Below are 72,089 nucleotides of genomic sequence, written 5' to 3' on the forward strand. Positions count from 1 at the left end.
GCGTGGCAAGGTGCCCGCAGCAGAGCCAGCCTCGGTTAATTTCATGTCAGCACCGGGATTTCAGGAGGTCATGGGCCGTATGCTGCGGTTCATGGATTCTATGATCCAAGCTGGTTTATTTCCAGCATACCCAGCCACATCTCAGGCAGGAGGGCCACATCTCAGGCAGGAGGGGGAGCACAAGCCCCTACTACTCAGGTCCTGGGCATGCAGCTGCAGTATATTAGACCCTAGGCACACTACCCATGGGTGAAGCCCAGCCAATTACAGCAGTTATACCTGAGTCCAGAGCAGCTGCGACCGACGACCCGCAGAAGCTACTGGATAGATGGACCAGGCTTCACCCTACGATCTTTGGGGGTGAGCAACATGAGGATCATGAGGACTTCATTGATGGGTGCAGGGACAGACTACACAACATGAGCATATTGGAGTCTCACTGGGTGGATTTCACTACCTTTCAGTTAGAGGGTAGAGCACGTAGGTGGTGGAAGTCTTATCTCCTTGGCAGACCAGCAGGTTCTCCTCCCATGACTTGGGACCAGTTTACACGCCTATTCTTGGACAGGTATATTCTACCCTCTCAAAGGGAAGAGTTTCGGCTTCAGTTTGAGCAGCTCCAGTAGGGTCAGATGTCAGTGACTGATTAAGAGGCGAGATTCTCTGAGTTGTATCGCTATGCACTTATGATACTTCCCACTGAGGCGGAGCGAGTGCAGAGTATTGTTGCGGGGTTGCACTCTAGTATTCAGGCTAGTATGGCTCGGTAGGTTGATATGGGGACTTCTTATCAGTTGGTAGTGGAGATTGCTCGGAGGATTGGGGGTTACCGTCAGAGGGATAGAGAGAAGATGCAGCGGGACAAGAGGTCCCATTTTTTCTCGAGAGTTTAGAGGTGCCCCAGCTGGGGGCAGAGGTCATTTTGGGAGGGGTCAGCCCAGTAGGCCCCCATATTCAGCACCACCACCTCCTCGGGGTATTTTAGCGCGACCCTACTTCAGTGTTATGCTAGAGATTTCTTACCGCCCGCCAGCTATTCAAGGTTCTTCCAGTGGGTACTCCGGTCATCAGGGTTCTTCCAGTGCCTATTTCAGTGCCATGTGAGAGAGTTCATACCGCTCACCCGCTCTTCAGGATTTTCCCGATGGGTATTCAGGCCATCAGGGTCAGACTTCAGGGCATCAGTCCACCGCTTCGAGAGGTTGTTATGAGTGCGGGGATCCTAGTCACATGAAGAGACATTGCCCCAGACTACGGGGCAAGGCGGTGTAGCAGAGTCAGCAACCCATAATTTCAGCACCAGTAGTCGTACCAGCCATCCGGCCACCCAGAGGTGGAGGGCAGGTGGGTAGGGGCCTTTCCAGAGGTGGAGGTCAGGCAGGCGGGGGCTAGCCAGGTGGCGCTCCAGCCAGATTCTATGCTTTTCGACTAGACCAGATGCAGTGGCCTCAGATGCCGTGATCACAGGTATTAATTCTATCTGTGGTAGGGGAGCTTCAGTACTATTTGATCCACGGTCTACCTATTCGTATGTGTCATCTCTATTTGCTCATTTTCTGGATATTCCTTGGGAGTTCTTGGGTACTCCTATTTATGTGTCCACTCCTGTGGGCGATTTTGTTATTGCGGATCGCATTTATCGGTCCCGTGTGGTCACATTCTATGGATACGAGACCAGAGCAGATCTTCTATTGCTTGATATGACCGACTTTGAGGTCATCCTGGGCGTGGACTGGCTATCCCCATATCATGCCATCCTTGATTGCCATGCCAAGACTGTTACCTTAGCGATGTCAGAGTTGCCTAGATTGGAGTGGAAGGGTTTGTCTGTCAGTACATCCAGTCAGGTTATCTCTTTTATGAAGGCTTAACACATGGTCGAGAAGGGTTGTTTGGCTTAACTAGCCTATGTTCGGGATACTACTGCAGAGCCTCCGGCGATTGATTCAGTACCAGTAGTCCGGGAGTTCTCCGATGTGTTTCCTTCTGATCTTCCAGGCATGCCACCAGATCGTGATATCAACTTTTGTATTGACTTGGCTCCAGGTACCCAGCCTATATCTATCTCACCGAACTGTATGGCTCCAAAAGATTTGAAGGAGTAGTTTGAGGAGTTGCTAGCAAAGGGGTTCGTCAGGCTAAGTGTATCACCTTGGGGTGCCCCAGTGCTATTTATGAAGAAGAAAGATGGGACTATGCGGATGTGCATTGATTACCGCCAGTTGAACAAAGTTACCACCAAGAACAAGTACCCGCTGCCGCGTATTGATGATTTGTTTGACCAGTTGCTGAGTGCTAGGGTGTTCTCTAAGATCGACTTGAGGTCGGGGTACCATCAGTTGAAGATTCGGGACTTGGATATTCCGAAGACTGCTTTCCGTACTAGATATGGCCATTATGAGTTTTTGGTGATGTCCTTCGGCTTGACTAATGCCCCAGTGGCGTTTATAGACTTGATGAACAGGGTGTTCAGGCCTTATATTGATACATTTGTCATTTTCTTCATTGATGACATTTTGATTTACTCAAGTAGCATGGAGGAGCACGAGCAGCACTTGAGAGTGGTGCTTCAGACCTTGCAGGAACAAAAACTATATGCTATGTTCTCCAAGTGTGAGTTTTGGTTAGATTCTGTGGCAGTCTTAGGGCATGTTGTATCAGGCGAGGGCATTAAGGTGGATCCCAAGAAGATTGAGGCAGTTCAGAGTTGGCCTCGTCCTACTTCGGCGACTGAGATCAGGAGCTTCTTGGGGTTAGCAAGTTATTATCGCCGGTTCATGGAGGGCTTCTCATCTATTGCAGCACCTTTGACTAGATTGACCCAGAAGGGTACTCAGTTTTGTTGGTCCGATGATTGTGAGACGAGCTTCCAGAAGCTCAAGACAGCTTTGACTACAGCACCAGTCCTAGTGTTGCCTTCCGGTTCAGGGATCTATACTGTGTATTGCGACGCTTCAAGAGTTGGCTTAGGTTGTGTATTGATGCAGGAGGAGTGAGTTATTGCATATGCTTCACGTTAGTTGAAGCCCCATGAGAAGAATTATCATGTGCACTATTTGGAGTTACCCGCAATTGTTCATGCTCTTCAGATCTGGAGTCATTATCTTTATGGGGTGTCCTATGAGGTTTACAATGATCATTGCAGCTTGCAACATTTGTTCAAGCAAAGGGATCTCAATTTGAGGCAGCGTAGGTGGCTTAAGTTACTGAAGGACAATGACATCACCATTCTTTATCATCCGAGCAAGGTAAATATGGCCGCAAATGCCTTGAGCAGGAAGGTAGAGAGTATGGGTAGCTTGGCATTCATTTCAGCGGAGGATAGACCACTAGCCTTGGACATCCAGTCTTTGGCTAACAGACTTATGAGGTGGATATTTCAGAGCCCAGCCGAGTTCTTACATGCGTCATTTCCCAGTCTTCACTATTGGAGCAGATCAAGGCTCGACAGTTTGATGATCCGCACTTGACAGTTCTCAAAGAGACTGTACTGCAGGGTAGTGCCAAGGAGGTTTCTATCGGCAAGGATGGTGTCCTGCGACTCCAGGGTCATCTATGTGTTCCAAATGTTGATGGCTTGAGGGAGAGGATTCTAGAGGAGTCGCACAGTTCTCGATATTCCATTCATCCAGGTGCTACGAAGATGTATCGCGACTTGAGGCAACATTATTGGTGGCGGCGGATGAAGAAAGACATAGTTGAATATGTAGCCAGATGCCTAAATTTCCAGCAGGTTAAGTGTGAGCACCAGAGGCTAGTAGGCCTACTCCAGCAGATGACTATACCTGAGTGGAAGTGGGAGTGCATTACTATGGACTTCGTAGTTGGATTGCCGCGGACCTTGCAGAAGTTTGATGCAGTTTGGGTCATTGTAGACCGTTTGACCAAGTCGGCATATTTCATTCTTGTGATGACTACGTATACTTCAGAGAGAATGTCCTAGAATTATATCCAGGAGATAGTTAGGCTGCATGGTGTGCCTGTTTCCATCATATCAGACAGAGGTCCTCAGTTTACTTCGCATTTCTGGAGAGAAGTACAAAGTGAGTTGGGGACTCGTGTAGAGTTCAGCATAGTATTTCATCCACAGACCGATGGGCAGTTGGAGCGGACAGTTCAGATCTTGGAGGACATGCTCAGGGCATGTGTGATTGACTTTGGGGGATAGTGGGATCGGTTCTTGCCTTTGGCCGAGTTTGCTTACAATAACAGTTATCAGTCCAGCATCAAAATGGCTCCATTTGAGGCTTTATATGGTCGGCAATGTCGTTCTCTCATCGGGTGGTTTGAGCCCAGCGAGGCTAAGTTATATGGTACTGATTTGGCGAAGGACGCCTTGGAAAAGGTAAAATTGATTCAGGAGCGACTTCACACAGCACAGTCCAGACAGAAGAGTTACACAGATCAGAAGGCGCATGATTTATCATTTATGGTGGGCGAGAAGGTTCTTTTGAAAGTCTAGCCGATGAAGAGGATTATGAGATTCGGGAAGAAGGGCAAGTTGAGCCCAAGGTTTATAGGCCCATTTGAGGTGTTGAGAAGAGTTTGAGAGGTTCCTTATGAGCTTGCTTTGCCTCCTAGTCTATCGTAAGTTCATCTATTTTTCCATGTGTCTATGCTACGGAGGTATCATGCCGACTTGTCACATGTGTTACACTTCAGCACGATTCAGTTAGATGAGAGCCTGGGTTATGAGGAGGAGCCAGTTGCCATTGTGGATAGGCAGGTTTGCCAATTGAGGTCTAAGAAGATTTCTTCAGTAAAAGTCTAGTGGAGGGACCAACCAGTCGAGGAGGCAACTTGGGAGTCCGAGGAAGACATGCGGAGCAGATATCCACACCTATTCAGCATTCCAGGTATGATTCTGAACCCGTTCGGGGATGAACGTTTGTTTAAGAGGTGGAGAATGTAACGACTCGACCGGTCGTTTTTCTTTCTAGAATCTCGTTCCCCTAAATAAAACTTCTCGTACATGCTTTTACTATTTTATGACGTGCGGGGATAGTTCGTTCGGGATTTGGAAGAGTTCGGGTTGAAATCGGAACACTTGGTTCTTTAAGGTTGGGTAAAAAAGCTAAGTGTGACTGCGGTCAATGTTTTGAGTAAACCACCTCAGAATTGAGATTTTACGGTTCCAATAGGTTTGTATAATAATTTCGGATTTGGGCGTATGTTCGGATCGGATTTTGGATGAACCGGGAGCGTTTCGGCGCTTAATAGTGAAAGTTTGTTCTTGGAACGTTTTGAAGTTCTTTAAATTTAGTTTGGAGTAAGTTTTTGCGATATCGAGGTCCAAATGGGATTCTGAGATCGGGAATATTCCGTAATGTCATTTAAGATTTGCACGCAAAATTTGGTGTCATTCCGAGTAGTCTAAGTATGATTCGGCGCGCTCGGAGCAATTTGGAAACTTGGAATACATATTTTGATTTAATTCGATTTTGGGGTGTGATTCTTGATTTTGTTGTTGTTTTATGCGTTTTGAGAGTTCGAGTAAGTCTGTATTATGTTTATAGACTTGTTGGTGTAGTTGGACGGGGTCCCAAGGGGCTCGGGTGTGTTTCGGACCACCCGGAGTTAAGTTGAAAACACCAGATATTTTGTTCTGGTTTCCTTCTTCGCGAACACGGACAGATCCTCGCATTCGCGGTAAAGGATTTGGGGACTGTAGGTTTTTTCCCTTCATGTTCGCATACGCAGGGACGCGTCCAAGGAGGCCTGGGCCCTTTGGCCTTCGCGTTCGCATTGAGCAGGCCGCGTTCGCGTAGAAGCCTGGGCCTGGGCAACCTAGTTGCCTTACGTGTTCGCGTGTTGGGCCCCACGTTCGCGGGGAGTAGGCAGCCTAGTGTATTACGTTCACATAGATCCTCTCGCGTTCGCGTAGAGCCTTTTCCTGGGCTCTTCAGTTTAGCCATCACGATCGCGAGAGCTTGGCCGTGATCGCGTATAAGGACCCCTAGGCAGAATCATCTTTTAAAAACGGGACTTAGGCTATTTTGGCTCATTTTCTTTCATTGTTGGGCGATTCTTGAAGCTCTTAGAGAGGGGATTTCACCTAGCACTTTGAGGTAAGTAATTTTCACATAATGTGAGTTTAATACATAGTTCATGGGTAGATTATAACATGTAAATTAGTGAAAATCATGGGTTTAGATGAAAACCTAGGTTTTTGACAAAAATGAGATTTAACCACAGAATTTGTTATGGAATTTAGTAAAAATCATATATTTGAGTTCATGAGGTTATGGGTAACAATTTTCTTTGAATTTTTCTGGAATCCGGGCACGTGGGCCCATGGGTGAATTTTGGAAATTTTCAATTGGGGTTGGGTAATAGCTTTAATAGTTAGAATACGAACTTTTGAGCATGTATTGATTAGTTTATATACTATTTGATTAGTTTTGGGTTGATTCGACACTGAATTTAGGGTGAGCACATTCTTGGAACAGGAAGTAGGCCTTGAAACGAGGTAAGTCTCTTTTCTAACCTTGTAAGAAGGAATTAACCCCATAGGTGAACTTAATCATTATGTACTTCTATTTGTGGGGGCTACATACATACGAAGTGATGAGACTCCGTGCGTAGCTAATATTCATGCTTTTGTCCGGGTAGATTTAGGCTTAAACAAAGTTTTAGTTGATACCGTTGCCTATTTATGCTTACTAATTGTTTGGATTAAAGCAGAGGTTGGGGATTTTAATATTTTAAAGGTTCATAGCTCAATTTCTTATTTTGAAAAAAGAATTGAGAAATATTATGATAACTTAAGAAAAATCTATATTCAACAGCTTCGCAAGTATATTCCGCGAGCGGGGTAAATTTCCATTAATCTCATGGGAGTGGGCTATTCGCCTCGGTGGGTTAATTGATGTATTTATGGTTCAGGTCGTTCGACCCTCGGCGGTGCACAGTATATTTATATGTATATTTGGATCGGGCCGTATGTCCTTGGTATAATTCGTGCGTAAAGATATTGGAACCCATTTATATTTAATATTGTTCCATGGACTTGGAAGGTGAAAGGATTAGACGAGAGAAATGACTTGGTTCTTACTTGAAATGGAAGGATTGTTTACTTATATTTCCTGCTCTGAGTTCTATTATCATTTTATATATCATGTTTAATTAGAACTTCATACTATTATATTTTTGGCCCACAGTAAGTGTCGAAGTCGACCCCTCGTCACTACTTCTTCAAGGTTAGACTAGATACTTACTGGGTACATGTTGTTTATATACTCATGCTATACTTCTGCACTTGATGTGCAGGATCTGAGGCAGGTGCATCTAGTTATCAATCCGGCGCGCACGCTTGACTTCCGGTCCGAGACCACACGGTGAGCTTCCCTTACGAGCCGTTCAGCAGCAACCAGAATTTCTCTTTTGATTTATTTTCTGTCTATTCTATTTCAGACAGTAGAGTAGAGAACTTTTGTATATTCTACTAGTAGCCCACACACTTATGACATTAGATCTTGGCACACACTAGTAGACTTGTAATTTTGGTTTTATTCATATGGCCATAAATACATTCAGCTGCTTTCGTTTTATTAATTCAAATTTGTTTCTTACTAAACCTAGTAAATTAAGGTAAGTTATTTTTTTGGTAAAAACTTATTAAAATGGGAAAATCACTAGATTGTTCACTGTTGGCTTGCCTAGCAATGGTGCTAGGCACCATCACGGCCTAAAATGGAATTGGGTCGTGACAATTTGAGTCCTTTTTCTTTAGTTTTTAAATCCTTTAATTATAATATGAGGTTATTTATTGTGTGTATTGCTAGATTTTCAGGTGAAAGTAGTTATGAAGAGGATTGAATTCAATTGAAGTGGAAATGAGTAAAAATGAGTTAAAGAAGTGCAAAATTGCTTCAGTAAAATCGCATCTGCAGAATAGTGCCCGCTTATGCGGGCCTGCACCTGCGAGAATTAGGTCGTATCTGCGGTAAAGGATAAAGTCCACTGGAATCGCACCTGCGATTAGATATCGCTTCTACAGAGCCACTTCTGCTGAAAGTCTGCATCTGCGGATACGCTTTTGCGGCAATATGTCCGTTTCTGTGGAGTAGTCAATTTTCCACAAGGCTCGCACCTGCGAGAGAAATTTCGCATTTGCGAAGCCGCACCTGCGATGATCCTTCCGCAAGTGTGGTCAATGGGCTTCAGACTTGGGCAGAATTGCCAATTCATATTTTCTCTATTCCAAACCCAAAAATACACGACCTAGCTTATTGGAAACACATCTTTGGCTAATTTTCAGTCTCTTGACCTAGAGAAACAAGCTTTGGAGCAAGGGTTCTTGCACACACACTTGGGACTTGAAGATTTGAAGCTTTTGGTTGAGATTTTCTTACCCATTTTTACTCATTTCTTAATTTTCTTGTTTTGTATTGAATATCTAAGTGTGGTGTATTTATTCCAATATTTGAATATTATTTATGGGAATATTCATATTTAAAGTTTGGATTAAATATCTTATCATGCTTATGTATTGAATAATTTTTGTTAATTATAAAGTGAGTTAATTGTTTCTTATTCTTGTTCTTTATTGTTTCCAAAAGGGTTCAGACTTGGATCCCAAGAGTTTTTCTTCCTCTACTGCTTTTGATGTTTCTCCTTTTCTCTTTTCTCATTTTCTTCTTATCTCCTTGGATATTTTCGCAAAACTGCAATTGTATTTGAACTGAGATTTTCTGCCGCTGCAATAAGGACCACCGTCTCCGTCACTGAATCTGGCCGTGAAATCTAAATACCCATTTTAGCATTGTAGATCGGCTAAGCAAATCATAGCTTTTCTCTTCACCCTCACTCTGTCACTCCAAAGCAAACGACGAACTCACGATCTCTTTTGCCGGCACGGCAAAATCAATTTTGTGCAGCTTCTTCCCGGCGAGGACAGACTATTTCCCGGTGAGTTCAGATTGCCGGCAAGTTTCATAAATTCTGGCGACTTCCGAACAACTTTCAGGCGGGACACAACAGGACTTACCAGTGCTCTTGAGCAGATCCGACACGCTTCAGGAAAACTTGCTCCAGGTTCTTTCGTTCTATATCTGGTACTCGTGGTATAAGTATTTTTATTGTATTTTTTTTGCTCGCGGGAGTTGGTACCTCCTGTTTTCCAGTTTCCTTTTGTTATGTGAGTTAAATTGCTGACATCTTACCTCGTACTAGTTTATTTACCATATTAGTGTGCCTGTTGTTACAACTTATATTCTTCTGGTTTGGTCTGTTGCCTTGTGTGATAGTGATTCCCCTTACTCTACCGTAGGTTGAGTGGCTGTGGTCTGGGATGGTCGAGTGAGGTCATGTCCTCGGGGGGAATGGGGGGTGGGGCGGGAGGTAGGGCATGGTTTAGGGGGTGGGGCAGGAGGCAAGGGAGGTAAAGGGAACAAGGGTGTCTGTAGGTTGAGAATTGGGTCATGGAACGTAGGTACATTAACGGATAAATCTATAGAGTTGGTGAAGATCCTCCAGAAGAGGAGGGTCAATATAGCGTGTGTCCAGGAGACAAGGTGGGTAGGGTCGAGGGCGAGGGACATGGACGGGTATAAACTTTGGTACTCAGGAGTCCAGAAAGGTAAGAATGGAGTGGGCATCTTAGTGGATAGGGAACTTAGAAAGTCGGTGGTTGAGGTTAGACGAGTGAATGATAGATTGATGACTATTAAGTTGGTGGTTGGAGAGTGCACCCTAAACATCGTTAGCGCCTATGCGCCGCATGTGGGCCTAGATGAGGAGGTTAAACGGCGCTTCTGGGAAGGGTTAGATGAGATTGTGCGTCATGTTCCGCCTGCTGAGAAGCTATTCATAGGAGGGGATTTCAATGGGTATATTGGGTCGACAGCAGGTGGTTATGGCGAGATGCATGGAGGCTTTGGTTTTGGGGAGAGGAACAGAGAAGGTACATCATTGTTGGACTTCGCTAAGGCTTTTGGGTTGTTGATTGCGAACTCTAGCTTTCAGAAGAGGGAGGGGCATTTGGTTACTTTTCAAAATACGGTGGCGAAAACCCATATTGACTATCTCCTCCTCAAGAGGTGTGACAGAGGGTTGTGCAAGGATTGCAAGGTGATTCCGAGTGAGATATTCGTGATGCAGCATATGCTCTTGGTGATGGACGTTGGTATTATGTTAAAGAGGAGGAAAAGGTCTACTCGAGGAAGACCGAGAATCAGGTGGGGAGCCTTAACTAAGGATAAAGCCCAAGCGTTGGAGGGGCGGTAGTCAGCTATGGGAGCTTGGAGGAGCAGTGGTGACGCGAGCACTATGTGGTCAACGACAGCAGACTATATTAGGGAGGCTGCGAGAGAGGTGTTAGGGGTCTCGACGGGCGTCTCTGGTGGGCACAAAGGAGACTGGTGGTGGAATGAGGAGGAGAGGCGAGTGTGCATGGATAGGTATAAGGCAGCTAGGAAGGAGGCTAAGCTGGCGGTCACAGAGGCTAAGATTGCGGCTTATGGTTGTTTGTACGAGGAATTGGGGGAAAAAGGTGGGGAGAATAAGTTATTTCGGCTGGCCAAGTTAAGAGAGAGGAAGGCTCGGGATTTGGACCAAGTGATATGCATCAAGGACGAAGATGGTAGAGTATTGATGGAAGATGTCCAGATTAAGAGGAGATGGCAGACTTACTTTCATAAACTTCTGAATGAAGAAAGGGATCGGGATATTGTGCTAGGAGAATTGGAGCATTCTGAGAGTCACCATAACTTTGGGTACTGCGGGCGTATCGAGGTTGAGGAGGTCATGGGAGCTATGCGTAAGATGATTAGGGGCAGAGCGACCGGGCCAGATAAGATTCCGGTGGAATTTTAGAAGTGTGTTGGGAGAGCAGGTTTGGAGTGGTTGACTAGGTTGTTTAATATTAATTTTAAGGGGAAAAGGATGCCAGATGAGTGGAGGTGGAGTACGGTAGTTCCATTGTATAAGAACAAAGGTGATATCCAGAGTTGTAACAATTATAGGGTTATCAAATTACTGAGTCATACCATGAAAGTATGGGAGAGGGTGGTTGAAGCGAGGGTGAGGATGATAGTGTCTGTATCCGACAACCAGTTCGGGTTCATGCCGCGTCGTTTGACTACAGAAGCTATACACCTTGTTAGAAGGTTGGTGGAACTATACAGAGAGAGGAAGAAGGATCTGCACATGGTGTTTATTGACCTAGAGAAAACGTATGACAAGGTTCCTAGAGAAATTCTCGGGAGATGCCTAGAGGCAAAAGGTGTGTCGGTTCCCTACATTATGGCAATTAAGGACATGTATGATGGGTCTAAGACTCGGGTTAGGACAGTAGGAGGCGACTCTGAGCATTTTCCTATTGTAATGGGGTTACACCAAGGTTCTGCGCTCAGTCCGTTATTATTCGCCCTAGTGATGGACGCGTTAACACACCATATTCAAGGGGATGTGCCATGGTGCATGCTATTCACTGATGACATAGTTCTGATTGATGAGTCGCGAGACGGTGTTAACGAGAGGCTGGAGGTTTGGAGACAGGCTCTTGAGTCTAAGGGTTTCAAGCTGAGCAGGACGAAGACGGAATACCTGGAGTGTAAGTTCAGCGCTGAGCCATGGGAAGTGGGCGTGGATGTGAGGCTTGATTTGCAGGTCATCCCGAGTAAAGGCAACTTCAAGTACCTTGGTTCTGTTATCCAGGAGGGAGGGAGATCGACGAGGATGTCGCACACCATATTGGGGTAGGATGGATGAAGTGGAGGTTAGCATCTGGAGTCCTGTGTGACAAGAAAGTACCACCGATACTCAAGGGTAAGTTTTATAAAGCGGTGGTTAGACCGGCCATGATGTATGGGGCTGAGTGTTGGCCCGTTAAGAACTCACATACCCAGAAGATGAAAGTAGAAGAAATGAGGATGTTGCGGCGGATGTGCGGACACTAAAATAGATAAGATTAGGAATGATGATATTCGGGAGAAGGTACATGTGGCTCCCATTGATGACAAGATGCGGGAAGCGAGGCTTAGATGGTTCAGACATGTTCAGAGAAGAAGCCTAGATGCTCCGGTACGGAGGTGTGAGCAACTGGTTACGGAGGGCACGAGAAGAGGTAGAGGGCAGCCTAAGAAGTATTGGGGAGAGGTGATCAGGAAGGATATGGCGAGGCTCCAGATTTTCGAGGATATGACACTTGATAGGAAGATGTGGAGGTCAAGTATTAGGGTTTTAGGTTAGGAGGCAGTTGAGTCGTGCCTTACTTCGTAACATGGTGGGACTAGCCATGTAGGGTTTTTGTCTAAGATAACTAGTGGAAATGTTGTGGCTTACTATTTTGCTTTTCAGTGCAGGTCCTATTTACTAGCTATCACTTTTGCTTTACATCTTTCTTCTAGATTTCATGATGTTCCTATTTTTCTTATGACTGTTGTGGTGATACTAATATTTACTAATATTGTCTCCCTTTACTTTGCATCTTTCTTCTGGATTTCATGGTGTTCCTATTTATCCTATGATTGTTGTTGTGATACTAATATTGTCTCCCTTTTTGCCCATTTTGTGTTTTGTTTTTTGAACCGAGGGTCTTTCGGAAATAACCTCTCTACTCCTTCGGGGTAGGGGTAAGATCTGCGTACACACTACCCTCCCCAGAACCCATTAGTAGAAATTTACTGGGTTGTTGCTGTTGTTGTTGATGTATTATTTCCAAAAGGAATAACTAACCCTAGAACTCGCCCATTAACTTCAAATTAATCTTGGAAAGGGTAATTTGGAGTTGAAAAAGATTAATTAATAAGAAATTGAGGCGTTAACCCTCATTTTATAGATTCTACCTAGGGATAGGATTGAACTACTTGTAGCCACTTTGGGTGCTCTTAATCTCTTAATTGTTTTAGGGATAATTCAATTAGAAAGTATTGATAGTCTTGGAAGAAGATAATAAAAAATTAATATCCGAGGCTAATTAACATAAATTCGCTCATATTTGTAAAATCATGAAATACATTGGATCGTTACTTGAGTATAATTTTAGTTGCATCCATGCTTACGGCCATTGATCATTTTACTTGCTTTCTAGGTTAGTTTACATTTTCGCATTTAGACATAAATAATTTTTCAATACCCTTTTAAGTGTTTGACTTAGTATAATAAGCGATAATTTTCTTACATTGCCTAATCGCCTACATATTTTTCTCTGTGAGATTCAACCCCTACCCATAATTGGGTATATTATATTGCATGCGGTCGTGTCCATTCACTTTTTAGTAGTGGAATTGGATGTCACCATTCACCCTCTCATGTTTCTCTTTTGATGGTTACACGGGGTATGAGGAAAACTGATCAGTGTTTGGTTACTGCATCTCTTCTCTATTTGCAAATACCTTGGATGTATACATGTTTTATCCGCATATCTTCTCCATATGCTAGATTTAGAATGTATGCATTCCTCGTTCTGCATATCTTATCTATATGTTGTTTGGTTCTATTAGCAAGAGCACAATACATATCTTCTCTATATTTCTATCTGTGTATATAAGACTTGATCATATATGTGCATATCTTCTCTATGTGCTAGGTTGTTAACTTATACAGGGCCTTGCACATTATCTCTTTGTGCACGGAGGTGATTTTATTTGTGTTGTTTGATTAGATGGTACTATTGTTATGTACTTGTGAAATTCATGAACTGAGCAGGTTATTAGTGAGTATTATTGATAATTCTTGCCACTGTTACTTCGCTGAGGTTAGTTATGATACTTGCTAAGTACATAGGGTCGGTTATACTCATACTACACTCTACATTTAATTGTACAAATCCAGTATTGGACCTAACCGAGAGCAATTGCGATTTGCTGTGAGTTGCTAAGAGACGAGGTAGAGCTACATTCCGACCGCAGTCTTTGACGTCTCTTTCCATTTCAGTTGTTATTCCCATTCAGACAGTATTTTCATTTCGTATTTTCAGACTTATGCTTCTATTATAGAGCTCATGACTTTGTATTACCAATTCTGGGAGATTTTATGTATTGACGCAGTTTATTTATGACATTTAGCTTTAGATTTGTATTAATTCCGTTAATTTTGACAACTTGTTCCGCTATTGTTATGTTTGGCTTGCCTAGCAAGTGAGTTAGATACCCTCACAATCGGATAGTGATTTTGGGTCGTGGCAAAATCTTGGAGAATATTTTCGATCTATTTCATGCCTATATAAGCATCATGTTGTTGCTATCGCCTTGGATACTTTTACATAGGCACATAACAAATCACTCGCGGCAAGTAAATAACAATCATAGTAAGAAGGTGCTTTCAAAGATTCAAGTTATTCAACGGAAGAACCTAGTTAGAAGACGAAGATGTTTAGTTCTTTAGTTGGTTAAGTCTTGAGTCGTCGTTCTTTAAGTGTAACCTACTCTGCTTTTGAGAAGTGTATTGATAGAAAAAAAAATTGACAGATGCATTTTGAAGTTCTAAGCTAGAGTTTATAGTCCAGAAGGATTAGCTATAATTGACTTGATTGTAGCGGATTAAGGTACTAGAGCTTATGGTCCCCTTAATTATTGAGTTGTAACCTAAAATCGCTCTTGTTATTTAGTGAAGTTTGAGAAAATCCTACTCGCGTATGTCGTGATTTTTACTCCCTTAAGTAAGAAAGTTTTTCACGTAAAATTATTTATATCTTTAAGTTTATGCACTTTACTTCGTGTTGATACTGAAATCTTTAAGTTAAAGAACCAAATTCTTTAACACGCAAAAATCGAGCGAGACACAAGTCACCTTCCCAGGTGCACGCTAGATTAACATAGAGAAGGATTGAAGACATAACACCTGAGGGATAAGACGGTAGAAGAATTATCTTCATAACATACTTCCTTTAAATCCTAGTCCCGCTGCACTGACAAGCATTACTAAGCATCCGTTATAGTCTCAGCATCTCCACCTCAAAGAGATTACGCTCTTACTTACAAAATTATTTTGCCTTCAGAATTAAAAACAAGGATTTTTTTGAATAAATAAAGAGAATAACCCTCCCCAAAGTGAATAAACTATTGTAGAATATCCCAGAGTTCAGTCGCACTAGTTTACTGTCATTGCAAGAGACAAACTACAAAAAAGGAATTTCCTTTATAAACACTAAACAGCAATCATCCCTTTGGGACATCCAACAAAATCGAATCATACAGAGAAGAATAAAATGACCGCCATGCAAGGATGATGATAGGCACGCAATTCACTTACAACATTCTATTAAAACAAGTGAAGGCTAGATAGTGCATTTACATCAAAAAGGAAGTTCTATAAGTTATACCTGGAATACATCCGTTCATTGGCGGATCTAGAGCATATGGGTTCACAGAATCCCAATAACTTTTGCTTAGACCCTGTATATGTATTAAGAAATCACCTAAATATCTATAAATATTTAATGTAAACCCAATTATTATTATATAGTAACTGCTTCCGCTGTCACATCCAAGCTCCACTCTTTCCATTACTTTCTGGAGTTAGTACACCACGTATGGAAAAGACCTCATGGCATGGGCGCAATAGCGACATTACACATTGACTTTGACATGGAGGATCATGAAATTGCCATTCTCAATGGACATGAACAGTTGACTTAATATGCATATCAGCTTAAAATATGGGAAGGAAAAATAAACTATAGTTTATACCGTTTATAAAACCATTGCTCCATGTCGAGCAAGGGCGAAGCTACTATATCCGAAGGATGGTCAATTGACCACCCTTTGTTGACAAATTATACTGTTTATATAGATAAAATATTAGCTTTTAGAGGTGTATTAACATATACTGAACACCCTTTGTTGGAGAATTTTTCACTTCTTTCAAGTTTGAACACCCTTGCGAAAATTTCTGGCTTCGCCAATGATCTCGAGAATTATGAGTATTTATACTCACGACAGCTAACCTCAGGCACTCAGTGACATGGAAATGACAGAGGACAACTTATATTTGCGTGGTTTAGTTGAACCTTGGGTTTGAAATTTCACTTCTGTGCTGGATCGAACAGTGACTTCCTTCCATTTAGAAGCCGATACTCCTTCTCCCCGATAAACTATAGAACTTTGAGCTTTGAATGAGCTGCATCTCGAAAAGCAACAATGCTTTATTTAGAATTTCAGCTAAGTATAAGATCGATTTGCCATGCAGAACATGTCTAGCCAACATAATGAAGATATTATAAGGAATCCTTCTACTGAATCAGGCCAGCAGAATTTCCTTTCTACAAAGTATTTTAGTTTCCTTACCCAGACCAAACATGCTCGTTTTCTGGATCTCTAATCCACTAACTTTTGATCTCCTGATACTTCTCATTTCCTGAACATCTTCTCTTTTTCCTTTGAACTCCAGAAACTCTCCATGGAGACATTTATTACCTTTAAGCTCTAACCTGCATATATTCAGAAGAATTTTAGTAAACGTAGAACGAAAAGGTTAAACTTGACTGAGAGTATACCACGTTCAAATTTCATTTAACAGAATATAAGGGCAATTATTTCCACATCAAGCTGCTGTGCTTCTGTTGAATGCCTTTCATTTCTTTGAAGTTCACATTCCTCCTCTCTCAAGTCTCAATCACACGGAAGACATATCTTGGATGTTGAATGACTAGTAATGCTACCAAATGCTAACTGCACTCTGTCACCAAAATCCAAATAGTGGGTTTCATCACTAGATAGACTTCCTATGACCATGTGGATTAAACAGCCAGCTTCCTCTAGATAGATGCTATTCTTCAATATCTGCCCAGTTTGTCACAATGCAAATAATTTAATTACAGAAACAATTGAAATACATTACTTCTGGACAAACAGTTGGACCAACTGTTTCCCTCCAATTCCTGAAAACATCATCGAATTTAGACATGAAAACAAACAAAAATATATGCAAGACAACAGACCTATCCGATGTCGGAGCTGTATTAAGAACGAAGTTAAGCTTCTCATTTATTGATTCCTGCATTTCCTTCTTCCCACTACGAAATGCACCTTTAATCCAACCAGAAAGCATGTTTTTATATTCTGGTTTTAGTTGCATCCACTGGTCATAGGTTATGACCTCGGGCGGAAAAGAGGCCGAGCTAATGGCACTGCAAAGGCAGAAACAGGCTTTAGACCAGTCCATGCAAAACAACTTTAATTATCACAAGACAAACAAAATGTGACATTTGAACGACAACAATGATTTATGACAGAAAACCCGAATTATAACGCATTGACTTATTCCATAGAAGCAGTTAACATAAACTGACACTACTACGTATTTGCTTCAAACCGGGCTCTGGTATTATTAAGGCCAGAGAGGCTACGTCAACAACAACAACAACAACATACCCAGTATTATCCCACACCGTGGGATTTGGGGAGGGTAGTGTGTACGCAGACCTTACCCCTACTTTGTGAGGATAGAGAGGTTGTTTCCAATAAACTCTCGGCTCAAGAAAGTATAAGCATCGCATTAATGAAAATATAGACAAGAAGGGACAGTACCAAAAAGTTATATAGAAGCAGAATAAAAACAATATAGTAAGGTGATCAACAATGAAAGAAAACAACGGTTAGTCATAAAAACCTACTACCCACAGAAAGCGAGACTGCATGCAAATATTATTGTTATAAATATTCTAGACTACCTACTCTACTACCCTAATCATCGACCTCCATACCTTCCTATCAAGGGTCATGTCCTCGGTCACCTGAAGTTACGTCATGTCTTGCCTACTCACATCTCCCCACCTCTTCTTTGGCCTACCTCTACCTCTTCTTAGGCCCTCCAATGTCAACCTCTCACACCTCCTCATCGGGGCGTCTGTGCTCATCCTCCTTACATGACCAAACCACATGAGCAGCGCTTCCCGCATCTTGTCCTCAATATGGTCACACCCATCTTGTCGTGAATAACCTCATTTCTGATCCTATCTAACCTGGTGTACCCGCACATCCATCTCAACATTCTCATCTCTGCTACCTTCATCTTCTGGACATGAGCGATCTGCCAATACTCAGCCTCATACATCGTTGGTTTGACCACCACTCTGTAGAGCCTACATCGTTCTTGGTTAATTTTGCATGAAATAAAATTGAAACGGCTGTAAAGAAGCAACTCAAATTTTTTAATTCATGGTAAATTGACTGGTTGATCAATGAGGAACTCCAACCAGTGAAATTGTGTAAAGCCTACGTGGAAAGGATGGTGAAACGTGCAACTGTATGGACAGACGGAAAAATCAAGCGTTGAACCTTTGAAACGGTCCATGACAACCGAGGAAAACTTGTCAAATAAGTTAAAGACTTAGATGCTTAATTAGGAGATTGGATGGGTCTTTTATGTCTTAAGCATCAAGGAACAACCCATTTAACCAAGCTATGTGTAAGCTACATTAAGTTCAAACTATGACTTTAGGATTCAAAACTATGAAGAGAAACAATACAGCAAGCTCTGAAACAACATCTGCTGGAGATAACTAGCTTATATATATCTTCTGATTAGTGGCGAAGTCTTCCCTTCAACACTATGTTTCTCAATGATACTGAATCATGAACAAAGGTATTTTTATTTGGGACATGTACAATCATTGAGCCGGCATTAAGGTCACACTTGTTGTCTGTTGACCAACTCCAAGTCTAGAAGAAGTAACGTGAGAAAGTATTGTGAAAAAATGTGATGACCTGATAGGTCATTTATAGATTTATGTGTTTCAAAACCCCGAATAGATCCGTTTAGTCTTTTTCAATTTGCGTGCGCAGTCTGTGTCTTTTTCCGAAAGAGTTTTATGTGAAAAATTGACGAAAATGTGAATTCGTGCCTTAAAACTAATTTGAGTTGACTTCGGTCAACGTTTTGAGCAAACGGATCCGGATCAATATTTTGACGGTCCCGGTAGGTCCGTATCGTAATTTGAGACTTGGGCGTATGCCCGAAATCGAATTCGGAAGTCCCTACCTCGAATTATCGCAATTTATTGAAAACTAGAAGCTTAAAGGTTTAAAGAATTAATAAGTTTGACCAAAGTTTGACTTTGTTGCTATCGGGTCCGAATTTTAGTTTCGAAACTTGGTATAGGTTCATTACTGTATTTATGACTTGTCTGCAAAATTTGGTGCAAATCGGAATTGATTTGAGGTAATTCAGACGTCCAGTTGAAAAATTAAAAGTTCTCAAGTTTCATTGAAAATTTCATTCACTTTGGTGTTCGATTCATAGTTCTAAGTATTATTTTGGTGTTTTGATCGCGGGAGCGAGTTTGTATGATTTTTTTGGACTTGTGTGCATGTTTGGTTTGGAGCCCCGTGCGCTCGGTGAGTTTCGGATAGGCTTCGGAGTGGTTTTGAACTTAGAATCATAGCTGGTGCAAGTTTCATCCGGTGCTAGACTGCAGACTTCGCAAATGTGAGGTCTGACTCGCAAATGTGAGCTTCGCTTTTGCGAAGGACACTTCGCATTTGCGAGCATTGGCAAGGACTGTGGTTCTCGCATTTGCAGGATTTCTGTCGCATTTGCGATAGTATCATGTTCGCAATTGCGAACAAATTGTTCGCATTTGCGATGGCAACAGAGGTGTGAAACCTTCACATTCTCAATGCGAACTCCAGGTCGCAATCTGCACCAGGTCAAAAACTGTGAAAGACGGGATTTTTATTTATTCTTTCAAATTCTTAACACTAAACACCTTAGAGGCATTTTTCCCAAAAGCTTTTCTTCCTAAATTCATTGGTAAGTGACTCTAATCTACTTTCTTTCAATTACCCATTACCTTCCATAAGATTTTAACCTTAAATCTAGGGGTTTCATGGTAGAAATTAGGGATTTTTGTAAAATTGAGATTTAGATCTCGAATTGAGGGTCGGATTACGAATTGAATTGTATAACCGGGCTCGGGGGTGAATGAGTTCGAACCTCGGGTTTTGACCAAGTGGGCCCGGAATTTACTTTTATTGACGTTTTCAATAATGATCTAAATTGAACCACTTCCATTCGTGAGTAGTTTCTAAAGCTTATTTTGAATTGTTTGGTCAATAATTTACTATATTTGGTCGGTTTGGAGGCTTATTCAAAAGGTAAGGCCGTGTTTGAATTTTGAGTCTAACCTTGACTTGAGGGAATTAGGAACCCTTGATGCTATGTGTTATGTGAATTACATGAGTAGCGACGTATATGCGAGGTGACGAGTGTCTATACGCCGTCAATTACTTGTTTCCATGTCTACCCGTACTTCATTAATTATAGTATTTCATGTCTTGATTGTTACATGCCTTAATTGATTCCCATGCCTTAACTTGATACTTGTCATTTATTATCCTCGCATCATAAAATGTTAATTTCTCTCATGCTTCTATGCTTAATTGACATTTGCCTTAATTGTATTACTTGTACCTCTTTACTTGTTATATATTTGACTGTCTTGTTGCTCAGTATTAAGCGTAGCTTTTCATGATTTGGTACGAAATTCCTTCTTGCTGTGTAGTTTTCATATTCATTAATCGTAGAGATTCTTATGATTCGAGTTATTAAATCGATTACATTTATTGATGTAGTTATATTGATATGGTGGGATCGGGTTGCGTGCCGCAATAGGTGAAAGAAGAGTGGATTTATATGGTGAAATAAGAGTGACTTTATATTGATATTGTGGGATCGGGTTGCGCGCCGCAACAAGTGAAATAAGGGTGGATTGATATGGTGAAATAAGGGTAAATTTTGATATTGACTCCGATTATATGGTGGGATCGGGTTGTGTATCATAACATATATTTACTTATTATTATTGATATTTATATGGTGGAATAAAGGAGGATAGTGTTGTACGATGAGATCGGGTTGCGCACCGTAATATTTTATATATTTTTATTCCTTGTTGTGTTGTGTTGGCTTCGGTACTTTCATACGAGACTCTAGAGATTGGTATTTCTGGCATTTACTAATTTTTCTTCGAAGATTGAGTTATTTTCATGAGTTATCTGCCTTATTTCGTTTCCTTATTTTCCTTTCCTGTCATTATTTTATAATGCGTATAGGTTACATTGTAAGTGACTAAGCATTAGCTTTCTCCCTACTTCATCGAGGTTAAGCTCGGCACTTACAGAGTACATGTGGTCGGTTGTACTCATACTATACTCTGCACTTCTTGTGCAGATTTTGGAGTCGGTCCCAGCAGCGATCAGTAAATTGCTCGGGTTGACTATCAGTGTGGAGACTTGAGGTACACCTGCTCGACGTTTGTAGCCCTAAAGTCCCCTCCTACTTTATCTTAGTTGTGTATTTTCTTTCAGACATCTTTACTTTTATTCAGACCTTTATCTGTAGTATTTTAGTAGCTTGTGCACTTGTGACACCAGATTCAGGGTTGTATTAGATACTTCAGTTGTTATGGTTCTCCGCACTTTACTTCAGATTTATTTCAATTATTTCAGTTTCCTTACTATTATTTAATCTGAACTGTTAAAAATATGGATAAACTATTCTAACGTAGGCTTGCCTAGCAAGTAAAATTTTAGGCTCCATCACGGTCCCGAGGGCGGAATTTCTAGGTCATGACAAGTTGGTAACAGAGCACTAGTTTGCCTAGGTCTCACGAGTCACGAGCAAGCTTAGTAGAGTCTGGAGGATCGGTACGGAGACGTATATACTTATCTTCCAGAGGCTATGTAGTTTAGGAAAAATGTCACTTCTTTCTTACTGGGTCGCCTACACTTACCCGGGATCAGTTCTCACACCTATTTCTAGAGAAGTTCATCCATGTCACCCAGAGAGAGCAGTATCGTAGGCAGTTTGAGCGACTTCAATAGGATGGTATGACTGTCACCCGGTACGAGACTTAATTTGTGGACTTAGCTCGCCATGCTACTATCTTGCTTCCTACTGATAAGGAGCGAGCAAGGAGATTTATTGATGGGCTCACTTACACTCTCAGGCTTCAAATGGACAAGGAGACAGAGAGTGATATTTCCTTCCAGACGGCTGTAGATATTGCCAGACAGATCGAGTTGGTTCGTGCTCAGGAGATGGGGCCGGTGTGAGATAAGAGGCTCTATCATTTCGGTAGTTTCAGTGGTGCCTCATCTAGAGGCAGGGGTGCTTTTGGTAGAGGCCATCATCCAAGGCCATTTCATTTAGCACTTCAGGCATCTCACAGTGCTTCTGGGGGTCGTGGTCCTTATGTGCCTTATTCTAGGCTGCCAGCCTACAGTGCACCATCAGCTCCTATCAGACTCAGTGTTATCAAAAGCGAAAAGCGCAAAAAGCGCTAAAGCCCTATTGGAGCTTAAAGCGCAAAGCATACTTAAACCGTGGACTTCACTGATAAAAAGCACACTATGAAGAATTTTTTAAATATATATATATTTAGAGAACATAATAGACACATAAATAATAAATATATATTGCTTATAATGAAGTAAAACTTCATCAAATTATCAACTTAAGTCTTAATAAGAAAAGATAAACTCATTCTAGATTCCACTTCTAATCACTAAAATAATATTCCTCCATATAATCTTCCTCAATAGAGTGATTCTCATTGGTGTCACTAGAACTATAGCCTCCAATCTCCTCTTCCCCTGATTCATCAGAAAAAATCTCATCTTCTATGTCAATGGACTCAATACGTGGAGCTCGGGAGCTTGAGGCATTGGCTGTAATATCTCCTGACTGTCTCTTTTGTCGCATTGTGTATGTCAACGCGTTCTCACTACCCGACGCTCTTGCAACATCACCCCAAGTCAAGCTATCATCACCAAACACCAACTCATCTTCTGCTTCCACATTAACACCCATCTTCCCAACCAACCACTCATTACTATGATCAATGTTATCCAATGAGATTGGATCAATAACACTACGCAAGTCATAACGGGCTTTTAAAGCACGATTATACTTGACATACACTAGGTCATTCAATCTTTGATGCTCCAATCTGTTTCTTTATTTTGGTATGGATTTGTTGCATGGAATATCGTAACATTAGTGATATAGTCTAATTGATTAACTAAGAAAAGAAAATAAATAAGAAGTATACCATTACGAGTACTTACATGCTCAAATACGCTCCAATTATGCTCACACCCAGCAGCACTAGTCGTTAAACCCAAAATTCTAATGGCTAGTTTTTGGAGATGAGAAGCTGAATTACCATATAAATTCCACTATTCAACTATAAAAAGTTTATGTTGACCATCGTTATTTCTAAGTTAATGTAACTATGCAAGTATTAAGTAAAATTTTAAATATAAACTAATAATTGAGAATTTAAAGTTTAATATTTTCAGTTACCAGGAGATCTTGTCGCTCTAGATCTTTTTACAATCGGAAGGCCAAATTGTTGCTCAGCTTTAGTGTACAGTGGTATCTCAGATATAATCTTGTCTTGTACTTCAGTGCTCGGAACCAATTTTTCAATACAAGCGTACAACCCATCTGTTACTTCTCTAAAATTTTCAATAGCTGAATTTTGATAGAAGTACTCTGGATTTAGATAATGTCCAACTGCATGTAATGGATGATGCAATTGGCATTGCCATCTTTCATCAATAATCTTAAAGATATCTTTATACTTTGCAATATTCCAGCCAAATGCCTTTGCAATAGCCTCCTTAGCTCTATCCATGGCTTCATAAATATACCCCATTGCAGGTTTTTTCTTATTATCAACTAATCGCAACACTTTAACAAGAGGCCCCATTATTTTCAAAATATACATAACCTGGTTCCAGAATATTTCCATCAAGACGGTATGAGCTACACTTTTTCCCTTTGGTAACTTAGACCATTTACTAATCACCCATTTTTCAGATGTAAACATTGCTCGTAAATTAGTTTTTTGATATTGCAATCGTTGCAAAGTCAGAAAACTCGTTGCAAATCGAGTAATCCCACATTTCACCAACTCTTTATTTTTTGTGAAATCTCTCATCATATTTAAGACTCCTGAGTGCCTATAAATGAAACCGACAAGGGCAATTGCTCTTTGAAGGGCCTTCTTAATGTTTGGAATCTTCTCTATGTCTTCCAACATAAGATCTATACAGTGCGCTGCACATGGCGTCTCTTCTTTCTTTTTTTCTGTAAGAGTTGACCTATAGAAAAAAAGTAAATAAATATGTTAAAATTTAGGAATCAGAACCTTGAATCGATATTAGAAAGTAAAATATAAAACTTAAACATTTAAAGCAATAAATTCTTACCGGCCAACACAAAGTTGCTACCATTATCACTTATAACTTGAACCACATTATGCTCTCCAACATGCTCCACATATCTATCAAGCAATTCACATAGTTTCTCTCCGGTCTTAACAAATGAGGAAGCATCTATTGACTCCATAAACACTGTTCCATGCGGAGAATTCACCAAAACGTTTATCAAAGTTCTTTGTTTTCTATCTGATCATCCATCCGCCATAATGGAACACCCATACTTCAATCATTCTTCTCTATGTTTGTTTATAATCTCATTGGTTAACTCAACCTTCTTCCTAAGTAACGGAACCCTTAATTCGTGGTAGCTTGGAGGCTTCAAGTTTGGACCATACCTTCCTATAGCCTCAACTGCTTCCTTAAAACTTTTTGAGCGAGCAACATTGAATAGGATCCCATTATCGTAAAAGAAGCGAGCAACTTTTTGAATTGTCATGGCTCTTGCTTCTTTATCACATGAATCTTTGATATTTGTTTGTCTAAGTGTTCCTTACTTTTGTAGAAACACATCCATGTGTCCCTTTACTTTGGCCAATTTCTTACTAGAGCCACTAGGTAAGCTTCCCCCACCTCTTTTCTTATGAATGATTTTGTGGACTTCATCTTCTCCACCAACATCGTCTTGATAATTAAACTCATCAAGTCTAGAAAATTCGTTAGTATAGACTTCCTTTCTTATTTTTTTCTCCTCCATGTAATTTTTCAATTCCTCTCTAACCTCCTGTTGGCATTCTGCACACTTTGTTGCATTCCCAAAGTTCCTAATCAAATGTTGTTTTGCCCGATTAATTCCACCAGTGATTATTTTTCCACAAAAATTGCATGTGATTCTTGTAGTGTCATTAGGATCCTTCACCAGCCAGGATCCCTTCGATTGCCTTTGGACAAGTCCTCTACCATTTCTAATTTTGAAAAAAAAATTAAAAAATATATATAATGCATCTTGCAAGCAATTATAATTTTTAAATAGTAATACATAATAAGAACACAAAACTCGACAGTCCTCTGTCATTTATAATTCTAAAAACTTATTAAAAAGTAATACGTAATGCATTTTGCATGCTATTATTATTTTTAAATAATAATATACAACAAAAATTTTAAAATAATAATATACAACAAAAATATAAGGTAGACAGATCCCCTGCCATTTAATTCTAAAATAAAATAAATTAATATTATGACATTTGCATGCAATTATAATTGTTAAATAATGATATACAACATACAATAAGAATATAAAGGTGAGCACCACTAGGTCCACCACTAAGCCATGACTTCTAAGAAAGTGTTGAATCTACTATTTGTGTCTTTATTATTATCCTCTTTTAGTCTCTTTACATGTGTTGCATATATAGTGATAGTTATATAAAAGTTAGATAATATCAATCATCAAACGAGGACAAGTGTCCCATTTAATTCTACAAATTTTCTACAAAGACAAAAAGGACTAACAATAAAATTTCAGCACCAAACCCATTTATTTTCTAACTTTACCAATTTATTCACTTTACCAAAAGGAAAAATAACAAAAAACGTAATCACAAGAAAAAGTCAACTCAGTCAACTCTCATCTTTAATGGAGAATTCTTGTATGTATCTCTTATTACAAAGGAGTAAAAGAAGAAAAAAAATGAGTAGAAGAGAGAGAGGCATACAAAAAGTATAAGAGATAAAGAAACAGAGAAGAGAAGAATACTTGTGATAGAGGCTTGTCCCGCTGCAGTTGTTCGATTTTGTATTTTTCTTGTATTCCTTCAACTCCTCTGGTCTTCTTATAATTCTATTAACTTCTCTTTTCTTAATTTTTTGGGAAATTTGATTTGCTCCCTTAATTAATTTTTCCATATTTCCCTGGCTATTTGCCATAAATATGGTCTAGGGAACTGTAACGACTAACTTATTATAATTTTAGAAAAGGAATGTAAAGGTCTTCTGACACACAGGCCTCACTTGAGGTCACGCGGAGTGACAAAGTGTTTGTGCGCCTCGCTTTTGCGCTTAGGTGCACTTTAAGCGCGCTTTTAATTTCACTGATGCTTAACTCGCGACTACGCATATACAATCGTCACCATGCATATACGTCATCCCCACATATAAATCAAGTAGCAATTAAACCAATAAAGTCTTAATTCCCTCAAGTCAAAGTTAGGCACAACACATACCTCTTTTCGCAATAAAATCACCACTCAACCACGGCCTTTTCTTTAGAATTAGCCTCCAAACCGGTCAAATCTAGCCAACTATAGTTTAAACAATTCAGAATAAGCCTTATAATTAACCCATGAGTGAAAAAGATTTGATCTTTGATGAAATTAGAAAAAGTCAACAAAAGTCAATCCCGTCCCGCTTGGTTAAAACCCGAGGTTTGGACCAAAATTTGATTACCTATTCACCCCGAGCCCGGTTATGTGATTGGTTTCAAAATTCGACCTCAATTTGAGGTCTAAATCTCAATTTTACAAAATTTCCAATTTCTATCCAAATCCTGAATTTCTACCATGAAAATTCTAGATTAAAAGCTAAAATCAATGGGTGATTATAGAAATATAATAAAACAAGTAAAAATTCACTAACTAATAAAGTAGGGATGAAAAATCTCCTCAAAATCGCCTCTAGGCCGAGCTCTAGCTTTCAAAAATGGTGGAAAATGTTTCAACCCCGACTTTCAGCACATTAAATACTTGGGCGTCAGGTGTTCTTCGCATTCGCGAAGCACTTGACGCTTTCGCGATGCACTTGCACAATTGGCCTTCGCGTTCACAAGGTCTACTTCGCATTCGCAAAGTCTTATTCCCAGCCTGCCTTCGCATTCACGTTCGCGTCCCCAGGTCCGTTTTCGCGATGAAGACCACAGCTACCTCCCCCAGGTCACCCCAATAAATCTCGTTTGCGAGACACTTGTTGCATTCGCAAAGGTTAAGCCCTCCCCCCTTCGCTTCGCATTCGTGATGAACAATCCAGTCCCAGACCAAAACTTCCCCTTCGCGATCGCAAGAGAAGCTTCGCAATCGCAAAGCACAACGCACCAGACATGAGAAACAACAGTTTTTACATGTTCAAATGGTCTGAAGTATATCCGAAACTCACATGAGCCGCTCGGGCTCCAAACCAAACATGTACACAAGTGAAATAACATCATATATACTTGATCGCGTGATCAAAATACCAAAATATTATCTATAGCTACGAATCGGACATCAAAATGCATGAAATTCAAAAGAAAATTCAAGAACCTCTAGAATCACAACCGAGCGTCCGAATGCTATCAAACCAACTCTGAATTGCACAAAATTTTGCAGACAAGTGTCAAATATCAAAACGGACCTATACCAAGTCTCAAAATCAAAATTCGAACCCAATATCCATAAATTAAACCCACGGTCGAACTTAAAAAATTTCCAAACTTTCAAATTGCTAACTTTCGACAAAACAAGTCAAATCAACCTAGGGAGCTCCAAATTCAATTCCGGACATATGCCCAAGTATAAAATCACAATACAGACCTACCAGAATTGTCAAAAAACCAATTTGGGGTTGTTTACCCAAAATATTGACCGTAGTCTACTCAAGTTGTTTTTAAAGTCAAAAATTATATTTTCTTCACATTTTTACTTAAAAACTTTTCGGAAAACAGCACGGACTGCGCATGTCGCACCCCGTTTTCTCGCGAAAGCAGGTTTCGACGTGTGACAACTCTTTTAAAGGAGGTATTAAAGGATAAGAGTCGCCACCTAACATTTTTGAGGTGCGTTAGGGCACCTATATGCAAATAAATCTGTTTTAACTAGTCTGTGCTCTCAATGATCGGGTAAGGGATCAAATTACCTCGAAGAGAAAGTGTTAGGCACTCTTTGAGGTCCACAACTGTGGGTCCTAGCCGATATTAATGCTATGTAGGATTATTGGATTATAATTGTCCTATGTGATCATGTAAGTGAAGGAAGACAGGGAATTTAAATGTTCAACTATGATATAAAACAAGCTAATTTGTTCTAAGTTTAAAGAAACACAAGCATGAGTAACAAACATAAAAGTGGGGGGTTCTAAGTTTTTTAGCCTAAAGGATCACCCCATGCAACATAAATAATACTTCGCAACTCCCTTAGGGTAGGGGTTGCTCGTATTATTCAGCGGGCACAGACTATCATCTCATGCTACCCAATTACTATGTTAAAATTGTTTACCTAAAGTGTTCTAGTTCAATTCTAAGCCGTGTCCTAAGCGTGCACTACCCGTCCCAGGCTTATAGTCCAGGAGGCTTTGAACCTACTATTCGTGTGGTTCTAGACTTTACTTAGGGTGCTCAAAATGATAAAACTTTGCGCACATTCAAAACAAGTAGGACTACACAAAAAGACGAATAGCTCAAGTTAGCCTCCACACATAAACAACAAAAGCACGCAAACAGATTTCAGATTCTGTAATAAGCAGTTTTGGAATTGAGATATATTAGAATTTTTTTAAAACCTATAGGCATCGCTTCTATATGACCACACAGTTTAAGAACATCTCATGGGAAGTTCTGTTGTCCATATTATCGAAATTACATATTACAAGCGTTATGAAAGCCTATAGACATGATCTCTAAATGATTGCGCTTGGGGCAGTGAAGCCCTTGGAAAACTCAGAATTTCTCAATTTTGATCCTATTGGCATGCTTTCTAAGCGAGTAGCAGTATCCTATAGGCAGGTTCTCTAATAGTTTGTATTTGAATGCAGATTTATCACGGTTGTTCCTATAGGCATGTTATCTAGGCGGTAGTGTGATACGAACAACAAAAACAACCAAATAGTTAACCAATTAAGGCCCTATAGACATGGAATCTACTTACCAATGAATTTGGGAAGAAAAACATCTTGGAAAATTGCCTATAGAGTATTTAGGGTTGGGAAATGGTGTAAACTGATTTGTTTCCCGTTTTCCCCCACTTTTACCCAGGTGCAGATGTCGCAATTGTGATATCTTGTTCGCAATTGCAACCATCGCAAATGCGAAACAAGGGTCGCAAATGCGAGCACTAGCTCAGAAGCCCAGAAGTCACAATTGCGACAAAATGACCGCAAATGCGAAGATCCCACCTTCGCAATTGAGACCACAATCTTCACTATTGCGAAGATACTCTACTGTTGTCAGGCATCGCAAATACGACCAAATGATCGCAAAAGCGATCCTGCGTTATTCGCAATTGCGAACCATTTCCTCGCAAATACGAGGTTATCCAATCCCAGACATTGCCTGCATATGCGAATATTTGTCCACAAATGTAAGCCAGACCTCGCAAATGCGAGATCTGCATCAAACACCAGAACTGGGCATTGCACCAACAATCTTTGCACAATACAAACTCATCTGAAATACGTCCGAAACTTACCTGAGCCCCTCGGGCTCCAAACCAAACATGCACACAAGTGTAATAACATCATACGAACTCACTCGCATGATCAAAACACCAAAATAACATATAGAACTATGAATTAGACATCAAAATACATCAAACTTTTAAAGAAACTCAAGAACTTTCAAATTCACAATCGAGCGTCCAAATCCTATCAAATCAACTCCGTTTTGCACCAATTTTTGCAGACAAGTTTTAAGCAGTAAAATGAACCTATACCAAGTTCCGAAACTGAAATCTGAACCCGGTTGTAATAAATTCAACCTACGGTCAAACCTAGAAAATCTTAAAACCTTCAAGTTACTAGTATTCAACAAATCACGTCAAATTAAGTTAGGGACTTTCGAATTCAATTTCGGGCATACCCCAAGTCCAAAATCACGATATGGACCCACCAGGATCATCAAAATACCAATCCGGATCGTTTACACAAAATGTTGATCGTAGTCAACCAAAGTCATTTTTGAAGCTAAAAATCATGTTTTCTTCAATTTTTCACATAAAATCTTTTCGGAAAAAGATACGGATTATGCACGCAAATTGAGAAATACTAATTGGATCTAATCGAGATCTCAGAACACAGAAATAAGTGCTAGAATTCAAAATGACCTATCGAGTCATCACAGGAATAAGATTGTTAAAAATTTGACAGTACATAAAAGAGGCCATGCCTTTTTTTTTTTGGTTAAATGTAACAAATTAAGATATAAATCATTATGAACACAATAAATATTTAATAGTAATTTTTATAAAATAATTATTAAAAATATCTTGATAAGTTAAACAAATTAAATATTTAATTTCCTTATAATGATGGATAAATATGAAAAAAGTTGACAGTACAAACAAAACTATGCAAAACTTTAGTCGTAAATCCAAACAACTAACATATAAATAAATACTTTATATCAAATTAAGTAATAATATAAAAATTGATCAATTAAATATTAATATTAAAGATATCACAATATATTTCGAGACGTTAAACGATTAAAGAGAACAATATTTTATTTAATATTATCAATTTACAGACATCGTCATGGATCGTCCGTTTGTGCATCCTCGACCTGCTATTCGAGAGCTACGTTTGCTCCAAGGTGTCCATAGGCCTTCACATATCTGGGATGGACAGTTGTTGTCCTAGATCTTCCACTCCAGACGTATTGACAATTTTTGGGAGTTCATTAGGGACCACCCACTTCATCGTCATACAGTCGTATGCCTTCAGCGGACTGTTTTTACCGGATTGTAGAGGTCGGCCGGTTGTAGTTCGACTGGCCCCTAATCACGGCTATGATCGAGCGGTGGAGACCTGAGACTCATACATTTCATCATCTTATCAACGAGATGACAATCACGCTACAGGTTGTGGACGTATTATTCGGATTGGCGGTTGATGGTTTGGATGTCCCCCACCCGCACGATCTTAGGGATTATAGGAGGATCGACTATCTACAGATGTTGTAGGGGCTCACTAGATTCCAGCCGGCGGAGCCGACTGCTATCAGTGGCGCTAGTCGATTGCAGCTATCACCTGTTAGTCAGCATTTGGAGGCACTGTACTAGGAGAACACGGATGACTCACCATTTGAGGCTATTGAGCAGCAGTCGCGGATGTTGAGTTGGGGTGGAGCTGTTCTAGCCTACCTTTAAAGGCAGTTGTGCAGGGCATCCATGGGTACCATGAGAGACGTCGCCGGATTTATTCTGCTACTGCAGTTAACATTATCAATTTTGTTCATGATTATCATAGAGATAGTAAAAATTACTCAAATTTACGTCCACATTCAATATTTGGTTTGGGCTTGGGATCAGTTCTTGCAGATCTAGCCCCCTCCCCGAGTGATAGCTTTAGATGCACCACCTCCGCCATTTCTACCACGTGCTAGGAGGTGGGTAGATAGGCGAGGCCACGCCCGCGAGGTCGAGGCTCGACATCATCTCCCTTATTACAGGGATCTGTTGGATCTACTTGAAGATGCTCAAGTAAATATTTGACTTTGTTTGTTTGATAATACTTGATATGTCTTGTATTTGCTCACTATTCTTGCGTTTAATAAATAGTTCATATGGAGGCCATACAACGATGAGCTCATTGCCGGTTTGCCAGATTATTGCTCATGCGGTCGATTTTTGTGGATGTCTGAGGTCCCACTGATATGTCCCGATATAATCAAGCATCATGCCACCGAACGAGTCCTGTGATAGTTTGGTCGCCGCCAGCTTATACCTATTTCTCCCAGTTAGCATTCCACATATTACGAGTGGGATGATCGTAGCAGGGTTGACCTAGCATACTTGGCCTGCCTAGAGGCCCAAATAGAGGACTGGGAGAGACTAGTCCTGATTCCAAAATACCCTCCACATGAACGTATTGATGGGGAGCATGAGTACATGGTTTGGTATCGCCGTGTTACTCACACTCTAATCAGTAATCCCGCACATCGGGAGGGTGGTCGGTACGTTCCATATGCCTGGAGGCGTGAGACACTGGTATGTTATTTGATATACTTACTTATCATGTTAGATTTCCTTAACATCCTTCCTTAATTAATATAATATGCAGGCTATTAGCTTACACCGTTTCTACAAGATGGGTCTATAAATGCAGCATCATGTAGGCGACGGAGTGTCATTTGTGCATGATTGGGGTCGTCAGGTTGTTGATCTTGCTGCTTACAGATTGAGAGCTGCCCGAGAGGATGCGCGATTAGGTTTTGATGTTGCGTATGTGCCGCCTGAGGATTACCATTATGGGCCAATCATGCCCCCAGCACGTGGTAGACGTGTCAGGTGTGTCCAGAGAGGAAGGGGTGACCCACATTATCGTGGTGGTCGGTGAGGATGGGGTCCCCAGCAAGGGGGCGCTGAGGCACCCGTGGAGGATATTAGCGAGGATCTGCCAGGTGACTTTGCTGAGCCATATTATGCTCGCGATTATATGCCGTCATTCAGCCTGCTATCACCGGGGACTTCAAATTTGACCCTGACATCTCCAGTGTTAATCGTGGGCACCGCCATTATGGCGTATAATTGGGATCAATATTTTCCTGATGTTCTAGAGTCATCGAGGTTCGTAGAGGATCGTCCGATGTGAGATGTGCAGAGTGGTAGACGACTGTGTTATGGCTCTTCATCGAGGGATGGTGAGGATACTTCATGCATAGAGAGGGAGATATCACATCCGGTGGAGACGTCACAACCTTCTTACCCTCCAGTGCACCTCGGAGTTTCCCCAGAGCATTGTGTGCCTACTCATATGCAGGTTTGTTTGTATTAACATTACTTTAGATTTATTTTACCTTAATTATTAGTCACTTATATCTAATCTGTTTATAATTTTTAAAGATTTTTCCATCACTTATCACGGAGGTCACAGTGTGTGGTACTCAATTTTCGGAGACATGGGATCTTATTTAGGAGTCAGCTGAGACACTAGTTTGACTATTACATTTTTTTTTAAACTATTATGTTACTATTCTATATATCATATACTAAAATATGTTAATATTTTGTAGCTTATTGATGGCCCAATGGACGCCTCTACTGATCCTGCTAGCCTTCCAGACAATCATGTTGCAGCACATCCTCTTATAAAGAGGCGACGAGATGAGGATAATCCGGATAGCGTAGCCGGTCGGGATGGTATGCGCCTCTAGCCAGCCAATGCACTAAAGCATACAAGTCGTGGGACACATTGATATGTATTTTGATTTGTATATATAACATTAAATATTTTTGTTAATATTATTGATATTTTTACATTATAATTGCATATGTTTTTAATTTTAATCTTATCGATTAGGTTAATACTAGAACACAAAAAATACGGCATACTAACATAAATAAAAATACGATTAAAAAACACATAATACATAAAACCTACAACATAAATAAAAATTACTCTTAAAATAGCCATGTGTTTGTTTAGTCACTATCGCCCATTATTCTCTACTTCAACCACTGAAATTTTTCTTGCAACCGATTATTTTCTTCTTCTGTCTCTTTCAGTTGCTCCTTCACTGCCGCAAGTTGTTCTTCGAGTTTCCAGATCTGTATTTCGTACTCCCCAGTATGATTTCAAAGGTTTAGCAAACATGATTTATAGTATTTCTAGTTAATGGGTTCATCATACCATTCTTCAAAATCACATTGATTTTTCTCCTACAAATGGTGAGGATAACAAACGAATATTAATGAACATGTTATAAATAACCTATTAACCAGCATAAATTTCAATATTAATAACTCACAACTTGTTTACACATCCAACGTCTGCGTCCTAGATTGTAAGTTGACCAACATGGATTCAAAATCGCACATTTTCCATAGTAACATGCGTCCAGACATATCGTATTACTTAAACTTGAAAGTTATGGAAAACTGTATTCTTTATTTGGTTAAGCAATGATGATCCGCAAAGAATAATGTAAAATGCGCGGTGTTTTAATAGGTTAGAATGAGTGATTTTAGGTTGCATAACACATATTGTTGATGCGCTATGTTTCAGTATAAATGATTCTTTACGGTACACGTGCGTGCATGCTTTTTCAAATCGACAAGACAAGACACATAACATATTTTGTTGATGCGCTATATTTCATGTACAAAGTATTCTTTACGATACAAGTGCGTGCAGGCTTTGTCAGGTCGCAAAGACAAGACACATAATGCATATTGTTGATGCTCTATATTTCACGTACAAAGGATTCTTTACGGTATAAGTGTGTGCAGGAGTTTTTAGGTCGACAAGACAAGGCGCATAACATATGTTGTTCATGCGCCATGAAATACCTCCTATTTGGTTCTTTTTAAGTTGAACCAAATTTTCAGTTATTCATTGCAACAACCATTTCAAAAATGCCACTTACATTTAATAAGTGGTTTAATAAGAGGCAAAAGGGTAAAGGTAGTTCAAAAGATCTACATGGAATACGTCATAACACAATCGATCCCTATCTTAAAAATAACATGCTAGGTTGCTATACTGATTTGGTGGATGACAGGTGGTATGATATTTTGTGTCCCTTGGAAAATAAGCATATCAATATATATATATTGATCTCAAAATTGCAAGGCACATTATTGAGGGGAAAACGCATTCTACAAAACCTGAAGGTATGCGAATTTGGGGTGAAAAACTATAATGAGTTCCCCTATACTCAAAAAGGTGTGATTATGAAGTATTATGCCATTGGCATAGGCTAGTTGTACTACAAGCATTGTCTGCAATGTTCCAAACAAACACACACAAAGATGAACCAGAAGTTATTCGGCATTTGATGAAGGAGATTTTAGAGATGGAAAAGGCACTAGTCGTTCATCATGCACTGGATGATCTTCACTACCTCGAGGAACGGAGGATCGGCATTGGTCTTTATTAGAGAATGAAATATTGCATAGAGACATTTATTAACCTGTATTCCCAACAGTTTTGGAGTGGGAAGGACTACCAAAATTTCTTACGTAGATGTTGGACGTAGAAGTGCCATATTGTTGTAGAAATCAAGCAAGAGGTTTTATTGATGATAGCGATGAAATACGAGAAATGTATGTCAACTGGGGCCTAGATTATGATGCCCTCAATCTGGACGGATGCAGACAAGACATTGATGAAGAAGATGAAGACAATCTCAATAAAGAGACCGGTGAAAGTAACGATGAAATAGTGCCCGACAGTGACGATAATGGCGAATGAAAATCGTTATTTATTTCTTCAAGTTATTTTTAAGTATTGTATTGAATCTTCAATGCTAAATGTCAATTAGATTTAAGACTATTGGAAACATAGTTTTATTTCATTAATATTGCAAGCATGCACCATTACAGAACACTTAATACAACTAAATATACTGCTACAAAAAACTACATTTATGCTTGAAACTTGCCAACATTGAATGAACTGCCACCAGGAGCCGAATTGCCACTGCTTCCCAAAACAACTGTAGGATATTTACGGCGATCGTGTCCTGTTTGGGAATATATACCACATTTAAGGGCATATACGGTATCACTAACATCCATTCGGTTCCGTATCTATGTTCTTTTTTGCACTTGTCGGCGACACACAAAATCCTTGTTGCACATCATTTTAAATGGTTCCGACGGCCAATAATGCTCGAACCCACTGGTTGGAGGTGGCCGCTATAGGTGTTTATGTATACAGCCACACTATATTCTTTATCAACATACCTCGTTGCTGCAAATCCAGCATGTTGAAAGCACTTCATGGCATGTGTGCATGGCAAGTGATAAATCGATCATTTTCCATATGAACATAATCGCCTGGATTCATTGATGGTGTATGTGTTATTATCGCGATTTTGATGCAAACCAGTGAAAACTTCAAAAATATTTCGATCGTTGCAATATTGAAAATATTTATGCCACTATGCCCGCTTCCTATATTTCTCAAATTATTTCATCGGTTGTGGCATAAATTGAACACCCATTTCCAACCAGGACGATGCACTGCGGGACCTTTCAACAAACCTCTCCGCCAGCTTCTTGAATGACATCTGCACCATGACAGTGACAGGCAATCCGCGGGCAGACTTCAACAATCCGTTGAAAGACTCTGACATATTTGTAGTCAAAATTCCCCATCTTCTGCCACCAACCTTATGCAAAGTCCACTTATCAAGCTCATGTATCATCAACCAAGGATATGCTTCTTCGTCTTCCTACCTAATCAATTCCATTCGCATCCTAAATTTACACTCTTGATGGTCTGTTGCGGCCATTCACATTAAATCATGTAAGCTCTTGTTCGGATAAACCCGTTGGAAATTGGACTTCAAATGCCTAACACAGTAACGGTGGTAGGCGTACAGCTCATTCTATGCATCCAAAGTCTGCACATAAACATAAAATTCCACTATGCCGATCAGATATTAGAAAAATACCTAAATGTCGTCTCACAACATGTTGCTTCAAGTGGTTTAAAAACCATGTCCAAGTTTGTTGACGTTCATTGGCACAAATAGAAAATGCGAGGGGAAATGTGCCTCCATTAGCATCTATTGCAACAACAATCAATATCTTTATATCATAATTTCGATAAATATGTGTCTCATCTATGAAGATTACCGGCCGACAATGAACAAAACTGTCAATGGATGGTTTAAATGCCCAGAACACATATCCGAATATGTATTCTGGTATGTTAGGACTGTGATCAAGCTTCCATTCAACAAAAGTCTCGGGATTAAAGTGTTGCAAAGCAACCATGTACCTCGATAGAGCGGCAAATGACTTGTCCCAATTGCCATAAACAATCTCAAACGCATGTTTACGCCCGAGAAATACCTTTCTTTTGGTAATGGCACACCCATATACCTGCGCAACTGATGTTATACACTCTTTCACCTTGTACCTTATGGACGATTCAATGTGTAGAATCAAGACAAGGGAAATCAAATCAACATTCAAGTTAAAATGATTCTCATTGAATGTGTTCATATCACAAGTGTGCTTACCAATATATTTTCCCACCATCCACATATCAGTTTTTAACTTTCTCGCATGCAGCATCCACTTACAACCTTGATCCTATCTACGACAAACAACCTTATATATAATATCTTAGATGACTCAACAACCTCAATCTCACGACAGTTTTTGATGCTGTAAATTTGCACCGCGCTACTAAGACGCGACTTGTCAGCAAAAAGCATATTCTTACAAAGCTCTGTTGGTCTAGATTCATCCCACATTAATGTACGAATTTCATCAAGATCCCTTGTGAGGGAATCCACATCAGGCATACTGGGAAAGTGATCAAGGTAAGGAATCTCCCTTGAATGAAAATGCACATGGGAATCATACATTGTGGGTCTAACTGTATGGGGAGTCTTCATATATGGAGCATGCTCAGTTGTGGCATCATGCTCCCTCATCAAATCGGGTTGCTCATTCTCATTTTAATCAGCAAAGTGTGGTTCATCATCATCGTCACTCTCATCAAGGAAGGGTGTATCATCTCAAGACTCATCAATGTTGTTGTCATAATCATTGTCATCTTCATCACTTTGTGCATCTGCAAGATCCTGATTCAATATATCATCATCGCGCAACTAAGTTAGGACATGACTATCATGTTGCTCATTTTCACTGCACAATCAAAAATAATAATCAGTTTCACAAAGTCATCCCAACATAATATATTAACTTTATTTCTTAACTTACAATTCATAATCTGTAGATAGCCAATGAAGTATATTATCGAGTTGTTGATGACTCGTAGATGGACCAACATGATCCATACCTCCAAAATTAGGTATATTCCAACTGTTGGTTGGTTCATAACTTATAAAATTCACATCATGCTGGTACCCTCTTTAAAATATATAAGTATTAGTACCAATATGATACATAAAAAAAAGCAACCATACTATAACAAGGAAAATTGAAATTTACCACCCGGCGTGTGAATTATGTAAACTTGGCGACACTACATGATGCTCCATTGTGGAGAAATTATGTCTTCGCTCCTCATTCGCCCGTGGAGATAAGTTTAGATCTAGTCAGACTCTTTCATACGGAACATGTTCGGATAAAAGTCCTCCAAAAACACCACCAGATGATTGAGAGTTATCCATATTTTGCGGAATATCAATATTGTTGACATCTTCAGACTTGACGTAAATTTTCAACATTTTTAACATAAGAACATCCTTGTGTTCATCCGGAGTCCTCAAAAAATCTTGCAGAGTTTCATCGTCTTCGATGTTAAACTCAGCATGATCCACGTCCAATCAGCACTCAATAGTGAGTAGAAATCATCGTTGGAAGAATAGTACCCAACAAGAGTCGGGGTCGATTTCCACAGGGAGTTTATAAAGGGGTGTTAGAGTAGACACTTGATAAGAGTACGTGAAATAACTCAATTACACTTCTAACAAAGGGTGATTGTAATCTAACTCTAAAATGAACACTAACAAATGTAAACTAATTAGAAGAAACTTGAAAGCGAGTAATTATTTTTGATGTTTTTTAAATCCAATGGGAAAACGCCTACGGATGTAACCTTTGCCTAGGTGCTAACCTAATGGGTAAGTGATTAGGATATATTATAACTCTCAACTCTTATTTACCCACTCATTACCTCTCGGTTATAGAGTGATTATGCTCAAATTGGCTTTCTCAAGTCCAATTGGGTATCAATTCAAACAGTTGATATGAGCTCACGTCGGGTTTTTCCTATCTCTAGTTCAAATCCTTTAATTAGACTATCCAAAATCTTAATTAGCCCAATTTCTTGTTAGCCAAGTTTTCCTAAACTAAGTCCCTATTTCTCAAGTAAGTACCAAGCCAAATAGGCATGAATCAATGTTTTGCAATCATTAATTCTAGAAACAATGCATAAACAAGTCTAATAATAAACACTCAATTATAAAGAAGCACTAAATTAATTACCATAAAGTTTACACACTAGGGTTGGGTCATAATCCTAGAGAAAATCTAGCTGCTCATATTAGAAAGTGAAGAAAAAAACTAATTAAAGCCATAAACTAAGAATAAACTAATGATTTTTCATCCAAAATAGTCACTACTTTCCTAAAACAGCAAAATATAACTGCTACTACTCAAAATAATACAAAACTTGCCCTAAAAAGTGTTTCCTGTCTATTTATAGTGCCCTGATATTCGCAGACAAAAATGCCCTTCGGGAGGTTCTGCGGCAACACAATTCCATGTGTGGTCCGCACTTTTCTTGTCTTCTTCAGTTGGACAGATTCTGCAGCTGCAAAATTCCATCTGCGGCTGCACTTTTTCTTCTATGGCTGCACTTTTGGCAAGGTTTCAAACTTGGTCGTTTTGCACCTTCTCTGAACATTTGAATTCTTGTCAGTGCGACCAACATTTGCGGCCGCACAATTTAGTGTGCATACCGCACTTCTTCAAAATCTCTGAAGCTTAAGGTGTCTCTTCTGCGGTTCTGCGGACCGCACTTTGGCCTTATGCACTCCTTCTTGACATTTTGACCTGGAATACTCCTTTTTGAGTTAGAATTCTTCATTAAGGGCCAATTCTCCAACATGCCTCCAATTTGTACAATTTTATTAGTTTTGAAAACAAGAATCAACACTTTTGGACTAAAACTAAAGCAAAAAGGTACTAATAAGTGGTTAAAATCCACACTTATAAACTCCCCCAAACTTAAGTCTTTGCTTGTCCTCAAGCAAATAGATTAGTTCCCACCTCCTCAAAGTGAAGGGTCATTTCACAATTGTAAGCCATTCATACTCAGTTGGGACCAATAATTACCCACAATACTCATGCATTTTCAACAAGGTGACAAATCATATGTTATGTGCATATAACTCTAATGTGACATTTGAGCTTCAAGAATTGGCTTCACTCATCAAGGACTCTTGTTCTATCATGTAGATCATGGTGGACTCCAAACTCTTCCTCCTCTACCTTCCATTTGACATGCTCATTTCAAGAATTAACACTCAATGTTTAGATCAATGAAGGTTCACTCTTCTCTCACAAAGGAATGCCACAAGTAAAGCTTCAAGTACCATAGGCTTGCCCCTCATTTAGATCACCACTAATGTAGGCTCACTCGGTTCAAAATAAAGTAGAATCTCTTTCGGATTGTAATGAAGGCTTTTGAATTGGGGTAAGATACCATATGGGATAAGTGGTTACACCCTTCCTTAAGCACTCCACTTTTTTCATTTCTTGGCTCACATTTACCAACTCTTAGAGGCATTTCCTTTTCTTAGGGGCTAGAGAGACTTGGCATCACTCTTTATTGCTCATTTCATTATTTTTCTCCCTCGATGCTCATATTAGAGATAGTTGCCTATTTTTGATTTCATCAACCTTCCTTTTTATTCTCTTTTTGGCATTTTCTTTTTGTTCTTTTCTTTTCTTGCCTTCTCTTTTCATAAAGATCATTTCTTCTTTCCTTTTGGTGCCTTGATACCTCTTTTATATTCCTCAAATTTTTTCCCCCAAACTTATGCCTTAAGCCACTTATTTCATAAGAGTATTAAGGAATGTCTGGGTGCCAAGTGAGGATTGCAAACAAAACGGGTAAAGGCTTGTAGCATGGTTACCAATAGAGAAAGGCTAAAGGCTCAAAGGGGTTGACTAGGTATAATAAGCATTAGGTGGCAATAGAAAGTTCAAACGGACCAAGGAAAGCCTACAATCATCTTCCAAACCAAGCAAACCTAGAATTTTACCTTGAAACACATTCGGGGCAAGTTCTAGACCATTCACACAAATACTTGGACTAGCAATAAAAATCACCTCACCTCTCATGTAACTAGACCGTAAAAGAGGATAGAATCTAAAGCCTACAACGGTCACAATTAAGTTAAAGATCACTATGGTCCAATCAACCACTTAATGATTATCAAAGTCACCCCAAGAATCTCAAAGTCACTAACTAGAGCTATTTCCAAAAATCTTATTTAAAACCATAAGCATGCAGTTAAGTGTGTTGGTGCATAATGAAGCATGAATAACTCTTTTTAGAGAATGACTTGATTAGGGCTTTTATTCATTATTATTACCTTAACACAAAAACGGACTCATTCCCTTAAGAAAGTTGTCACACCATCCATCCTCGAGAAGAGTCACCCGGTTCACACAAAAGACCACCTTCGAAAAGAACCGTGACATTAAAAAAACTAAAGGCTTATTATCTACACTATTATGAAAAACATAAAAGTTACTAACATAAAAAAAAAACTACAACAAAATCAAAGTAAACAAATAAAGAAGCTAATAAAATCAATAACTAACTAAAGATTGATAAAGTAAAAAGAAACAAAATTATCCAATTATTACATTCCAAATGTATTATCAAATAAACTTCATCCCTCCTCCCCCCCCCCTCCCCGAATAAAAAGCAAGCATTGCCCCCATGCTTAACAATAAAGTCTTTGTCTTTATTGTAACTTTTGTTTTTTTGGTCATAAAGATTACTAATATAATTTATGCAGTAAATGAGTTACAGGAAGTGCGAGGCTGAGGGCATCCACCGATGTGTTAGACGTACTAGCTATGTCTAAGTTACTAACCGATACTAAGGGTTGATCCTCAGTGGGATCATTACAAAAAGTAAGGGAAGCTATGTAAGAGCGTACATTAGGGGTTATAACAGAGGATGGTGCATGAAATACCTGGGATCGTGGGGATTCAAAATACAAGATTTAACATATCTTGTGCATAAGCTGCCTGCTTGGTCAAGTAGAAAATCTTCTTTCACAAAAACTGGTGGTGAATCAAAAAGGTAGATGCTGCCATTGTGCTGCAACGTGGAACCATATTTTGCTAGCCCATCTCTGTCTTTGTTGTTTGGAGCGTACTTAGGATATTGTAATGGAAAAAGGTTCAAATTCACCCTCGTACTGTAGAAAATAGACTACATTTACCTTTCATTATACAATCGATACAAAAACATCCCCCGAAGTTAATCAATAGTTCAAATATACCCCTATTCCTTTAGGGCCATCCAAGATGGAGTTCAATACGATGGCATGGCTATAAAAATAAATAAATCAGCAAAAGACAAAAAGAAAACGCAAGTCGACATTTTCATACGAAGCTTACAAGGGAGGACCACATTTTTCTTTTCTGAATCCCTCTGCCGTGAAGCTTCATTACTTCCGGCAACCCACCACTAACAAAATATATTACCACCGGATTTCTACCTTGAAAGCCCAATACCAAAGATTTGACATTAATACCACCGTAGACATAAGAATACTCCATTGTGAAATTTGTTAAAATCTTCAAATAAAATAAGTCATAAAATGAATTAGGAGTTGAAACTCAGTCATTTCTGTTTTAATGCTTGGTATGAATAATCCTTACATTCTTTTTTTAGTCATTGAGATAGATTAGACAATCCCATTGAAATCATTGCAGATGGATCCTAACTACTACAAATATCAAATGCTTCTCACATGTCGTTACAAAATCCAACTTCAATAAAAGGTCTTTACAAACAATGCATAAATTTATAATTCCAGAAAGCAACAACATAAACAAAATTAAATATTTTCCATCACGATATGAAATAAAATTACCATGGCTATGGTGGTATTAATGGCGAAGCTTTTGTATAGAGGTTTCAAGAAAGTAATCCGGTAGTAATGTATTTTGTTAGTGATGGGTTGCCGACAGTAATGGAGCTTCACAACAGAGGGGGATTGAGAGAAGAAGCTGCGTAAAGATGACGACTTGCGTTTTCTGTTTGTCTTTTGCTGACTTGTCTTTGATTTATTTGTTTTTATAGCCACGTCATCGCATTGAATTCGGACGGCCCTAACGGAATAGGGGTATATTTGAACTATTGGTTAATGTTTTTGGAGGATAAATACAAACTATCTTCCTTTTCCCTATTGTAATTCGTTTTCATGAAAATGTTCATTTGATGTAATATACAAACATATTAATGTGATTTATGCAATTTAAATATAAAAATACAGATATGATCGTACAACTGTTACTTTGTAGCGGTGATTTTACTGAAAATGACAGTGAAACTTTTGAAAAAATGAAAGATGATAAACCAATCCTTGGCTTATCAATGCAAACTGGTACTGTAACCGCATCAACACGCATCATGGAAATTCGAAAATGCATCCAAAGATAGGGGTGTTCGTCGGTCGGTACGGTACGATATTTAGACATTTTGGTTCAGTATTCGATATCCTAAAATGCTATACCAGTACTGTACCTAATTAAATTCGGTATGATTCAATTTTTTACCTTTCGGTTTCGGTTTATTCAGTACGGTAACTTCGATTTATTCGGTTCTAAGGTAGCTTCTGAACATTATATTTAAAGGAGAATAACACCTTAACTAGCTAGTAAAATTAAAATTATAACTAGCCAGCAAAATCAATCTTATGAATGGAACAACACTACACATCATATATGGGACTTATATAAACAGGAGCATAAGATTAGAATAATGTTTACAAACTTCATCAACATGTAAGTATGTCTGGTCTAGAGCTCTAACTTGCATCTCTGTAATATACCAGCACTAGTAAGCTTCTCAAATGTGATCAAAATAAGTTTTTCACAAGTGTTGTTTACAAAAATCATTCGGGTATCATCCATTAACCACATAGACAAAAAAATATGGTGCACAGACTTTAACTAAAGAACATGGAACTAGAAACATTCTCCTTAAGCTCTCTGGTAACTGCGAGCTGCAAGGATGACAAGATATTTAAAATTAATCCAATATATATTTCGGTAAGGTATTGATATTTCTGTATTTTTAAAAAAAAATACCAAATACCATATCTAATACCAATTTTTTTTAAAATGTAAACTAAATACCATACCAAATACCAAATATCAAATACCAAAAATTTCGATATGATAATTCGGTATTTACCAAATTATGCACAACCCAGTGAGCGGAGATAACACCTCATAATGGTCACATTACTAATTTATGGCACAATAACGGGATCCTAGGCTTGAACTCTCTTAGGAGTCGTACACAAGGACCCCTTAATTTACTTGAACTCCTTAACTGTTATCATCAACGAAAACTGGACAGTTTCTACCAAGACGACATATATGGCTCACTGCGAGCAATTTAAATAACAAAAAAAATCAGTAGAATTGGTACAAAATTACCCTCCATCCGCCTATTGAGCCAAATTTACTTCTCCCTTAATGTTTTGGCTTAAACCTGCCCCTAAATCTAACAGCTCATATTAGAAATTTTAATGGCATGGCAAATTCTTTTTGGACGAATTGAAACCCCACCCCATATCTGTCAAACGCACCCATATAACCCGACCCATCGGACCAAGCCATATGACCCAAACCAAAAACACCCCAGCCTCTTCTTAAAAAATGACTAGTTGGTTCTCTTCCTCTGTAAATTAGAGTTCTCTATATTCACCAATAAATAATACACAATCACTTGGATCAAAATCAATCCACAAGGGAGCTTTTATCTTAAAAATTTAAAAGATAAAGAAAGGAGGATGAATGTTCTCTTACTTTTCTATCAATCCGAAAGTCTTTAATGGGTGCAATTGAACTCTAAGTGTAAAAATGGTAGACATTGGAGTGGAGAGTTTTACCTGCAAATAAAGCTACGCAACCATAAGTGGGAACAAAATGATGAAAATTCAAACGCATGCAGCAATTAAGAAAAGATAGGTGTATAATGCAATGGAAGATGCATCAGATACCACGATTTTCAGACCAGAAATAGAAGGAAGAAATAAGAGGAAAAACAAAGGCACCAAAAAGTTAGTGCATGGTTTTCAAAAGCTTCAAAAGAAACAATTACAACGAAAGATGAGCAAAAATGGAAAAAGAAACATATGCAGCAACAATGATTATGAATACCGGTTTCCTATTTCTCACATATATAATGTTGAAGAAACATCAAACAAATGAAAAGATAAAATGAAATTCGACATGCAAAAAGCTGATATAATTTGTTTCCAAATCAGTAAGAGAACTATTGATCAACACGGAAAAAGACAGCCGATTCTCTGTACCAACTCGTTTCAACCATCACAATTAAAAACTATACAAGACCCAAAAGCTTTTAGATAAAAGACCCATTTAAGAAAAGGAAAATTGTAACCATGTTTAACCTCAAAATCGGATAACAATTGAATTTGTCTGTGATTTTAAGAATATGTGGACTAACTTGACACAAAATGATAAATCAGATTGCAATTGAAATAAATAATGATAAAGTAAATGCAAACCACATAAATTGAACAATTTCAGCCTTGGAAGATTAGCCACCCTCGAGTCGAACGTATTTCGATCGATATCAAGAAATTTAAAGAAAATAATAATGTATTTCTTTGGAATGCGTGTTACAATGCGTTAAATAAATTATCAGACCCCCTTTTATATAGTAGAGGAGTCCTACTTTAGGTACAATTTTATAAAATGTAAAAATTCCTTGATTAGCTGATTGTCGGTTCATTACTGATACGCGCCGAGATTCTCGCCGCAACATCCGATCGGTCACGGATATTTCGGTCTTCTGTTGGTTATGCTAACAATGTTTCTTTTATCTCGATCGGGGCTAAGGTCGACTCCGGGATTACGATCTCAACATTCTCGAAGGCAGGCGTTCTGACCCCGGGTTCTAGCTCGGTGGGACTCCGGGTCGATCTTTAGTCTTTGGTTATCATGTTCCGAGCCTAACCTGTCATGTCATAGGCGAGCTCGATTTCGACTGTATACAGATAGTTCTCTCATTTTTCAGCGGGTAGACGACAAGAAACGACATGAGCTTCCGATTCTTTCTTCGACACCACACGACAGAAACGACAAAATAGTCGAAACGTCTCGCCAGTCAAGTCTTTATAGCATTAAATGTTTGTCAGTTGCTGGTCGGTCACTCCTGGATGCGAACGGTCGTTGAAAAACTATAAATACCCCCTCATTTGCTCTTTCAAACTTTACATTCCTCGTACCTTAGCAATCTTAATATTTTCAGGCACTTATATTTCAGTTTTTTGAGATCTTTTTATAAGAACTTATGTTTCCAAACCATCAAGTGCACTCTTTTAACTTCCTCTTCTTCCTCTTTTATCCTTCATTTTGAAAGAAATGGCGAAGACTTCAAAAATCGTTCCCCAAAAAGAAACTCCTTCTACTTTGCGGCCGAACACCGAAGAGACCGTTTCGTTTATTGCTGTCGAGGAACCAGTACCGAAACCTCCTTTGAAAATGTTCATCCCGGGGGGGATGTCCGGTCAACGCTGATTTTCAGATTGAAAAGCCATCCTGCGTACCAAGCCGGTGCGAGGATGCCTCAAGGTACATCTGCTCGATCACCGAGGATGTTCTCTCCGAAGTCAAAAAGGATTGTAACTGGGTCGGCAAATATGTGGTGGTTCCTGAACCTGACAAAGCCATCACCACCCACGTCGAGGGATTTTTAAGTATTTACACTTATCCCTTCACGCTGGGCCCTTTGGACCCGGTTATCATCGACTTTTGCAAAAGATACGAGATAACCCTCGGTTAGATTCACCCTTCTTTCTAGAGGATCATAATCCTCCTCCGTTTATTCGTAAGTAAGATCGAAGGGTACCATTTCACTATCGACCACCTCATGCGTTTATACAGTCCCCGACTTTACCTGGGGGGGACTGATCAAGCTCGCCCGTCGATCCAGTAAAGCCTCATTCTCGAGTATCGATGAAGATAGGGATCGAGGTTGGCTAGGCCGTTTCGTCCGAGTGAGGACCTCGAACTTGATCCCGGCCAAGCACATGTCGTTCCCTGAGAAGTGGAACATGTCACGTAAGTATAATTTTGCTTCAAAATTTAATTTATCATTTTTTTCCTTTCTTCTTATCGGTGCTATGTTGTGGTGCAGCTGTTGCTCGGGTTCCAAATGCAGTTCCTCGACTAAAGGAGTGGGTCGAGGGCATCGTATTACAAAGGCCTTATTCTGAGAGTTTGTGGCGTGAGCTTTCAAAGGGCCGATTGGAGGCTCGTTCGCACAGTGAGATATCCTTCATGAGTACTATTCAATTTTCCCTTTGTATCATTAAGTCCTTATTTGTTTTATTTTCTTTTGCAGGTTTATCCAAGGATGTCAAAGTGAAGCCCCCATCCGATAGCGATGATTTCCCCACCGAGTCCCCTACTCCGAGACAGGGTGAAGAGAAGAAAAGAAAAAAGGGCTCCGAGGTCGGAGAAGAAGAAGCCAAGGAGAAGGCTGGTGCGTAAATCCAAAGAAAATAACAAGAAGAAGCCTTCAATCTGGTGGCCTGAGTGTCGTCATGACTCGAAGGGCAAGGGGAATACGAACCAGAGAGAGATGAGGCCGATCTGCCTCAAATTAGGGAGGCCTATGAGGAGGCCGTGGCCGAAGCTTCTCGGGATGTGGGCGACGCCCTAAAGGAAGTACACGGTGTGGTCGACATCACCGAGTCGCCTTCATTCACTGAGTCCATGTTCAATGAGGCTCAGACGGTGAAGGCAGGTCCCAACGAGGGGGGCTTCGGAGCGGACGACCCTTCCGCATCTTTTTTGATGGCGTGGACTCTACCGCCACGGAGGACGTCACCGGGTTGGGTGACTTGGAGGTGCTGAAGAAATGTCTATCTTCTGGAATAAAAGGGCATTCCTCAAGCCCAAAGTTGGTTAACCGATTTCCAGCTCCGAGTGTGGATCCCGACTGGAAGCGGTCGATCGTCATCTCTATTCCAGAGGATGCCCGGATCCTTTCTGCCCCTGTAGGGGTGGCCAGCTATCTTCGACGCCTGGTGATCGAGGAGGACCAAGCTAAGATGAATGAGGTAGATTCACCCTTCCTGTTCAACGAAGCACAATAGGCACTAAACCAGGTAACTTCAAATATTTCTTGATGATTTCAATTCATACTTAGACTAATTTGTAGATAATCTTAACATTTTCCTTTGTGCCTGCAGGCCTCGGTGCTTCATCATGTAGCCTTTATCCGATATCGGGATGAGCTAAACCAGCTTAAGGCCGAGGTCCGAGGGCTTACTGGAAGAGAAATTCTTACAAACTTCTCAACGAGGAGCGTGAGGGAGAGGCTAAGAGCCTCCGAGCTGAGCTGGAGGTGGCTTGGAAGGAGCATGCCAATTTGGTCGAGCAGGTAAAAATATTTAAGGTTAGTGACGATGAGCTAGGCTCTGTTACTAACCGTCGGAATCTGCAGGTCCAACAAAAAATTGATTGGATCGATCAACTGCGAGCTGAGATGGACGTCGTCAAGGCCGAGACCGACGAATGGAGGGACATGATGGACTGCCTGGCCTCGGAAAAGGAGACTGCTCGGGCGCAGCTGTCTTCGGCTGAGGCCCAACTTCGACCGGCAAAAGAAAATGCTGAGGTACAGTCTAAAAGGGTTGAGAAGCTCCAGTCTCAGCTAAGTGTAGCCGTCTCCGATTGAAGAAATCTTGCCAAGGAGCTGGAAATGGCCAAGTCGGTGATCGTTATTGTTAAAGCCGATGCCGACGAAATGATGGCCTAATATAAACCCATTGTCGAGGCGGCCCAGGTCCAAATGAAATATATATTCGATCATGCAAAGCGGCAATCTCAAAGGAAGACCCTCGAGGAGATTCATGCTCGGGGTTTCGACTTGTCGACGAAATCGAGAGTGCTAAGGGGATCGAAGCAGAGGCCAAGAGATTGGCTTATCTCGAGAAGGACTCCGAGGGTTTGAGCGGATCCTAGGGTGGAGGAGACTTCGAATACCCTGGTGACGAGGCGGGCTCCGGTGAAGACCAGGCCGTTTAAGTTACTTATACATTTTTTGTATTTCTGTACTTGTGTACTTTTGTACTTTTTGGCAAGGCCATATGGCCTTTGTAAAGACTGTATATATAATATAAGGCTTGTTTTTCCCTTCGACAATCTCTGAATTTTGTTGTGTATTTTGCTTTATTATTTATATTTGCAAAGATCGAAATGCCTTAGCATAAACTAGTTAGGTCATGTTTGGAGGTTCGAACAGGCCTTGCCTTTGACATTATTTTGTCTAAGGCATCATGGGGGTTCGGTATGACCAGAATTTTTCCCCAAGGTAATTATAATTTTTTAGATTATAGTTTGCCGAGGGTAGCCTTTAGAACCGGTTTAGAAATTTTTCAAGCTCTTATTTTTTATTACGGGTCACGGACGTCTCCGAGCCGTTTTAATATAGACGTAGCCTTTTAGTTCGGGTGTTTCCCAGTGGGCTTGTCACCTCGAGTTATTTGGGCTTGCCTAAGATAATAGTCCCCGAATGGGGATGGCCCTAGCCTTTAAGGTTCGGGTGTTGCCTAATAGGTCTTGGCCCCCGGGCTCCCTCAGCCCGAGCCGTCCGAGTTTTTTTTTGGACGGCAGTCCCTGATTAGGAGTGATCGTTTGGACCCGGATAAAGGCGGCCCTTGGGCTCGATACCTTTAGGGGATCGGATGTAGGAAATTCTATAAGAGGAAAGACAAAAGAGAGAAATTCTTAAGGGACAAAATATTTATCCGCAAGGTAGAAACTTCTTTTTATTCTTGTGCGTAATAGTTACACATGTTTACAAATTTTGTGCCAGGGCTCGAGCAGTCTATGAGGGCATGGTTCATTTGACCGTTTGCCCCTTATAGTAAATCCTATCGATCGAGCCGAGATCATCCAATCATAAAGTTTTTTTTCGGCTAAAGTCGTTATCCGAGGGTGATCGGGGTCAATCGTAGAGAGGCCTCGAATACTGCTATCGTGATCTTCGATACCAGTTCGTAACCGGCCTTCAATTCTAAGTTAGCATTATTTACTGTTGCCTCGTTAAAAACCTTGCCGGAAAATCCATTTAGGACAAAAACTGGTTCAAGTGAAAAAGAGTGCAACGCGTGCTTTCAGGCCTAAAGATTGTATCGTACTTTGATGATTGCCTGCAAGTGTTAGTTCGAAATGCAAATAAATAAGAGGAAATGAACGAGGTCGTACCTTAACAGTAGTATCGCTTCAGGTAAGCTATGTTCCAGTGATTCGGTAGTTGCTCACCGTTCATTGTTCCGAGTTTGTACGATCCTTTACCGGTGATCTCGATAATTTGATAAGGGCCTTCCGATTTTGGTCCCAACTTCCCTTCATTCTGGTTCCGGGTATTTAGCGTGACCTTCCTTAACACCAAGTCCTTGATATTAAAATGTTGAAGGTTGGCCCTTCGATTGTAATGTCGCTTGATCCGCTATTTTTGGGCGGCCAAACGGACAGGGGTTGCTTTGCGCCTTTCATATAATAGATCTAGGCTCGTATTCATAGCCTCGTCGTTTGATTCCTTGGTTGTATATCGGAACATGAGACTTGGTTCCTCGACTTCTACCAGTATCTGAGCTTCGGCACCGTAAACCAGTGAAAACGGGGTAGCCCCGGTAATGGACTTCGATGTCGTACGGTATGCCCATAAGACTTCGGGCAGGATTTCCTTCCATTTTCCTTTGGCGAAGGTCAACCTTTTTTTGAGGTTTTGGAGTATGGTTTTGTTGGTCGATTCTGCTTGTCTGTTCCCACTAGGGTGGTAGGGTGTTGATAGGATCCTTTTGATCTTATGATCTTTGAGAAACTTGGTTACCTTGCTGCCGATGAATTGTATCCCATTGTCGCATACGATCTCGGCCGGCATCCCAAATCGGCATATGATGTAGTGCCAAATGAAATCGATGACTTCTTTCTCTCTGACCTTTTCTATGCATGGGCTTCCACCCACTTAGAAAAATAGTCAGTCATAAACAATATAAATTGATCCTTACCGGGTGCCCATGGAAGAAGGCCAACGATATCCATTCCCCACTTTATGAACGGCCATGGTGACAAAATCAAATGTAGCAGCTCCCGGGGCTGATAAATCATCAGAGCGTGTCTATGACATTCATCACATTTTCGTACGAACTCCTATGCATCCCTTTCCATATCGATCCAGTAGTAGCCGTCTCTAATTAGTTTTCGGACCAATGATTCGACACCTAAATGGTTTCCACAGGTGCTTTCGAGGATTTCCCTCAAAATGTACTCGGTATCCCCTAGTCCTAGACCTATCGCGGGTGGGCCATCGAATGTTTTTCTGAACAGGGTTCCATCTTCGGACAGGCTAAATCGGGTTGCCTTCGTACGTAGGGCCCTCGATTCTTTTGTATCTGAGGGTAGTTTTCCGGTCTTCAGATATTCTATATATTTATTTTTTCAGTCCCAAGTTAGGCTCGTTGAATTAATCTCGGCATGGCCTTCTTCCACTACCGTTCTCATAAGTTGTATGACTGCCCCCAAATTAAACTCGTCATCCTCGACCGATGATCCAAAGTTATCAAGGGCATCGGCCTCATTGTTCTTATCCCGAGGTACGTGTTGCAAAGTCCATTCTTTGAATCGATGTAATGTTACCTGCAACTTATCCAGGTACCTTTGTATTCTTTCTTCTTTAACCTCGAGCGTGCCATTAACTTAGTTCACCATGAGGAGGGAGTCGCACTTGGGCTCGATCACCTCTGCCCCCAAGCTTTTGGCTAGTTCGAGACCTGCAATCATGGAATCATATTCGACCTCGTTGTTAGTCAATTTTACAGTCCTACTAGATTGTTTAACTATATTGCCTGTTGGTGGCTTCAATACGATGCCAAGTCTGGACACTTTTGCGTTCGAGGCGCCATCCGTAAAGAGGGTCAAGATCCCCGATGAGGTCCCTGAGTTGACTAATAAATCTCTTTTGACCTCGGGTATTAGGGCCGGTGTAAAGTCGGCCACAAAATCTGCCAAAATCTGAGATTTAATGGCGGTCCGGGGTCGATATTCAATACGTACCCACTGATTTCCATGACCATTTAGCGAACCGGACCGAGATCTCAGGATTATGTATAACATTCCTCAATAGGTAATTAGTCACGACACATATGGGGTGAAACTGGAAGTATGGTTTTAGCTTTCTAGAGACGCTTAGCAAAGCGAGCGCCAGCTTTTCTAGGCGAGGGTACCTAGTTTCGGCCTCACCTAGGGTCCTACTAACATAGTAAATTGGAAATTGTGTACCTTGCTCTTTCCGGACCAGGACTCCACTTACCTCTATCTCCGATACTGCCAAGTACAAGTATAGTTGTTCGTTTGTTTTCGGTGTGTGAAGCAGCGGTGGGCTCGATCATATGTGCTAATTTTTTAATATCATTTAATAGGAAAAACTGTTATTTATAGAGCAAGACCAAGCCTCTTGGAAGAGACGCTTCTCTTCCTAACTAGACATGTTCAGTTATGTCCAAACTCAAATATTAAAATTCAAATAAAAGATATTTTTGGTTTATAAAATAAAATAAAAATTCTTTTTAAGGTACATAAATTTTTATGTGGCACCCAGTTTTGCTCCACTCATTGAATTTTTGTACTCATTTTTTTTTTTTTAAAGTTTAACTGATACTCAAGTTTTGGGTAAGTTTAGATACATATACTTTTCTTTTCTTCTTTGTGCTTAGGGTTAAAATAAATTTAACAAATTCATTTTACAACTAAGAAGAAGATTCTTCTTCTTCTTCTTCTTCTTCTTCTTCTTCTTCTTCTTCTTCTTCTTAGTTGTAAAATGAATTTGTTAAATTTATTTTTGTTTTGATAATTTGATAATTGTGATTTGTTCTTTAAGATATTTTAAATTTATGTTTCAAATTTGAGCTCATTTGGAGTAGATTTGAGCATTGAATCGTGTGATGGATTGTTGAAATTCGAAGAACAAGTTTATGTTTCAAAACTTAAGATTTCGAAATTTGAAGTTACATTGAAGATATTGAATTACTTAAGATTCAAATTTTCTGAAGTTGCATTTGAAAGATAGAAGAACTTCAGATTTGATTTTTGAATTAGTTACATTGAAGAGATTGAAATACTTAAGATCGAAAGTTGATTTCTGAAGTTGCATTGAAGAGATAGAACCACTTCAGATCCGAACGGGTACACTTTACAAAATTTTATACAATGCGGATATAATTTTAATAGTGGCCCCAAAAGTGAGTATATTTGAAAATGCTCCTTAAGGTTCGGTCCAACCCATGCCCCTAGTTGAAGTTGTTGATATTTTAACACACTCATATTTGTATGTATTCTCAAATAAAATAACTTGACGGTTGATAAATGGCTATGCATATATATATATTTAGTATATTACTTGCCTTATATTTTGGTATTTTAATAAAAATATGTGCGATGTTTGGGCTTAATTGTGTCTTTTTTATGTGTAGGATCATTGGAAGAAGAAAACAAGTGAAGGTTGCACCCAAGGATTTCGGAAATACACAAAAAGAGCACAAAAAGGCGAAAATCGGGGAAGCCTAGAAACCAGGCACCAGGCCAGGCGACACCTGGCTCCTGGCGAGGTGAAGCTGCTGTCTAGGCAGGCGACGCGAGGCTCCCAGCTCGCCCCAATCCAGGCCTCGCGATATCTAGGGCCCGGACCCTTTCTCAGTCCGCGCATGAAATATTTTATACTCGGTTTTGAATTTAGAGACTCCTATCTAGCCTATAAATACCCCCTAAACGTGATTAGTGAAGGGTTAGTCAATATTTGAAGGCAATAAAGGCTTAGAAATACGAACACAACATGGAATTCATCGATTTTTCCTTCCTTCATCAAGTATTCCTGGCTTTTATGTTTAAAAACGATACTTTGATTGTTGTTATGAATATGAGTGGCTAAGCACCTCATTATTCTAGAGTTATGGGTTGTTATTGACTATTGTTATTTGACGTTTGATTATTTTGCTTGAGTTATCACATTAATTCGTTTGTTCAATCTTGCACTTAATTATTTTACTTTGTAGTCAATAGTAGAATGTTATATGCGAATTTATAGTTGAATTTGAAAGTGGGAACTATAGATTGCATATAAGATTGAATAGATTAAGTTATTGAATCCAGTCATTGGAGAATAGATTCGCGATTAGGATAGACATATTCTAGTTGCCTTAATCCCATAATCCCGGAATATTCTCCATCTCATTGATCTTCTTCCTAATCGCTTGAGCAAATTAACTTATATGTAGTTTAGAATGGACAATAGTTAATCATAAATCCTCGTGGGACATCACTTTATTACTTGTCGATAGCGTATATTTGCATGTGCGTTTGGACCCAACAAAGGTCGTGGTCTTCAACTTATATAACCTTTTCAAAGGGCTTCAACTACCGATGTGGGATAAAACTCACATTCCTAATAATATAACAAGCTACTCTTTCATACGGGCCATAGGGTAGATTTGATTGACGAATTATTAGTTCAGAGCACGTTATTTATTGATCTTTATACTTCAACCTTCCAAGCCATTCTGAAGTAAGATGACATGTGATAGACACACTAAAGGGAGTCTTTTTGTTTGTTTAATGATGTTTAGTAGCAAGAAAGTGTACATTGTTATTCAAGTCATTTAAAAGTGGCAACGATTCTTAAAATGTTGCATATTGTTATCGTTTGATTGTAATAAAAGCTGTTTATTATTTCCTCTAATTTCATAAGTTGAATTAAAGAAAAATAACCAATGGATCAAACTCAATCCCTCTTGGAAATAGCTTTAGTCTCCTATAAGGGCAGAAAATTAATTTCTCCAATCGGCCCTCGAATGATGTATTCCCTGATTTGCTCACTTTGACCACAAATTCGTCATTACTTTAGCAAATTGCAGAGATAATGCAAGCTGGAATATAAGTTTCAGAAGGCAATAATGACTAGGAGTTACCTAGGACTGCTGAATATTGGTATGTGGCTTCCTTTGGACAACTTTCTCTGATGTAGAGGATGTATTAATTTGGACGCACGGTCGTAAAAGGTTTTTATCATGTTATAAAGCCCTTATAAGAGTCTGAAACCAAATTGAAACTTGGACATGGAAGCAAATAATGAAAATCAAAAGCATTATACAGATTACTTATTTCACATGGATAGTTGGTAAACAAGCATGTCTCGCACATGAAAACCTACAGAGAGACCATTATTTATTCTGTTCAGCATGTGTGTTTGCTGAAACAGATAGATACCTATTTTGCATTGTCCCATGATACAATTATGTTATCTCTAGAGGATTATGGACGAGTCATGTATGTTTGTATGTCAGTATAGCAGCCTTGCCAGCCCTTGTATATGCTCATTTTGCTATTGTTGTTGTAGACGTTTGTGGTGGCCTCGTCGGCCTACACAGTTATGTATATGAGCTTTTGGGTACCCTTTATATGAGATAGACGTTATTTCCAGATGATTCAGAATATGGCCTCATCGGCCTTGGTTGGTATTGTCTGTTGGCAGGTAGTCCTTGTCGTCCTAAGTTGAAGGTTACCCCCAGAGTTTACAGTTACATAGTAGCACCGGGTGCAGGCCACACCTCCCCTGGTTTGAGGTGTGACAAACTTGGTATCAAAGCAGGTTTGTCCTAGGGTGTTTATAGATGTGTTGTGCGCCACATTATATAAACATGAAGCTACAAGGCATTTAGGGGTCTGTTACCCTTCTTTCAAATACAAATAATGCTATAGATCTGAGTCATAAGGTTTTGAGTCAGTACTTAAATTTGCTAATGATACGGAGATGCTTGCAATTAGAAAGATTACAGCTAGCCAGAGGGCTAATACAATAACAGGTAAGGGCACTAGTAGAGAGAGAGTTCTTGACGACGTGACACTAATTTGAGGCCCTTTCATATCGTGCATACCTGATATGCAAATTTCTTATTTAAGATCCTAAGATGGGAATATCTAACACACCCTGTGAATAGGAGGCCATGGGAGCATCAGAAGGTAAAAGTATATGTTTCAGCAGGTAAAAGAATCAAGGTGAAGAAGGGTACGAGGTACCTAGTTAGTGAAGATCAACAATATTTACAATTCAGACAGAGAAATATAAGCATTTTGAGTTTACTTTCAGCAGTAATAGAGGTATGTACAATTGGTCACACCCATCTCAATTATGCCTTATGGGATCTAACAAATATAGTTTAAGAGAAGGATGGGATATGAGGATCTAATTGGGGTTAGAGTAACCCAAAATAATAATAGTTCTCCTTGTTAGATGTTATACCCCACACTTTTCCCCCACACATGAAGTTGAATATTAATGAGGTTTTTAGCGTAACCAGTCGGTCAACGACACGTTATAGGAACAAGGGTATGATTATGTTTTATCATAATTGTGCTAGTTGCCCCCACCAGACGTAATGGTTATTGCTGAGCGACCCGTTTAGTATTTGGAGCGGTAGAATTTCTAGAACCTGATATAAAAAGTATCGCAACTTATCTATCTTTCATTCTATGCAAACTTACCATCTTTAAACTTTTTCAAAACTCTCCCAAACTCTCTAAGAACTCTCAAGCGATCCAAGGCTAAATCAAGGGGGGTGAAACTAGTGAATTTTAATGAAAATATTTCGTGATCATTTTTAAGTTATCCTTCTTTGTGTTGTGCTGATTTTGGAAGCTCTTGGGAAGTGAGAAATTATTGTTGTAGGAAGCGTAAGAACTCAGGAAGCATAGTTAGTCTCTTCAAAAAGGTACGTAAGTTAGTTTTTCCTTCTTGGCATGACTTGAAGAAAGCGTTTCTTTTTGAATGGTCCTTATGCTGTAAGACTACACTGTTCTAAGCCTTTCTCGATAATGTTACTCATGTTCTTGTACGTTCTTTGCCGGTGGCATTTTCTTTCCGGTCTAAGATGTTCCCGGATGATATCTTGACGTTGTGAAACATAATTCATTCTGAGTCTAATCTTAACATCTCTTGAATTTGATCTTTCATTGCACTTATATTATATATATATATATATATATATATATATATATATATATATATATATATATATATATATATATATATCTATTTTAATTTACTGAGTCACGTTATAGTTGTCCAGGTGTGGCACCTATTGTAAAACCATTGATCAATTGGGTATTAAGAGACATGATGTGAAGTAATTACTGAGTCCTCCATGAGGCCGAGTACGAAATGATGTATTATGAGATATTACCGAGCCCTCTTGAGACCGGGTACACCGAGTTCTGTTGAGATCGGGTACTACTGAGTTCTCCTGAGACAGGGTACAACCGAGACCTCTTGAGGCTAGGTATGATGTGTTGAAAGTATGAGACTTTACCGAGTCCTCTATGAGGTCGGGCACGATATGAGATGATATGTCCAAAAGAGTGGTAGAATAATATTATATTATATCTAATGCATGGGCCCAATAAGTGGCTAGTTTCTTTTTATAAAGTTTGCATATTCTTATGATTCATGGATATAACAGTGTACGCCCTCAGTGGCTTGTCTTTGGTATTCAGGTTAAAATTTTATATTCATATCCTTTATGTTATGTCTTGGGTTTACCTACATTATCAGCCTTACATACTCAGTACATCTTTCATACTGACGCCCTTTTTTTACTAGGGCATTGTATTCATGCCCAAAGGTATAAATAGACCAGGTGGCGTCCCTCTTTAGTAGGTTGCACGCTCTAGTTGTTGGTTGTCATACTTCACTTCTCTGGAGTAGCTGTACAGAAGTCCCTAGGTACTGAAGTATACATTTCAGTCATTTTGGGTATGGTGGGACCCTGTCCTGACCAACTTATGTATTATGGCACTCTTAGAGGCTCGCAGACTAGTGCTCGGATGTATATAAGTAATTTCTATAACTCTGTTGCCAACAATTAGCTACATATTTAATGTTGAAGTTTCTGCCGCCTATCAGTTGTGAATACTTCCATCTGGTAATGAATTTGGAGGCTTTGTTGGCCTAGATTTTATGTTGGATGGACCCACGTATTGATGTTGGTTCGCACAGACTTTTGGCCGTCGTGTGCCGATCGCACCTCCCGAGGTTAGGGTATGACATGAGACACCCAGGTGGTGCACTCCAGAATAGTACAGTCGAATATGAACACTGGAATGTTCAGAAAATTCTGAAGATAGGCACTGGAATCCTAGAACGAATAAATATTTTCTGTCCCTAGTAAAGAGAGAATTAGATTCGATCGTGGTTTACAATTATAGCTTTCATACCTATTTGTTTCTTTTTTTTATCATCTTCCAGATAAAGAATGAACAAGAGTAAAAAAAATTGATTCAAATAAAGATTTCTCGGGTACCCTATGTCAATAAAAGAATGTTAGGCGACCCGAAGAGCTAGTAAGATGGAGATATGAGAGCTAAAAGCGAAAGAATATTTTGTTGAAGTTTTTAAAATAAGGTAATAGATTGAAACATTAGCAGCAGAATAAGAAAAGAATAAATGAAGCATTATGAGAAGAAAGGCCTTGAGACTAAAAGATTATAAGCCATAAAGTCATATCCTCATTTCAAGAATGAGGTTGTGACTCCAACGTGAATACCAGAAGGCTAAGTTAGACCCCCGGAGTAATAAAAATTAGTATGGGTTAGTGAACAAGATAAACCGAATTTGAATTAGGGACCCGGAGATTCGATAATATTCAGTATCGTGAGAATTTTAGAGACTGCATTCCGGCAATAATAGAATGGACAACAGAAGAATAACCTTTAAAGGTCATTCAGAAAGACGCTTTCCTTTAGCAAGCGATGTGAACATAGTTAAACTTAGGGGACTAAGTATGCCAGTTAAACTAGGTGTCACCCTCGTGCATATTCAGTTATCCCTGGTACAAAAGGGTTACCGTTGAACGTACAAGAGGGGGGTGAATTGTTGACTATTTAAAAATTAGTCGACTAGCACAAGTATTAGTTGACTGACCACAATGCAGAATGAAAGTAAGCAGTAAAGAAGAGTAAATAACACACAGCGATTTACACTGGTTTGGTACCGTTGTGGTACTTACATCCAGTTTCCCTTGGGTCACAAGGGTTCCCTTAAGATCTTTGAAAATGTTACAACACAGATGGTTGTAACGCGTTCACCACCAACGAACAGTATCACACCTTGAGTTCTAAGTAATTGACACAACTCACTTTTGTGTTCTAGATCTTTCTATCTTTTGAGACACTGATAACTAAAGATTACAGTATTTGAACTAAGAAGTAGACGGACTTAGAATACAATGTATGTAGTTGCGCCAGTCTTCTCTTTGAAAGTATCAACCTTTTTATAGGAGAGAAAAGAGCCGTTGAGTCTTCAGCAAAATCAGAGGCACGAGATCTTTGCAAAAGGGTTTGGAACCAAGGGGTGCCTCTTCAAGTCCTGCTCTTTGAAGAGTCCAGATTCGATTGTGACTTTCCTTGTCACAGCTTGAATTAAGGAGCCATTTACGCCTGGAGTGAGCTTAATTCTGGACACAGAATAATTGCTGGCGAGCTTCTTGATTTGAGTATCCATGATTGGCAATCTGAGTTCCTTTGATTGAGGACGAATAAATTTGCTTCTCTTGATTGACCATTGATGTAACAACATCATCTTCATTCGAATCCTGATTGATCATTATTTGCTATTTCGAATCCTGTAGCAATCGCATCTTGTTGAGCATCTCCATTCTTTCCTTTTTGTTAGTCCTGCAAATATAACATAAGATAATATTGTCATTATTGAAACTTAAACTTAAACCTATCAATCTCCCCCTTTTTGATGATGACAATCAAGAAGGAGTAAACAGTAGTTTAAGATACTTCCCTTTAAAGATGTTGCTCCCCTTGAGTTGTGTTGCTCCCCCTGAGGTTATGTTGTTTCCATCTCCTCCTGAATAACTGTAATTGCAGGTCCTCCTGCTGGTGTTTACTCATATTTTTTCTCCCCCTTTGACATCAATCAAAAAGGAAATAAAAGCACACAGAATGATATAGGATAAAATGTACATACTAATAAGGTGGTTAGAGCAGCAGAAGTAGTGCCTTCATCAGAGGCTTAGTTAGTACAGACCCAAAACATTGACTAAGAGAAACAACCAACAAAAATAAGCATAAGCAAAAAAATGCATTAACTTCTTCCCAGGAAGTATTTGAGGGTGTTGATCACTTTGGTGCAGAAGAAGTCATAGGAGTTTTCAACGTCCTTGACGAGTTTATCCATCTTTTCACTCATAGAATTGAAAGCCCTGGTTCCTTGTCTCCGTGTGGCTCCTATGTCCATCCTGAGCTTGGCCACATCTGTACATGTCTCCTTGGTGACGTCCCTGATTTTATCTACCTGTTCTTTCATCTCAATAAGAAGCAGCTTGACTCCATCAAGGTAATGTTGAATTTGTTGAAGATTCTGAGAGGCAATTGACTGAGAAGCTGGTTGATCATTTTGGACTTCAACTGGCACTGGAGCACTTTCAACCTTGGCTCGCCTAACTCATCCATCATCACCCAGAGTGTATCCCATCATTGAAAAAGTTGTCTTATCATAAGTACTGCTGATGTACTTAGGTGTAAAGGGTGCCAAGTCTACTTTCATGACTTTTTGAATATTAGAGATGAGAAGACCATAGGGCAGACATGCAGCAGAGGAGGATATATCCCTCATACTCTCAAGTATATAATGACGAATCCACACAAACCAATCAAGATGTTTATTAATAACCAGACAGTAGAGGACAAAGACATCTCTAGTGGATAAAGAAAGGGACCCAGATCTGGGAAGGAGAGTAGTGGCAATCATGTGGACTAAGACACGGTGTTCAAACTTAAGATTTTAGGGGCCAATGTCAGGGGGGTTATCAGACAGAAAAAATTTTGCTTCATCAAAAGACACTTCAAAGTTTTTGGGCCAAGAATTTTGGACAAACACATCATACCCACTAAACTAGGCGGAAAAGATCTTTTCAAATTGGTACGAGTCCAAAACAATTCTAGTCCCTAAAACCATAGATTCCAAATCATCTTTATTATTCACGAAAAGATTTGCATAAAACATTCTAACAGGTTCTTCATACTCAGAGTTTCCAATAGTGTCAAAGAGATGGGAAAGGTGCAGAAAATTGATAATTGCAGTCACATCACAATGAAGACTTTTCATAAGAGAGATACTTACAAAGCGTCCATAAGCATGGGTTTTGACTTGTAGGACTCAAACGTTGCCTTTTCACTGGGGCTGTAGAAAATTAGCTTGTCCTCAGGACCAAATTCCAAGCATTCCACTTTACCCTTCTTGCATGCAGCCTTTTGGGGGGTTTGCTCCATGGGTCTCTTGCCAGCCTTTTTCTGGCTAATGGGAGGATTTTCAGATGATTCGCTGCTTTCATTATCTATTCTGAGAAAATCTGAGTCAATGGACGACTCCACATCCACAGGCTCTTCAATGTTAAGAGGTTTTTGGAACCTTCGACTGCGTCTGGTTACAGTGGAGGGATTTCTTTTGGCCATGGTGTGAAGAGTTGTTTGGTAGAGAATGAGAGGAGTATTAGAGATGGAGGGTTTTTATTGAATATTTTGGGAAGAGCGAAGAGACGCCATGATTAACGGAAAGGCCAAGTTCAGACGAAAGAGATGGTTCAGAAGTGACTGATCGACGGTACTTGCAATAATTACGCTTACACAGAAAAGTAATTAGATCATATATAAGTAAGGAAATAAAAAATTCTAGTATAGGGTAAAATATTTTAAACACTCAAGGAAATATTTGATTTACAAATTTGGCAAAATGCCAATCGTTTTTCAGAGAAGGCAGAATCTTTCTTCCAAAAGAGGTTTTGTAAAAATATCAGCAAGTTGAGAATCAGTACTAATAAACTCTAAAACAATGTCACCTTTTGCTACATGATCACGGATAAAATGATGTTTAATTTCTATATGCTTTGCTCTAGAATGATGCACAGAATTCTTTGATAAACAGATAGCACTAATATTGTCACAAAAGATAGGAGTGGATACTAATGCATTTCCTAACAATTGACATGTCCCACTGGTACTCTTCCTATCAATCTTGTCTCCTGCAAAATCAACATCTAAAAAGCCTCTTAGAGAGAAATTGTTAGAGTGATCATACCATAGTCCTAGTTCAGATGTACCAATTAAATATCTAATAATTCGTTTAACAGAAGAGAGATGGGATTCTTTAGGAGCCGACTGAAATCTAGCACATTTGCATACACTGAACATGATATCTAGTCGACTGGCGGTTAAATATAGTAGAGATCCAATCATCCTTCTATACATAGTTTCATCAATCAGTTTTCCATTACTATCTTTATCTAGCACGGTAGTTGGACTCATTGGAGTACCAATAGCCTTAGCATCTTCCATCCCAAACTTTTTGATAAGCTCCTTGGTATACTTGGTTTGGCAGATGAAAATCCCTTTAAGGGACTGCTTGATTTGAAGCCCAAGAAAGAAGGTCAATTCTCCCATCATGCTCATTTCAAATTCTCCTTTCATGGAAAGAGCGAATTCTTCACAAAGAACAGAGTTAGGGCTACCAAAAATAATATCATCTACATAAATTTGAGTAATAAGATTACCTGAACTGGCTTGCTTAATGAAAAGAGTTGTATCGATATTACCTCGTTTGAAACCTTGATTTAGAAGGAAAGAACTTAACCTTTCATACCATGCACGAGGAGCTTGTTTGAGACCGTACAGGGCTTTAGTCAGCTTGTATACACGATTTGGAAAGGTGGCATTTGCAAAGCCAGGTGGTTGCTTCACGTATACTTCTTCAGAGATATAACCATTTAGGAACGCACTTTTAATATTCATTTGAAATAATTTGAATCCTTTGTGAGCAGCGAAGGCGAGTAGTATTCGAATGGATTCAAGTCTTGCCACAGGCGCAAATGTTTCATCATAGTCAATTCCTTATTGTTGAGAATAACCTTGAGCCACTAGTCTTGCTTTATTTCAAACAACTTGACCTGATTCATTCAATTTGTTTCTAAAGACCCACTTAGTTCCAACAACAGAAGAGTTTTAAGGATTTGGAACTAATTCCCATACTTTATTTCTTTCAAGCTGATCTAATTCTTCTTTCATAGCACTAATCTAATGAGAATCCTTTAGAGATTCATCCACTTTCTTGGGCTCAATTTGAGAAATGAGAGCTACATGAGATTTGTTCTTTTGAGATCTCCTTGTAGTTATTCCCTCCTGTGGATCTCCTATAATGAATTTGTGAGGATATCTCGGTTCACTCTTCCATTCATTTGGAGTATTTACTGGAGTCACCCTTTCTTCGGTAGTCAACTGATCTTGCTGGGGTAGGTCAAGATATTCTGGTGGTACTTCAGCTGATTGAGTCTGTTGATTAGCTGACTCATTTTGATGATCCTTACCTACAATAACTAACTTAGGAGCACAGGAAATTTCCTCATCTTCAGGAATATGTTCATTCCTTGGGCGAGGGTCAGTATCAACAAAAACAACATGAATAGATTCTTCAATACATAAGGTTCTCTTATTATAAACTCTGTAAGCTCTACTTGAAGGAGAGTAATCAAGAAATATACCTTCATTACTCTTTGGATCAAACTTACCAAGATTATCTTTCCCATTGTTATGGATGAAGCATTTGCATCCAAAGGGGTGGAAATAGCTGATATTTGGTTTCTTACCATCCCACAGTTCATAAGGAGTCTTTTTGAGAATTGGTCGAATCAAACATCTGTTGATGATGTGACATGCTGTACTCATAGCCTCTGGCCAAAAATGATGAGGTAGAGAGTTTTTCACGATCATGGTTCTTGCCGCAAGGTTCTATTTTTACGCTCTACTACTCCATTTTGTTGTGGTGATCTTGGTGGAGAGAAGTTGTGAGAGATTCCTTGATCGTTGCAGAAATTTTCAAAAACTCTGCTTTCAAACTCTCCTCCATAATCACTTCTGATAGTAGAGATGTAGTATCCATTTTCTCGTTGAACTTTCTTATAGAAAACTTCAAAATTCTTTAGAGCATCATCTTTGTGACTAAGAAACATAACCCAGGTAAATCTAGAAACATAACCCAGGTAAATCTAGAGAAAATATCTACAATAATAAAAGCATATTTCTTACCTCCTATACTAGCAGTTCTAGTAGGACCAAATAAATCCATATACAGCAATTGAAGAGGTTTAGAGGTAGAAACAATATTTTTGACTTTGAAAGATGAGCGAGTTTGTTTTCCTAGTTGACATGCATCACAGATATGATCTTTCAAAAAATCTAGTTTTGGGAGTCCAATAACAAGATCATGTTTAGATAGTTTTTGAATAGTATGCATGCCTGCATGGCCAAGTTTTCTATGCCAAACCCAGGGATCTTACCTGAGAGAATGATATTACCTGATTCATCTTCTATAAACCAGCCATGTTTCTTAAAATGAACCTCATAATTGTTGTCACATAGTTGACTGATGCTGAGAAGATTATAGCCAAATTCATCAACTAGGTAGACTTCATCTACATCACATGTTGCGCTTAAAGGAACTTTTCCAACACCAATAACATTTCCTTTGGATTTGTCACCAAAAGTAATTGTTCCTCCATCTAGCTTGGTGACTGATTTGAACAGTTGTTTGTCACCCGTCATATGTCTGGAACACGCGCTGTCGAGATACTATTTTCCTTTTCGATTCTTCTTGCGATGTTCCTGCAAAACAAGATTACTCATTTTTAGGTACCCAAGCCTGCTTGGGTCCTGAATGGTTAGACTGCTGAGTGTCAGTTTGATTTGAAGATTTTGGTCTCCAGGCCCATCTTCTGTTATTTTTGAACATGCAATGATTTGAGGTGTGACCTCTTTTACCACAATAGGAGCAGGATGAGCTGTTAGAATTACCAGTACTACTTTCAGCTCTAATTCGGTTCCTGCAATTATTAGTACTATAGCCATTTTTACCACAAAAAGAACAAGCGATTTTCTTCTTGTGATGAGCAGTCTGATTTGACTTGACTGGACTGAGACTCGTGGTCTTTTTCCAGCCATTCAATTGAAGCTTGAGTTCATTTACTTCATCTTGAAGCATATCACGCTCAATTTCGCACACTTCTAGTTTTAAGGCCCAGTCTTTCTTCTCTCTCTCTTTTTCTCTCTTGGTTCTTCTGAGCTTATTTACTACTCTTTCTATGTCTGCAAGAGCAACATCAACAAATTCTTGAAGTTCATAACAATTAGGTCATAAAGGAGTACGTAGCTCACTAGTTCCTTCATCTAACATTGGACGAGGTTTTCTTGAGTCGTCTTCCTCAATGTTGTTGTCTGTCATTAGTCCAAGTTCTCTCGAATCTTCATTGTCACTTAGAGCCATGGAACATATGTTAGCAATTTCCTCGTGATCAGATTATTCCTCATCACTCCATGCTCCGAAAGCTTTCTTCTTTTGCATGTTTCTGCTAAGCTTCTTCTTTAATTCCGGAGAGTCAGCTTGAATGTGACCAAACTTTTCACATTCGTAACACCTTCCATCATTTTTATCAACTTTATTGCTCATCCTTCCTTTCCTGAAGTTGAACTTCCCTCTTCTGTTATTTCTATTTCTTCTTATCATGTTGGTTACGACTTGAGAGAGCATTGCAATGTTTTCATCTTGTTCTCCTCCTTCTTCTTCTTCTTCATTTTCTAATTCAGCCACAGTTCCCTTGAAAGCAATAGTTTTCTTCTTCTCTTGAATTTGTCTGTCAAGATGAATTTTCTCAAAAGCAATTACATCACCTCTGAGCTCATCATAGGAAATTTTGTCCAGATCTTGACATTCCAACTAAATGACCTTTGGCTGCCAAATTGTAGGTAAGCTTCTGAGGATCTTTCTAACTTGTTCGCCACTTTTAATAGGTCTTCCAAATGATTTGAGGTCTCCAAGTATTTTGCTGAACCTGAAAAACATTTCTTCTACAGATTCACCATCCTTCATTTGAAATAACTCAAAGTCCCAAACCAAGAGGTTTATCCTAGTCTCTTTCACTTTGTTGGTTCCTTCGTAAATGACTTCCAGTTTGTCCCACATTTCTTTTGCAGTTTTGCAACTTGATATCTTTTCATATTCTTCTCTAGTGATAGCATTGCACAGTAGATTTTTTTCTTTTGTATTAACAGTGATGACAGCAGCTTGTTCATCAGTGTAATCATCCAAGTCAAGAGGATCAGTAGATACGATGACTTGACCATTTGCATCCTTCTTGGGAGGAATTGAAAGATTTCTCTTTTTGGTCACACACCATACTTTGATGTCATATGACATAGTATACGTTTCCATGTGAACTTTCTAGTGAGAGAAATGCTGACCGTTGAAGTAAGGGGGTCGAACCTAAGAGGTTCATTCTTGAAAGAGAGCACTAACAACAGTATTGGATCCCATGATCTTTTCCTCACTAGCGATTAGGCAAGATTGTGAGCCTTGCTCTGATACCAATTGAACGTACAAGAGGGGCGGTAAATTGTTGACTATTTAAAAATTAATCGACTAGCACAAGTATTAGTTGACTGGCCACAATGCAGAATGAAAGTAAGCAGTAAAGAAGAGTAAATAACACGCAACGATTTATACTGGTTCGGTACCGTTGTGGTACTTACATCCAGTTTCCCTTGGGTCACAAGGGTTCCCATAAGATCTTTGAAAATATTACAACACAGATGGTTTTAACGCGTTCACCACCAACGAACAGTATTACGCCTTGAGTTCTGAGTAATTGACACAACTCTCTTTTGTGTTCTAGATCTTTCTATCTTTTGAGACACCGATAACTAAAGATTACAGTGTTTGAACTAAGAAGTAGACGGACTTAGAATACAATGTATGTAGTTGCACCAGTCTTCTCTTTGAAAGTATCAGCCTTCTTATAGGAGAGAAAAGAGTCGTTGAGTCTTCAGCAAAATCAAAGGCACGAGATCTTTGCAAAAGGGTTTTGACCCAAGGGGTGCCTCTTTGAGTCCTGCTCTTTGAAGACTCCATATTCGATTGTGACTTTCCTTGTCACAGCTTGAATTAAGGAGACATTTATGCCTGGAGTGAGCTTAATTCTTGACACAAAATAATTGCTGGCGAGCTTCTAAATTTGAGTATCCATGATTGGCAATCTGAGTTCCTTTGATTGAGGATGAATAAGTTTGCTTCTCTTGATTGACCATTGATGTAGCAACATCATCTTCATTCGAATCCTGATTGATCATTATTTGCTATTTCGAATCCTGTAGCAATCGCATCTTGTTGAGCATCTTCATTCGAATCCTGATTGATCATTATTTGCTATTTCGAATCCTGTAGCAATCGCATCTTGTTGAGCATCTCCATTCTTTCCTCTTTGTTAGTCCTGCAAATATAACATAATATAATATTGTCATCATTGAAACTTAAACTTAAACCTATCAACCGCAAGACGAGTAAGGTCTATTGAAAATGTGAAAAGACACTGAAAATGAAGAGGTAAAACATCTATAGGTAAAACTTCAGAGCATTAAATATTAGTACTCCCCTAAAGGGGGCAAGATAGTATGATATGGTACTAAGTCGGAGTTAAGTGGTTCAGGTAAATATAGAATGGTAAATGAAGAATGCGATAAAAGGTGAAAGGAATGAGATTGCATTTATTCACATTCTATAGATATGTCACGACACTATAACGTTATGCAAGCACGACTCCGGAAAGAGACAGCAAGGGTTTCCAGAAAGGACGTTAATTGATAAATAAGTGCAAATGGACACTTGATACATAAGAAGCCAGTGTGAGAGATAAGTTAAGACAATACATAACCCAAGAGAGGTTACGCAGAATATAGATATGAGAATGGACCGACGAGTGGCTAGTAGTTGATTTAGGACGAGCCTAGTTATGTCTAGACAAGAGGTCACAATAAATTAGCAGATCATACAAGATTAACGTACTGAACCCCAATATAAGAAATTCAGTCTCACAGATATGAGATTGTTATCCCTGAGAAATATTCAGATAGGAGTTGGGGTAGTTAAAGATACCATATAAGTGTTACGAAAATAAAAGAGAGTCCCACTTGGGAGACAATCAAAATTTTAGTTCTAAAGTAACCCTACAAGCACAAGCGCATGGAGGTAAGTAACTAAGATAATTATAGGTGAGTAAGAACATTAAAATTTCTGTCGGGTATATGATGTAATAAGCTCGCAGATTTACAAGAGTCAGAGGGTCTCCCCTAAGTACTACGACGAAAGACTAGTTGAGGAAATAAGGAAGAAGGATTCGACCTAAGCATAGCAACCCGAATTCGATATTATAGAAGAAATGATCTTGTAATAACAGTCTCATTAGAACATTGTATGCACTCCATGAGAAAGTGGAACCTATCATGACTAATGAACGGGAAGTAAAATCAAACATAATATTCAAGATCATATGAGTTACACGAAATTTCAGTATGCGTGAAAACTAAAATAAGTCAAGCATTCATGCAACAAGTGGCAGAATGACAAGGAAAAGTAATTTCGTACGTTTAAAGACAACTGAGAAGGAACGAAAGGAATTATTCGATCTATAACCTAGAGTTAATTACATTATGAACGCACTCAAATTTCAGAGTATTATCCATGCATCATATATGTTGACATTATTACAGTTATAGGAGATCCTGTATATCGTTAAAAGAAAGAATTGAGTCCACGTCACACATAAGGCTTGAATTGCTAGAAGATTATAACATGGATTTTCCATAGTGTCCACAAAAGGTTATTATAATAGATAATACACAGAGCCGTATATTTGAAGACAGCTTAAGCCTACTTAAAGGCTGAAAAAAGAAGAGGAAGCTTGAGAGTTACACTAGCTAAGTAAATAAGGAGTCCAATTATTAGACCCAAATGATTATAGAAATTGTGACTTAGAACATTGCAGAATCACTCTAAATAGAATAAATACAAGAGAGATAGTACATCGGCCATATTCTATAACAGCTCTATGATAAAGCCAGTTAGAAGTGTACCAACCATAGATATAACAAAAGATGGAGTGGAGATGACAGGCTAAATATTTGCCCCCACTGTTGCGGGAATCCAACGCATTACCAGGGCTAGGGAGCATCAATTTTACCATTCGAGTAAAGAAGATAGACGACAGCAGAGTCTTAATCTAGAATACTGCAGAAATAAGAAGACATGATCTGAGACGAGCAACATCATGTGGTCGGCACTTCAAAGATAATCGCGGACTATAAAGTATAACATGGATGAACGACTCTCTAGATCGATCGTTTAGTTCAAAAGTGTCTGTTAGGACAAGCTATGCTAAAAATAGAAATGTGCGAGCTTTTACAGAAGTACAACAATATAAAAGATCAAGAATATGAGTGAGCTAAGATGACAAGTCAAGTATAAATTTTTACCAGACCTGGATAAGTCAGGAGGCTAGAATACGAGGTTGAGAAGTTGAAGCCTATCCTAATTCACTCACTCCTCAATCATCCAAAAATATATGTATATATCTATACAAGGCGCGACAGAAGGGTTAAATAGCAAGCTTACAAGTATCAAACTGGTAACTAAGCTTAAGAAAAGTAAAGCGAGAACTATGAGAGCCAAGGTGAGGACTGTATTTAGGTCTAAGAGAATCAGAATAAAAACTATATGATGGCCAAGGTCGTAGAATAAAAATTCCTAAAGTGCGGACGTATGGAAATTCATAGACGAATGGGTATTCCTAAATATGTCACCTACGAAAGGCGTCATGAGATACGGTAAGAAGGGCAAGATTAGCCCGAGATATATGGGTCCTTACAGATTCATTCAGTGGACAGATAGAGTAGCTTATGAACTTGGATTACCTCCAGAGTTAAAGTCAATCCATTATCAATGCTACAGAAGTGCATTGGAGACCCTTCTTGGGTTGTCCCAGGAGATGATGTTCAGATTACAGAGGATCTATCATATAATGAGATTCTAGTGGCTATTTTAGATCAACATATCCGTAAGTTGAGGACCAATAAGGTAGCCTCCATGAAGGTATTATGGAGAAATAAGAACTTCGAAGAAATAACATGGGAGGCCACAGAGGAGATGAAATATAAATACCCCCACCTATTTCCAACTGAAGATATAGCTCGAGATGGGATATTACAACATAGCTCGATTCAAACCAGTAGGTCGTGAGGTGAGCTCTTATTTTTGACTTGCAGTACTTATGATTGACGGACGTGTGAGGCCAAGTATTGATATTTATAGATATTGGCCATGTGTGGCATGTATAGTGTGATTTCTAGCTGTATGCAAGTTTGTTTTAGTCAAGTGTACAGAGGAAACTTTGCAAAATTTTCACAAGTCTCTAAGAGTTAATATTCGAGGATGAATGTTCCTAAGAGGGGAAGGATGTTACACCCTGTACTTTCATGTTAGAATACGTCTTAAGTGAATTAATATATTCTGGAGAGGTTGAGGACTTTTACAAAGATAATGATGAGTTAAAATAAGTGTTAAGGAAGTATCGTGAGGGTTGGAGGATAAACGAATCAAAGATATTACAACTCGTACTTCGGGGTACACTAGGATCGCTTAATATCCCAAAGAGGTCATGTTTTAACATAATTGAATCATATAATATTCGTATGTTACGTTTTGAAGTCAAACAAGTTGTAAAATAAAAGCCGGTAAAAGTTGTCTCAAGTTACGTTCACTATTTTACTGAAAGTTGGGTCTAATTTCACGGAGCTATAATCTCAATATACTTGGATGTACAGGGTGGTACAACCAAGAAATTTAATAACTACGAGTTTATTTTTCAATGCATTAAATCGTTCGTCAATATAACGTCGGAGTAGAGAGATATTCGCATTTTCGCAACACTATGCAGGCAGCCCCTATGGGACCCACTTAGGCGGTGGCCGAACTGTGAACGTTTTAAAGTGGTTGGAAGGTTCATTTCTGGTCATTATTCAACCAAACTTCATCCTCTCACTCTTCTAAGACCTCTCCAGAGTTCCCTAAGGGTTCGAGGTGAAAACCTAGTATTTATATCCAAATACAACATCAAAACTTAGCTAAGGTGAAGAATAACACTTCTATGGTGTTATGGTGTGACTAAGGGATTTGTGAGTTAAGTAAAGCTTGGATTCTAGGTTGTTTCTATGGTTGGGGTAAGTATAATTTCCTCTTGCTAGTGCTTAAGCTTATTTATATGTTGGTCAAGTTATTTGGATGAAAAACTACAAGTTAACACTTGAATTGGTGTAAGGTGTTGTTGTCGATTGTTGGACTGTTTGAGAACTGTTCTTGGAGCGTTTTATGGATGGAAAATTGATCGAATAATCATAGTATGATGTGTTTTTATTATTAACATTTTCCTGGAAAAAAAAGGAATGGGAAAGGGTTTGACAATGTAGTTTTATTAGACATGAACCGAGCTTGACGCTCGGCGTACTATTGTACTGGTTATATTCTGTATATCTATTGGTTATTGTTTGGGTTGTTGCTGTAATATAGGTGTGGGAAATGTAACAAAAACAAGGGAAATGTTGTCCATTTTAATATAAAATAAACTTGTCGTTCGTTGTACGATAGTTGCATCTTTCGTACCTTAACGATAGCATTATTATCGTTATTGTAGATTAAGGTGCGATGAGACGAGTTCAATATGGTTATTGGACAGATTTTGATATGGTATGTAGTGCCTATCCCCTTTTCTTTCAGTGGCATGAATCCGTAGTAAGTATGAATTGGATAAATTTTATACGAGAAACCCATATTGTAGAGCTTGTGTCTCAATAGGTGTTGTATCTTTCCGTGTACTTCCATTGACTATTATTGAGAGGGTTCCCATCCACTTTATGTTATTCCATGATATTGGACAAAGATAGAGTGTTACATACGTACCTCCATACATTCTACTATATACATGATGTACAATATCATACACATATATTTTCTCTTGCTTGGCCACTTGGTAGGTGAGAGATATTATTGTCTTGGCCACTTGGTCGGTGAGAGTTTATATTTTCCTGGATACTTGGTAAGTGAGATATTTGCCTGGCCTTACGATCAATGACAGTTTACTGTTGCCTGCTACTTGGTCAGTGAGAGATACATCGAGCCTTATATGTGGTCGGCTAGCTATGATATCACTATATTATATTGTGTTGAGTCGGAACAGTTAAGAATGTCTCAGACATTCTTTTGGCTTCCAGATTACTATGTACTTCAGTTCAGTTTCAGCTTTCAGTTATTCTATTGCCTTAAATACTTGGTACATTATTTCATATTGACGTCCCTTTT

The 72,089-nt window shown here is 39.3% G+C and overlaps 2 protein-coding genes, 2 long non-coding RNA genes and 1 pseudogene across 4 annotated transcripts; 1 reads left to right on the top strand and 4 right to left on the bottom strand.

Moving 5' to 3' along the window:
• Positions 1–15,172: 15,172 nt before the first annotated feature.
• LOC104087813 (uncharacterized) lies at positions 15,173–17,121 on the bottom strand (annotated as a pseudogene).
• Positions 17,122–22,632: 5,511 nt separating this feature from the next.
• LOC138900508 (uncharacterized) lies at positions 22,633–23,217 on the top strand. Its single transcript, XR_011411564.1, has 2 exons — positions 22,633–22,910; positions 23,006–23,217. It is a non-coding gene; the product is annotated as an uncharacterized lncRNA (long non-coding RNA).
• Positions 23,218–23,242: 25 nt separating this feature from the next.
• On the bottom strand, positions 23,243–24,867 carry LOC104087814 (uncharacterized). The gene is made up of 3 exons (XM_070186778.1): positions 24,717–24,867; positions 24,170–24,305; positions 23,243–24,053 (listed from the first exon to the last, which is right to left on the bottom strand). The coding sequence occupies exons 1-3, from the start codon at positions 24,865–24,867 to the stop codon at positions 23,243–23,245; spliced, it is 1,098 nt and encodes a 365-aa protein (XP_070042879.1).
• An 11,121-nt stretch (positions 24,868–35,988) lies between these two features.
• LOC138900074 (uncharacterized) lies at positions 35,989–37,075 on the bottom strand. Its single transcript, XM_070186779.1, has 2 exons — positions 36,494–37,075; positions 35,989–36,255 (listed from the first exon to the last, which is right to left on the bottom strand). The coding sequence occupies exons 1-2, from the start codon at positions 37,073–37,075 to the stop codon at positions 35,989–35,991; spliced, it is 849 nt and encodes a 282-aa protein (XP_070042880.1).
• A 6,375-nt stretch (positions 37,076–43,450) lies between these two features.
• On the bottom strand, positions 43,451–44,648 carry LOC117274538 (uncharacterized). Its single transcript, XR_004504646.2, has 2 exons — positions 44,573–44,648; positions 43,451–43,761 (listed from the first exon to the last, which is right to left on the bottom strand). It is a non-coding gene; the product is annotated as an uncharacterized lncRNA (long non-coding RNA).
• Positions 44,649–72,089: the final 27,441 nt, after the last annotated feature.

This window comes from Nicotiana tomentosiformis, chromosome 10 (assembly GCF_000390325.3).
Source record: "Nicotiana tomentosiformis chromosome 10, ASM39032v3, whole genome shotgun sequence".
Lineage (NCBI taxonomy): Eukaryota > Viridiplantae > Streptophyta > Magnoliopsida > Solanales > Solanaceae > Nicotiana > Nicotiana tomentosiformis.

Bases quoted from the DNA above. Each gene is read 5' to 3' on its own strand.
- LOC104087814 (XM_070186778.1), bottom strand. From the start codon at position 24,867: ATGGAGGAGAAAAAAATAAGAAAGGAAGTCTATACTAACGAATTTTCT. The intron at 24,306-24,716 runs GTAAGAAATTGG...CGCATGGAACAG, and splicing joins AAGCTTACCTAGTGGCTCTA to TGTTTATGGAGTCAATAGAT. The intron at 24,054-24,169 runs GTTGGCCGGTAA...TTTTTTCTATAG, and splicing joins GATAATGGTAGCAACTTTGT to GTCAACTCTTACAGAAAAAA.
- LOC138900074 (XM_070186779.1), bottom strand. From the start codon at position 37,075: ATGTGGATGGTGGGAAAATATATTGGTAAGCACACTTGTGATATGAAC. The intron at 36,256-36,493 runs GTGAGACGACAT...TTGATTAGGTAG, and splicing joins ACCACTTGAAGCAACATGTT to GAAGACGAAGAAGCATATCC.